Source organism: Syzygium oleosum, unplaced genomic scaffold, assembly GCF_021117445.2.
Source record: "Syzygium oleosum isolate NSW1041296 unplaced genomic scaffold, Sole_v2.1 Sole_v2.11, whole genome shotgun sequence".
NCBI classification, from domain to species: Eukaryota; Viridiplantae; Streptophyta; class Magnoliopsida; order Myrtales; family Myrtaceae; genus Syzygium; species Syzygium oleosum.
The window spans coordinates 4,262,244-4,334,332 of NW_026607495.1; the positions used below are offsets into that span (position 1 = coordinate 4,262,244).

At 42.1% G+C, this 72,089-nt stretch overlaps 1 protein-coding gene and 3 pseudogenes across 1 annotated transcript; all 4 read left to right on the forward strand.

Moving 5' to 3' along the window:
- LOC115673836 (cysteine-rich receptor-like protein kinase 10) overlaps positions 1–4,246 on the forward strand; it is a 6,911-nt pseudogene extending 2,665 nt beyond the window's left edge.
- Positions 4,247–17,038: 12,792 nt separating this feature from the next.
- Positions 17,039–21,954, forward strand: LOC115673862 (cysteine-rich receptor-like protein kinase 10). The gene is made up of 7 exons (XM_030596113.2): positions 17,039–17,924; positions 19,284–19,415; positions 19,708–19,835; positions 19,977–20,184; positions 20,271–20,505; positions 20,595–20,742; positions 20,822–21,954. The coding sequence occupies exons 1-7, from the start codon at positions 17,117–17,119 to the stop codon at positions 21,167–21,169; spliced, it is 2,007 nt and encodes a 668-aa protein (XP_030451973.1). The 5' UTR covers positions 17,039–17,116; the 3' UTR covers positions 21,170–21,954.
- Positions 21,955–40,484: 18,530 nt separating this feature from the next.
- LOC130134500 (cysteine-rich receptor-like protein kinase 29) lies at positions 40,485–41,295 on the forward strand (annotated as a pseudogene).
- Positions 41,296–50,553: 9,258 nt separating this feature from the next.
- On the forward strand, positions 50,554–55,876 carry LOC115663454 (cysteine-rich receptor-like protein kinase 10; annotated as a pseudogene).
- Positions 55,877–72,089: the final 16,213 nt, after the last annotated feature.

Below are 72,089 nucleotides of genomic sequence, written 5' to 3' on the forward strand. Positions count from 1 at the left end.
AGTCAATGTCCATGTCTAAGTCTGGCCAAGGAATTCCAACAACTCCAGCTCTGTGTGCGTTTCATAAAGAAGACCAGAATTAGATAGAAGACCAGAATTAGACTTCTTGTTGCGGTGGTTAATATATGTATAAGATTTCTTTACACAGATTTAAACCCTAGCGCACGGGTGCTGCAGTGGCAGCAATAATTCCAAGTTGAGTCCATCACGATATTGTGAGAGATTGTGAGTAAACGCAATTAGGAACTACTTGTGAGTGCAATTAAAGTTGAGAAGCACTCGAGCATTTGATTGATTGTAAACCCTATAATTCTCCGATTTCATCGTGGATTTCTTGGCAGTTGGTTCATCCCATAGCCACTTAAGCTTTTCTAGGGACGGGGGCACGGGTTGTTCATCCTAGAAACTTTTTGCTTCTTAATATTTTCAGTTGTGGGGCTTCAGTCCCGTCAGTTTACCAAAAGCAAAAAATTGCAAATGCTGGTGGAATTGCAATTGAAGTTTATACTTTCTCGTTTAAGCCTCTCTATTGAGATTTCTCAAGGTCCCTTCTTGCATATGAAATTACCAGTCTTCACACTTCAGTCTTAAGGCCTAATCCTGACCTAGTGAAGCAGAGTGTTGGAATGTTTAAATATTAGACATGCTTTCATCTAAAAGGTGATAAGATTAGTTTGGCACTTGCCTCACATTTGTAATGGTACGTTTGCAGGAGAAAGCGACAAATCTACCGTGATAACCATTGCCATTGTCGTTCCTGTTGGGGTTGCCACGGTACTTCTCTTTCTCACTTGTTGTTTGCTTCGAAGAAAGGGAAAGAAGACGAATGAAGTCGTCAAAGGAATAAGCGGTAAATTGACTATTTGCCTTTATTTTCATGTTAAACCATCTATATTATATTAATTGAGCATATTATGAAACTTCTGTATTTTCCATTAGGAATCATACTGTTGTAGCAAACGCGGAAAAGCAAACACAGAACACGAGGATTTACGTGGTTCGATCACAACGTGATCTACGTCCACGGGCGAGGCAAGACAAAATTCCACTATAATAAAAAAGAGTACAATTTTCAGAAGTCGAAACAACGACAAAAGCTCACGGCTCACGAAACTCTCCGAAAACAAAATTCTCTCTATATCACAATGAGAAAACCTAGCCGCGGTATAAATAGTGCTCCCAAAAAAATTCCCTCTACGAGTTGGGCCTATCGGCCCAACTCTCCGCGTCGCGAACTAAATCTCAATTTTCGGGTCGCACAAAAATATGTCGGGTCGGGTGTTGAACCGGACCGAGAACATAAAATTCAAGACATATTTAACACATACAAATTAAGAGTCCGTTTAACATAATTGTAGCTATAGTGTAGCTATGTTGTGCGGAAAATTGTCTGTGAAAAATGATTTTTATCATGATTTTAATCAACATTAAAACGAGAAAAAAAAATTACATGTTACATTAGCTCTACGGGATAATTGTCAAAAAAGTCTAAATCTATTATACAATGGCCAATTTAGTCCCGAACTTTTCAATTTTGCCAATTTATCAATTTAGTACTGCTGCTATATAACTAGGGGTGAGCATTGGATCTGTTTCAACTCGCGAATCAGGCTGGTCCCTACGTTGAACCAATACTAATTTGGCTTTCAAGCCTCTATCAACAGAAAAGAAAATTGCCCTCATTAAGATTAAAACCATGTCTTAAATATAGACAAATAATAACCCCATAACCCCTTGACTAAGTACGGTTTCTCTTCCAGACTTGCTTAGAGAAACTGCATTCAAAAAACAAATGGAATTTAATCTCAGTGCTTTCATGACAGAAAAAACAGTGTTTGGCCATCGTTAGAAGACTATCTGTCAATTCCTTGATATATAGGCGACTTTTCTTGTATAGCCAACGAAAATATGAATCCAAACCTCAGCACATTAGGTGAAAGCCAATCGGCCGATGCCATTTCGCTCTTGTGCCTCTGTTCCGGACAATCCCAAGCTGAAGCAGAGGTAAGAATGACACTAGAAGCAGCAGTGCAAGTATCTCGGTCTTCCAAAGAGGGCTTTGGACAAATTACACCACAAGCAGCTGCCTGGATTGATACCGAGTCTTCAGACCTCACCACGGGCCATTTCCATTCAGAGCACAAATTATATCAGCCACTTTCGCAGTTCAAAGAAGAGCAGAATCATTGAGGTACCACGATACGGAAAGTGAGGATAGGGGTCAAGAGGCAGTCGGCCGAGGCGCCAGCTTCTCATGCAGCCTTCTTAAGCCTCTCCTTAGCGATACATCCAAAAAGATCCCATTAGGATGCCATGAGTAATGCTACAGTGATATAGATTCACAGTTGCCGACCACATAACGAGGCCTCAAAATACTCCTAAAACAATTCCCTCCAAGCATAGGTAGCATCTGCACCGCAATTGACTGACCTAACACTACCCTCAGCATGAAGAAGTGATCATGATCAGAGATTTATCTCATTACTATGTCTCCTATAGAATTGATGATTTTGTTTCTTTTTTTCCCGTCATGACCTATCTAAAGAGTAAAGATTGCTTTGGGTAGGGGTACACAACCATGCCAGTCTAATCCGGTGCTCTTCATTGTGATAATGTTCCGAAGCACTGACAACCCTATAAAAGCCACTAGGAGCCACTGTCGATGTAATTTGATAATCACATTGACTTGTTTGGTAATGTAGGTGCAAATGAACTTACTACCGTGGAGCCCTCGCAATTGGACTTGGCTACAATGCAAGCAGCGACAAATGATTTCTCTCCTGAAAAAAAATTGGGTGAAGGTGGCTTCGGTGAAGTTTTCCAGTTACGTATTACATATTGATTGGAAATGATCAAGAATGCTTTGCGTATGAATCACACATAATGATTTCAAAGAAAAAGAAACATGTAAAGCTTTTTTATGTTAGTTTTTAAGAAGTCATGATAAGGAATTAAATGATATATACAAAGCACTTTAGGGTAGACTTCCTAATGGACAACAAATCGTGGTGAAGAGGCTATCACAAAGCTCAAGACAAGGTGACGAAGAATTCAAGAATGAAGTTCTATTAGTTGCCAAGCTTAAACACAGAAACCTTGTGCAACTACTTGGATTTTGTTTGGAGGGAGACGAAAAGCTACTGGCCTACAAGTTTGTGCCAAATAAAAGCCTTGATTACTTCTTATTTGGTATGTTGCAGTTTAACCTTCTTATGTGCAGAATGCCGAATTTGCTAGAAATCAAATGTTGTCAAGATCTCACTAGCTGTGGAAACCTTGGAATTAAGAGGTTTTTGTTCATTCAACTGATTATCGTTTTTCTTTAAGCTACATTGATGAATCAGAATATACATATATATATTTGGAATTGTGTGAAGGACTTCGCCTTGAATTTTAGACTAAGTTCCACATGCTAGCACATTAATGAATTTTGAGTGCAACGATGCAGATTCCGAAAAAAGGGAGACAATTGGATTGGCCATTACATTATAAAATAATATCTGGAATCGCTCGAGGAATGCTCTATCTACACGAAGATTTTCGACTCCGAATCATCCATTGGGACCTAAAATGTAGCAATATCTTGTTAGACAGTGAAATGAACCCGAAGATTTCGGATTTTGGCATGGCAAGGATTTTTGGAGTCAATCAAATTCAGGCTACCACAAATAAAATTGTGGGGACTTTGTAAGTTTAAGTTTTGGAGTGGATGACTTTGTAATTGGATGCTGCACTTACTCGTTTTATCTATTTAGGGATACTAAGCAATGTGCATCAAAATTTGCAACACACATATGGCTAATGTTCGGTTTTGTAGTGGTTACATGTCTTCAGAATATGCAATGCATGGAGAATTCTTAGTGAAATCCGATATTTATAGTTTCGGCGTGCTACTTCTAGAGATCATTTGCGGCAAGAAGAATAACTTTTACCACCAATTGGATGGGGGTGAATATCTTGCTAGTTACGTAAGTATCACAGTGCTACTGCGACAAAAAATTATACCTAGCACACTTTGTAATTTTGATCAAGTAAAATCTAAATTCCTTTGTAAAAACTCAGTCGGCACTCTTTTCCGGAGTTATTCTTGTAGGTGTGGAATCAATGGAGGGATGGCACGCCCTGGAAGTGTTGGACCCGACTATCCTGGAGTCATGTTCAAGAGATGGAGTGCTTCGATGCCTGCACATTGGCTTACTATGCATTTAGGAACATCCGGCTATTAGACCCACCATGGCCATTGTAGTTCTCATGCTTAGCAGCAACTCCATTGCCCTGCCATCCCCTCGGCATCCAGCCTTCTTCATCGAAAGTAGATCGCAGGGACTAAGCATCCCTGTCACGCCCCGAACCCCTTCGAGCACGCGACACACTTCTCTGGTCGAATGATGCGACATCCCAGGGTATCGCCGACCCAAATTAAACTTATAAGAGATTTATATCAATAGCGGAAACCATCAATACCCGGACGATAATAACTGGGGTAATCAGGGAGAATGCACATATTCATTTCTCATTCAAACTTATATAATATCCACAATTTACAAAACCACATATATACAAGCACACCGCACCGCCACACTACATACCACCGATAACAAAAAGGATTGATAACCTGGGTACCCTATCACCAAAATAGTACGCTTCAAAAGCCTATTCTACAACCCTTACACTTGCCCCTACGCCCTCTACTTGGCGTTTACTTCGAGTCTGATTCTTCGTCCTCTGAATCTGAATCCTCCTGAGTCTCCTGCTCGTCTGTCGGGTACTCTACCACGTTGATGTCGGTGTGCAACGGTACTGCAAAACGCTGCGGCGGCGGCGGAAGGTTCATTGCTCAGACCGGGATTCTGAAAGTGTTGGTTGAAACAACCATGAGATCACATCTCAATAAGCACACACCCTAAACCCCACCTAGGCTATCACGTACCTCCAAACAACACATAACTAACACAAACAACCAATCATACTAACAATCACACTCGAACCTACCTGATATCCTCCATACAACTCCCTGCACGTCAGATAATAATACAACCAACATGCCACAATGATGCATCATTCATGTCGCAGAACCAAAGCATGTAATATGAATTCACATGCATCGATGCATCACAATCGCGCGTGCCTCGATTATAAGGCAAAACCCACTTGGGCACGTCCCATACCATGCCTAGCAATTTTTACCCCATAATCGAGCACTATATCACACGATACAACCACACTCGCACACTAACTCACGCCATGCGTCAACTTTCGCAATCCTCACACGTCAAGCCAAGTCCAGCTCATTCCCAACTTTTCCACCACTACTGCGCCCACGTAAAACACATCAGGCCAACGGTCTTCTGACCTCGTCAGGCATCGTCACCCCGTCGGGCCCGGCATCGTCACCTCGTCAGGGACGGCATCGTCCCGCGTAAACGAACACGCCTCATGACGGAATCCTACACTCAACTTTCCTTCTACCGCGCCCGCGTAAAACGCATCAGGCCAACGGTCTTCTGAACTCGTCAGGCATCGTCATCCTGTCGGGCCGGGCATCGTCACCTCGTCAGGGATGGCATCGTCTCGCGTAAACGAACACACCTTAGGACAGACTCACCCCGCGTAAACGAACACGCCTCAGGGTATCACTTTTCCAACCAATCCTACATTCTCGTACCTTTGTTCCACACATTCCACACGTACCACACGGCCACATATACACACGGCCACACACAATCGCACACTTCACATACACTGCACAAATACACATTCTCGCCACATGAACACCACACGATCACCCATGCTTGGCACGCGAACTCAATGCGCAATCACACCATCACGCCTCATGGCCACACCCTCTCGGCACACAAACACGCCACATTCAGTCCAAGACACAATCCAGAACCAACCAACAATCACAAACCATACAATCGCATATACGAACTCCAAAAATTCTAAATTTTGGATATATCATAAAAAACATCTTGATAAACATTTCTTATGAAGATCACGAAATCCGGTTCAATCTGCAACCATGCCTTTTTGTCCCTCGAAATCAGACCAGAATCAGTTCACTCTAACAGATTATTTTGTCCTCAAAATACATTTATTTCAACACCCAAATCACCTTGAAAATCTTTGAAATTTTTATATGTCATAGAAAAGAAAGTCACCAACAACTTTGGTGAAGGAAGTTTATTGAAAATAGATCTGGAAAATTTTATAAAATTTCGGCAAGACAAGAAGGTCGGGATGAACAGTGTTCCGGACAGTTTTAATACGGTCTGAAAATGGGCTTTCGTGCGACCCAAATGGACTCCAAAAATTCCAAATTTAAAATATTTTATACTTCAAAATGTTGGGAACAACTTTCATGAAAGAAACTTCCTCAAATTCGGCCCACAAAATTCTCCACAAAAATAGAAAACTGGACGGGTACAGTAGTCACAAATCCGAGAATCACACCAAACCTCACGGATTCAATCCCGAATTGAATTCCACCGAATTTCAACCGCCAAAACCCATTCCACCATGTCCAAACTAACATCCAACAGCCACATGAACATCCATAAACACAACAAGGGATCAAGCTCTCCTCTAATCCATCTATAATTATTTCCATCAACCCCTAAAACCGACTAAACCGTGTCTAAACGAGCTCGTTAATACCCGATATCCTAAATAGGGTTTAGGGGGCGACTTACCCGAACTCTAGGCTAACTCGGCTAGAGCGGAAAAGGGGGATCGGCTGATCGGTGGCTCACGGCGGCGACTAAACGGCGGCTACGGCGGTGGACGAACGGCTACCTTAAGCGGACGACGGATGAACGACGATCGGCGTGGCAAACTAGCCACTCTCACGGCCAAGGAAAGGAGGAGGGGGAACCGGCCAAGAGGAGAGGAAGAGAGGGGGAGACGTGAGAAATGGAGGGAGAGAGAGAAAATTGGTCTTAAATGGGGGGTTTGACCACTTTTTCCAAATTCCCATTTCGCCCCTAAAACACTTGGTCCACATCAACTTAAGCCAAAATATCCAAGGGCATTTTGGTCCAATATTTTGGGGCTAATATTTATCCACAATTAATCCCCAAATTCAATTTCCAAAATCCCCAAAATTCGAAATACCCAAAAATAGGCGTAGGGGCAAAATCGTAATTTTTCGGTCTCCGATCGAAATTCCATTTTTCAACGATACCAACCCCAAATGTGTGTGGCCAACCTAATATGGCGTTGGAATCGCGAAAATAGTCGCACAAGCCCTCGAAAATCGACATCGAAGTCCGGATCCAATTTCGTGACCAAAACTCGCTAAATTTCCAATTTCAGGGTCCCTCACTAACGGGCGGCTATTTAGGGGTTACGCGTATCGACCTAGGGTTATCCGAGTCATGACGATCCCGATCATTGAGAGGATGAGAAATTATCACTAATCCCAGAGGTCGCGATCGTTCGGTTCAAGTTCAGGACTAGTTGGCCACGTGCACTTTCGGTCGGGCAGAATCACCTGCGATCCGATTGTACATCGTTGGCCTTGGCCAAACCAAATCCATCACTTTTCCTAAGATCGGTCCACGTCGGCCCAAAATATTCCCTCATCATTTCTCATGATCGGTGTCCGATTCACGATTGGGTCCCTGATCCACGTACCGTTTTTCCCCAGTTAGCCATACCCCATTGGTAGTATCCCGAGAGTGATCAGCTCTGGGCGAGACTTACTAAAATGAAATGCGAAATAATGTCAATTTTATTGATCCCGGAATTACGTCGAAATTCGGGCTGTTACAATCCCAATGAAAGAGCTTGAATCGGACCAATCCACTGGTAAGACTATGCCTTCGTCGACAAATGGAATGTCAGTTACCGAATTGACCCCTAGTGAATGGCGGTCTAAGCGAAATCTTTGTTCACAGATGGTCTTGCAATGAGATTGCTTGGCCTTCCCCCGGATTATTTGTTACCAATTGTTGAAGAAATGCACCTCCTCTCTTCTCTCAAGAATTCTAGATATTTGTAAGCTACCTAAGACAATTGCTTTTAAGTGTTTGGGTCAGTGTGAGAATTTAGGACCTCGGGATAGACATTTTTTGGCATTTTCGTAAACAGGAAGATAAGAATAATTTATGTGAAGTTGTAAAGTGGTCTCCATAGTTAAAATTAAGGTATGTATTTGGTACTTTTAAAATTATAGGTATTTAATTGGTTATTAAATAAAAAGTAACAAATTTTTTTTGTACTTTGAATGGATTTAAATTATTAATAAACAAAAAAAGGACAGTTCTTCCGCACCATTACGGTCGTGTGAGATTTACACCAAGTGTAAAAGATCGACTATAGAACCTATTGTATTTTATTGGAATTAAAAAAAATTTGATTCAGAAGTTCTTTCAAGTCTAGAATAGATCTTATTAAATTTAACATTTTACGATAATTGGATTTAAATGGGAGATTTTCCTTCTGAGGATCTAACCGAAAATTGATTTTCCTTTCTAACAGATTGACACCATATAAAAGTCCTTATTTACTATATCAATTAAGAGAATTTTTTAAAATTAGAAGATGTACTTGTATTTTTTTTTTTTTTGGTAAGGAAAGATGTACTTGTATTTATTCGTGTTTAATTGAATAATTGTTTTTCAATACGTTTCCTTTTAAAATAAAAAACTATATATAGGTTCTAGGTCGTATGACCATATTTTAATTGCAAGGACTAATTGTGTAATTTATTTTCTTTTCTTTTTTGGTGTAAAATGTCGGTATTATAAAGCAAGCGAAGTACAACAACTTAGGAGCATCCCCCAACATTACAAATAATGCTAATAATTCAAAAGATAAAGGCAGGAAGTCTCCATATAGTAGCCAATAAAATATTTTTCTGGGAAGGTTCGCTTTACCTCTTACATGTTTACGCACCTTAGACAAAATAACACAGATGTCGGTTGACTTATTTTGAAACCGTCTTTAGTTGCACTCTATCCAAATGCCATAAATGGTTGTTAGAATGGATACCTTGAGGAGTCTTCACGCCAAGTCTTTTCCCTTTGTTGTCCTAATCATCCATTGAAGTTCCTCATTCCATTCTCCTAAAAGATGCCTAATCCCCTGTTGTGTAAAGATATTGCACCATAAGCTGCCTATCCACTCATATTGAAAAATAAATGTGTTCTGTTACCAGTCATGCAGAAGTTACACTGGATATCAAATGAAGTCATTCATTGGTCAACAATCTCTGTTGTTGGTAGTCTATTTCGGCAAACAAGCCAACAGATGAAAGCCAATAATTGAGTCTTTACGAAGATTGCATCACTTCAAGTCCTCTTGGTTGAAATACATAGTGAAACAAGGGAGATTTAGAGCCGTAAGGTAATGGAGAAAAACGACATCAAATGGTGTTCAATGGCAACTGTAACAGCTCTAAATAGACTTAAAGGGGTAATGAGAAGTGTTGTGACAACAAAGACAAGTGAGAAAGAAGAGTCGGATAATGCTGGAAGGCTGGAATTATTGAGAAGCAAACCACGATAACAGTAGTGCCCTTGAGAGAGACCTGATTCAATGCTGCTGCAAAAAAAATGAGGGCTAGAGGATATGTTGTTCCCACCGAGAGAGAAGACAAGGTTGCCAGATCCAACACTAATTGGAGTTGATCGGCAAGATCCGACAACCGAAGCTCAACTCTACGATTGAGAGTGATAGAGGGGGTGTTGGAGGTTGTGGCACAGCTCGTAGGTCTGGGTGGTGATTGATGAGCGCCGGTGAAGCTATGGCCGAGTACTCCATGCACATGAATAGTGTGAAGCAGAGAGGGCACAGAAGGGAGAAGAGAATAAAAATTAGAAAAAGAAAAAAGAAAAAAAGACATGGAGGGAGAGGAGGGAGAAATGTACAATTGAAAATGCCACGTATACTGGATTTTCTTAAAAATATGTCAAGTCATATAAAATTATTAATTATAAAAGCCACGTATTATTCTTCGCCGGAATTTTTTGACATTAACACTTAAGTGATTGTTTTTTCTTCGATTTGACACTGAAGTGATCCGGCGAAAACTTTTGGCACTAAAATGAGCGCCGTACACAACTTTTGACACTTCTAATATCTTTCTGTCCATAAATGGTTGCTAGAAAGGATATCTTGAGGAGTCTTGTCAAAAGCCTTCCCTTTGTTGCCCTCATCAACTATTGAAGTTTTGAGTTCCATCCTCCTAAAGGATGCCTAGTCCCCTGTCACCATAAGCTGCCCGTCCATTCACATAGAAAAAAATAAATGTGTTGTGTCTTTTATACCGGCCTCGCAGAAGTTACACTAGATATCAACTGTAGTCATCCATTGGCTGACAATCTATATTGCCAATAGTCTATTTCTACAAACGAGCCTGCCAATAAAATTGTGTTTGCTAATACCGCCGGTCAAAATTAGGTTATACCACTCTACAACCAGACCCATATGTTTGAGTTCATCATAAATTTCTTGGCGACGTAGCTTGAGTTATGGATAACCGAGGTTAAAACAAGTCGCAATTTAAAGAGACATCGCCAACTCTTAGCCATTTACACCTAATGTTGATCTGCATACTTGGAGTGCCTCAGCATTTGGTGTTGTAAACCCATACACTCCAAAGGCAAGAGGATGGATGATTGATAAGGTCCCACAGCATGGGGCCTAACAATACTTTGTTCCACAAGTTTAGATCGGGCAATCTTAATCCCCCTTCCCTTTTAGGTGAGCAAACTACTTGCCATACCACCTTGGGCGATCAATGATTCATTGTATTACCTACCAATAAAAATTGACAGATTCTTTTCTCAACCTCGTATGTAGTTTGCTTTGGAATTAAGAACATTTGCATCCAATAGGTGCAAATGGAGAAGAGGTCTAATTAGGCTAACTATAGCTGCCTTGCATAACTCATATGCTTTATGCCCAAACTTGCAATTTTTTTAAAAATCTTGCTAGTAAGACTCTTACAGTATGTGTGAGTGAGTCTTCTAGGAACAAGGGGAACACCCAAGTATCTGATAGGGAGGGTGCTTGTGGAAAAAGGCGTGCAGTTTAGTTTAAGGAGCTTCTCATTCTCATTTAACCCAGAGAAAAAGATTTGGCATTTATAAGGGTTAAACCATAGTCCAGTTAGAACGACAAATTCATCAAGGGCATCTACAAGGCAAAGGACAGAATCTACATCTCTATAAGAAAATTAGAGCAAATCATCTACAAAGCATAAGTAAGTAATCTACTAAGTTTTGTAGGGCCGGAAATACTTGAAAGCAGAAGTAGCGACTTTTGCACTAACAATTCTATTAAGAAGTTCCATAACCATGACAAAGTGGCATGAAGAAAGAGGATCACCTTATTGTAACCTATAAGTACTATTAAAATAGCCAACTGGTTTGCCATTGAAGTTCACTAAAAAGCTCGGTGTAATGATACACTCAGATATCAGATCAACCAAATACTAAGGTGTATTTATAACTTTAAAAACCCTAAAAACTACATCCCATTTTACCATGTCATAATCTCTCATGAGATCAGTCTTTATTGCCAAACGTTTACATTTGTCTTCCTTATGGTAGTTGTGTAAGAGATCTTAACACAATGTTCTCCAGATTTGTCATCCAGTGATGAAAGCAGTTTGGTTGAGGCCGACAATTGATGGCAGCATGCAACTAGTTTGCTTTGCAAATAGCTTAGATATGATCTTGAATAGGACATTACATCATGAAATGGGTCTGAACTCCTTGAGGTAGGATGGATTTTGGACCTTTGATACAAGGGAACTCAATGTGGAATTTATAGATTTCAATGTTCTTTTTACGAGAAGAATTCCATGACATCTTCCTCAATGTCCTACCTTATGATGGGCCAAGCGAATTTGTATAATAGACTGTTAAAACCATCTAGACTAAGAACTTTGAAGTCGTTGAAACCCTTTAAGACTATGAGGATATCTGATCTCCAAGATACAGGAAAGTTAACAAGAGCATTGTTATTTGCATAGAATTAAAAAGCGTACCTCTCATGTGGAATACCTGTACAGCTAGAGTTACCAAGAAGGTGTTGATGATATGATATAATTGTATTCTTAATTGCACCCTCCTCATAATAATAGAGCTATCCTCAAGTTTGATTGGATTGATCATGTTCCGAGCACTCCTCATGGAGGCAAAGAAGTTCTTACTATTGTTATTACCCTCCTTGAGTCATTGATTACTAGATTTCTATTTGAGCAAACTTTCTTCATGTTTACTAAGAATAAGTAACTCCTCCAATTGTGCCTTTTCTATAGCCCGAGTAATGGTCAATTACTAGCTCCTATTGAAGTTGTCGTGAGGCTTTGTTACATCCCCTAAAACCCCCAATGTGTAAGGGACAATCTGAAGCATCCATCATTTCCAAAAGAGCAAATCTATTATCAGAAGACACTAAGTTGGAGGCACTTTTGTTGCTGTTGTTTGACCTTATTTCCTTGCTACCAACTGGTGTAAATTATGAGGAAGAAGGATCAGACAAGATAGTAGTAAGGTAATTGAGGAGTTAATATTACTCTTCGGAATGGGAGATGGCCTAGATAGGCCAAAAGTTACCCATGCAGCATCTTCGTTTACTATCGGCTCTTGATGGCCTGAGACCAAGTTAGCAGGGACTACAAATTTTTGGGTCTTAGGAACCCAAATTTCTTTGCCACTTCCAGTATAATCTTTGTGAACAAAGCAATAGCATTTCTTCCATCTCAAAGGCACCCAGCTCTATTGCACCTTGGCCTACAATTTTTTTCCAATACCCATGTCAATATTGAAATTTTCTAGGAATGTGGTATCTATATCTGTATGGATACATGTCTTTGCAAAGGATAGCCACCTTTTTTTGTTCAATGGCCGAGTGCAAATATAGAGATCTTCTAAGAACACTACAGACGTAACTAAAACCTGTTTTGGTCCATTAAACATGAAATACATTATAAAGACATATCCAAACAGGCACAAAAGCAATCTTCGTTCTCTCTAATCTAATAAGGGGATGCCACTTTTGTAGAAAAATAGGCTTTCCTGCAATGTTCCACATGCCCACCTCCAAAATTTCCACCATTTTCACTACATTTGAAAAGCAAAAGAAAAAGAAGCCATCAATTGTGGCAGATCTATCTAGAAGGTTATTTTTGCCCCACAATTTCTCAATTACACCTCCAACTAAGTAAAAACAGGGCAGTTTTGGAAATATGACAAACGCTCGGCTAACACCTCAAGGGGAGGAATTGCTATAAGTTTATCTCCATTCTTGACAGGATGGTGAAAATCTAGCTTAGCAGATTGGGCCATAATAATGTTTTTGCAATACACACTTGATGGGGCAGCAAAAGTATCGTTCTCATTGGGAGAATAAGCAAGTTCTCTCGCTAATTCAGGTTTATACACACAATGCTAACCCCAACATCAACATCAGCACTTATCCCATCCCCAAACTCAGTGTCAACATCACACATATATTTACCAGCAGTACAGTTACCCCCAGCCACAGCATCATTATCACAATTAGGGAGATCGACAAAAATTGTACATGGTAAGCTAGTATGATTGACTGTCAGAGTCCCTCCTCTTGCTTTCGCCTTTTGTGAACTGAAGAGGCTATTCTTTATTTCTGTAGAAAGTGCATCAAGTTCTCGGGAGATCAGAGATGAGGATTTCCCAATATTTTCTTTTTTTTTTCTTTTGCATGTCAGATTCAAACCACCATTTTTAAACCTTTTCCTGGTGAAATGGGCGGGTCAAAGGGGTGGGTCGAAGCACTCAAGAACCTGGACCACCGGCTACCGCAACCCAATCAGTGACCCTAACCAGTAAAAACCGACCATGACCCACAACCCAGCGTCCCCCATAACCCCAAATAGCAAAATCAGCGATTTGACTATCGAGAGATAGATGACTTGTGACGTCGAGAGTAGAGAGACGAACGGTGGACGCCGATTGAGGAGCTTGGAGAGCAGCGAGCTGCAACGGGAGAAGTAGCCACGCATATGCGACCAGAAACTCCTCTTTCCTTCTTTCAAGAATTTTCACAAATACCAAGGCCGCGTTAAGTTGAGCAGGGGACAGCGGGGAATAAATGGACCAAGTGCCGAATACACAAAGATCTTTTTACACCTTAGCAAATTGAAGGTCTTGAATTCCGTTGAGAAGTGGTAGTACCTGCGTAAGAAATGGGTTTGGTCAAATAGACAAAGTCTTGTCTTGCATAAAATTCATGGTAAAGGACATGTAGCTCATTTGCATGCTAAAGCATTGGCTTGTGGACGCGTGGGGAAGATTACTCAATCAATATTAAACTTATTCTATGCATATCAATTTAATCATAAACTTTTCAATATTTTCAATTTAGTTAAAAATCTTTGCGCGAAATTCCGATGCAGTCCTTTCTACTAATTTTCATCAGAAATTGTTGATGTGGCGATTCGCTCATTGTCGGCTGTCCTACGTAGCATGCTGGCAATCTAACGTAGACAAATTTGCTCAAAACGACATCGTTTCGAGTAATTTATTGAATTTTATAAAAAAATATTTCTTTTTCTTCTTTATTTTACCGTTCATCTTCTTTTTTCTTTTACTAATCATCTTTTTGTTTCTTTCTTGTTGACTAAATCTTGCATATCAAATGCAGACAATGCATAACTAGAATAAAAACACCTATTAGCTCTCTTTGGTCAATTGTCCACAGCTCCGCAGCTCATCAAGAGCTGTTAAAAAATTTCTCCAGTTTGAGTAGGTGTATAATATGCCTACTTTGAATTCAAAATGGGGCCATGAAAAGTGTGGACATAGATCAATAGTCAAGTTTGACCGCATATTAGTTGGACTCCGCGGAAGGCATACAAGGGATTCTTATTTTGCCGTTAGATGAGATTCTTGGCTTTATCTATTCTTCCTTGATTGGTCAAAGCTGATATGTTGACTCATATAGAAAAATAGCAGCAAGAGAGAAGTACAATAGGGAGGCTCTCCGTGTTAAGCCGCGTGTGGAGTTTTTCTTCGGAGAACGTATAAAAAATTTTGTTTGATCAGCTGTACGAAGAGCTTCGAACACGGACGGATTTGTGCTGTGAGTTTTACATTCAAATTAAGTTGTTTATTTATTTATATAAACTTTTTGGTTTGGATGTAATCAAGGTGTAGAAAATACTTGAGAGTATGAGTAACTGTAAGGATTATTTGCAGCTGATTCTCTTCATGGAGTAGGTACCGACACTCAGACTGAAGCATGTAAATATCTTATGTCGTTATTGTTCCTCGTTTATTTCTTTGGTGATTAAATTGCAAGATCTTATGAGTTTCCGCAACAATATCACAACAGAAGCTAAGGCCTTCTTCAACCCCATACTCTCCAAAATCGAAGAACTATCCACTGAGTTACTAAACTAATGCCTCAGCCTCGCACTCTTCTCTCCCAAATCGCCTCCATTCGCACTCTCATGTTTTGAATCGAATGGTCCCTTCCCATTGTCAAGCTTGGGTCTACACCTTTTAATTTTACCAATTTTGGCCAAAAATTGTTGACGGAGATGCTGGTTGTCCTACATGGCACAATTGACACTAACATGGACAAATTATAATAATATGTTTTTATTTTTTATTATTTTTTCTTTTTCTTCTCTTTTTATTCTTCTCTTGTTTTCTTTTTTCCCCTTTTCTTTTTTTCTTTTCCCATTTTTCCCTTTAGAGGGCCTCATCAGTGGCTGTGAAGGTCGCTAACCTCAGGTGAGAGCGAGGGTTGCCATCACTCGCCCAAGGAAACGTAGCCCTCGCTTGGCCTAAGCTAGCAATGGCCCCCCTCATTAGCGCTAGCCATGCCGCAAAGGTTTAAGACTTGTCTATGTCAACGTCGGCCATGCCATGTAGGATGGTCGACGTTCACATAAGCGATATCCGGCTAAAATTGGCTTGATGGATTCAATTGACAAAACATGAAAATGTTTAAAACTCAATTGGCAAAATTAAAAGGTTTAGGACCAAATTGGAAAAAGTGCAATAGATTTAGAACTTTTTAAACAATTTTCCCCATTTAGAATCATACTTTTGCAACCATCTATATAAATCAATGGGATTACCTATATGGTATAAATCAATTGATAGTAATTGTTTGATCTATTATTATTAGCATTTCTGATCTCTAGGAGAAGTGGTAGAGTGCATGCGCAGTCGGTGATGTGTTTGCTCCATGTCGTGGACGTTGATTTACTAATAATATGTGCAGATTCATCTGGATTGGGGAGAATAGGAGATCAAAGTCCTAGAACAGGAGGGTGCAGCGGAAGCTAAGTTGAATTTGGGACGTTGCACTAGAACTCTCGTTGCATTTATACCTAAAAATCTTGTACTTTCAAATTTACAGGATTACTAGCTTTTGTTATAAAAAAAGTAAGTATACTAGGGAATGTAATTTTTTCGCACTAAACCCTAAACTTTTATCATTAGTGGTTAATAGCCAATCAAGATTCGAAATTTGGGGTCGATCTTCTAGTTGGGAGATCAAAGTACGGTTCATCCATTCATTAGCAATCATTCAATTTGCAAGTTCTTTCCTTTTCATTTCCCAAATCTTTTATGTTCGAGTTATTGCTCAAGGGACTTTTTGGTCCTTCTCAATTAAACCAAGTCAGATTATCCTATTCCGTTCATTAGGAATCATTCAACAACTTCTAATTTTAAATTATGGAATAAGATATTTAAGTGGAAGTTTCCTCTTACTGAACTACTAAGTAATATAAAATATTGTGTCCACATTTTTTTTCGACTTTGCTTTTCCATTAGAGTCTATGCTTCTTCGAGACTCGAATTGCTTATTGCTTGGAAATCGCCGGTCGTCTTATTGTACTCGCAAAAGACAGAGACGCAGTCAAAGGAGTCAACAGTGTCTCGAGACTCGAACGTTGCCCCCTGAGAAACACGACAACTCTGCAATATTTTCTCCTGCAAATAACGTGTTGGGCCTAGCGTGCTAGGCATGGCAGCTGCCCTATATAAAATGGTTCACCACATTTTGTTTTCCACGCTATCAGCACGGTAGTCATATTGTCTACGGACCGAGCCTGTTGAGGAATACTTCTATCAAAGAGGGACCCGAAGCACCCAAAGAAAAAAAAATGGATCCTGCAAATCTCCTCTTACTTCTTCTCATGTTTGCTTCCACCATAAACGCCCAATTCCCAGTGACCCACTGTGGTTCGACCGGCAACTTCACCGCCAACAGCACCTACCAAACCACCCTCACCACCCTCCTCTCCTCCATCTCCACCGTCAACTCCTTTTCACTCTCCTACGGCTTCTTCAATGCCTCTGCCGCCGTCTTTGGCGCCTCCCTAACCCTCTACGTTTTTGGCCTCTGCCGCGGTGACTTAAGCGCCGAGACCTGCCGCGCCAGCCTCGATGTCTTGGCCTCCGACATCAGCGGCCTCTGCCCCCTCCAGAAAGAGGCACTCCTCTACTCCGATAATTGCATCATCCGGTACTCAGATGCCTCGTTCTTCAACATAGTCGCGACAGAACCACACTACATGGTGAAAACCAAATACAACGTCTCGAGCCCAGACACATACGACGCAGTGCTAAGGAAGCTCCTGAATAGTCTGCGGGCCGAGGCGGCAGGTGGCAGCTCGCTGAGAAAGTACGCATCGGGGAACGAATCAGCGGGATCTGACATGATCTACGCATTGGTGCAATGCACGCCGGACTTAACGGAGCAGCAATGCAACAACTGCCTCGTGATAGGCGTCCAGATGATCAAGGATTGCTGTTCCAGGTTCTCAGGAGGACGGTTCATGGTTCCAAGTTGCCTAATCATATACGAGGCCAATAATCAGTTCTTTGACCCGCTCAATGAGCCACTTCCTCTGCCGCTGCCGCCGCCGCCATCGTCCACGCAGGGGCCAGATGTGCTGCCTCCGCCACCAGGTATGTTGGCTCTTGTTCAGGAGTTAGGTACATGGCGTTTGTGTCTTTTTTTTTTTCAATAAAAATATCCGGGTTTCACGTAAGATTCACGCAATCAATTGATTATATGAGCTTAATCTACATGCTCTATAAATCATACGACTTTTTTATTGATATATGTTCAGTAGATCGTGTAATTTTTATTTTTTGGATCGGTATGTTGAATAAATACTTTTTGGCAAAAAAGAAGATATCGATTGGTCCATATTTTCTGGAAAAGAAGATATGTTTAATCTTTGATGCATCTACATGACTACTTGTCAACTATCAGAGTCAGTTCATTGAATCACAACTTATGGCATTCATAGCTCACAAGTTGTCTTTTGAGATTGTCAGTCTAGGCTAGGGTAATGAATCACCAGCAGATGTTCGACAATTACTGGTCATCAAAGGAAAAGAGAGGCTAAAACTTGCCTTAATCGTGTTTGATGGTCCGAAAATGAAGTTAATCAGAATAAGATTGATTACCAATGTTAGACATACTAAGAAATTTTATCGAAATTCTCTTATTAGATGTTGAAACAAATGGGCCTGTGTATTAAATGATCAACAATCAATAAAAAAAAATCAACATCACCTAATAAGGGAGTTTCTGTAAACTCTCTTATTACTTATAAGTTCGATAAGAAATTCCTCAAAAAAATTTATATATTATATTTTGGTTTGACAAAATACTTAGAAATATACATATTCTGACATTTTAAGTTTTTTTATGAACATAAGATAGGATGGGAAAAAAAATAATCAAATAAATAAATAATAAAGACCTAAGACCACCGTGATTGTTGTTCTCTCTACCCCCGTGGTCATCTGTGAGAGAGAGAGAGAGAGAGAGAGAGACCATCTTTAGTGCAGTGGAGGTTTTTTTTATTAGCAGTGATCACCTACGCAATGGTGGTCACAGATGGCGGTAGTCCGCATGTATACCTTGGTCCCATTTGTTTCTGTAAACCATATCACTGTCTTTACTCTGATTTCCATAAGAAATTCATGAAATTAATGAAATCGAAGTCGAAAAGGCAACCAATTACCCCGAAAAACAAAAATTTAGAGAATAATGTGACATATTCCAAATCTCATTAGACGAAAACTGGTAGGATGACAAAATCCAGAAATCTGAATAACTTTCCCTTGAGTTATCCGAGATTGGTGCGATGTATTTTTCACATCGTAATTTGTGGTGCGTATATGTTCTTGTTATATCTTTGCAACATGAATTTAGTTTCCGTAGTTGTAATGGCGCTTTAGTAATTTCTCCAGTGTGTTACTCAGTGAGAAATGAGCAATGATCATAAACATATTGTGCCTTTGCTCTTGCAGTTGGAAAGAGCAATTCGACGAGGACTGTGATCATTGCGGCTGTCACAATTGTTTCTGCACTACTCATTATTGGCGCTGTCGTGCTCTTGAAAGTGAAAAGGAAGAAGAAACAACCCAGACAAAATGTTGAAGGTGAGTCTTTATCCTTGCATTGCAACAGCAACGTTCATGAGGTTGAAAAAGATCATGGAAATGATGAAGTTGACTAATGACTATGCTTTTGCACCATAAAAATAGTAAGAGCTGCATCGTTTTCGGCAATTAGGCCAAGAAGTTTATAAGGGTTATGGGTTTAGGGTTTAGGGTTTATTAGTAATGCCTGCACGTGCAATTGTACATACTAAAAGGTGGTGACTCTTTAATTAGGGAAACTATGAACAGATAATGATGCTCGCTCTAAATGACCTCGTTTTTGTCTTTGTAGGCGAAGTTGTGGCTGAAATTATCACGGAGGAGTCGCTGCAATTTGATTTCGGCACCATTAGAACGGCAACGGATAATTTCTCTGATTCCAAGAAGATTGGACAAGGCAGTTTTGGTGCTGTTTACAAGGTAATAATTAATAAAGCACATACACTACTCTCTTGTATTCACAATTTAAGCAACCAAATAGTCAAAGATGACATCAATATGATAGTCATGCTTCAATGTACCAATCGATACTCACAAGGACCTAAAATGGTGAAATTTCAGGGTCTCTCCAACGGACAGGAAATCGCGGTCAAACAGATATCGCAAAATTCCAGCCAAGAGGAAGTAGAATTCAAGAACGAGGTCATGTTACTAGCTAGGCTACGACATAGGAACTTGGTCAGGCTCCTAGGTTTCTGTCTGGAAGGAGTCGAAAAGCTTCTCATTTACGAGTTTGTGCCCAATTCAAGCCTTGATCAGTTCATATTCGGTATGTTTCTCGGATGGTCATTCGTAAAATCAAATCCTCACAAAATAATTAATTGATGTATTATAGAATGTGACCAACATGTGTAGATCCCCGGAAGCGTGCAAGTCTAAACTGGGATAGGCGTCACAAGATAATAATGGGTGTTGCTCGAGGGATGCTTTACCTACATGAAGACTCTCGACTTATCATCCATCGGGAACTCAAAGCCAGCGACATTTTGTTGGACTCAGACATGAATCCTAAGATATCGGATTTAATTATGGCAAGGCTGTTCGAATTGGACCAAACTCAAGCAGAGACAAACCGAATCGTGGGGACCTAGTAAGTGCCACAACCTCCTAGAGCTAATGATTGACAAAAGAACAAAGCAAACAATAGAACTAATATGGTGGACTTATTGTGATGCACAGCGGATGCATAATGCCGGAGTATGTGATGAACGGAAACTTCTCAGTCAAGTCAAATGTGTTTAGTTTCGGAGTGCTCGTTTTAGAGATTGTGAGTGGTCAGAGGAACAATCATTGCATGAACAATGACATGGAGATCCTGATAAGCTATGTAAGTATAAGAACATACCTTCTCATTTTGCATAATATTCCAGAGATCAATATGCTCAATGTTTGTCAGATGTTTGCAGGTTTGGAATAATTGGAGCGAAGGATCAATATCGAACATCATTGATCCCTCTATAGTTTCTAGTTCGAGTACTGAAATCGAGAGGTGCATCCACATTGGTTTACTATGTGTCCAAGAAAATGCGGCTAGCCGGCCAACGATTGCCTCAGTCCTCTACATGCTTAACAACCACTCGGTCACTCTCCATGTGCCGTCGAGACCCGCATTCTTCATGCACAGAACCACTGAATTTGATATGTCATCCACGCAGGATTACGGTTCGAGGGTATATGAGGTTGAGAGATCAAGAAGCAAATTGAACCAATTCTCAAAAAATGAGGCCTCTATGACCAAGCCGTACCCACGATAGCCTTAGAAAATGGGTAATCAATGTGCCCTAAGCCTTATTTTTTTGTCTTTGTTGTGGTTTCAGATCATCAAAATTACAAACATCAAGCTAGCAAGAATTACCTAGAGTGGGGTAAATAGTTGATTTTAACTATTATTGACAAATTCAAAACGGAATTCAAAAGATCAAGAACAAAGTTTGAACTTAGTGTACAATGTTCAGATTTTAAATAATCTTTCGAAGCAGTTATGTAAGTGTGCAATATAATGTAATAAACAGAAGCAACTTTAAGAGACGAGAAAATCTGCACATAAGATTTATAGTGATTCTGCTTAGATCAAGCCTACATTCACTCTCACATGCTAATAGCCTACTAGCTGGATTCTACTAGATGATCAATTAGGATATTACAATTATGAGTGATAACACTCAGTGTATAATAGGTCTTACTATCTCACTAACTCACTCTTTTAGTACTACTCTCAAGATCACAAATTTTGCACACTTGAAGACAAGTATATATGTTTGAAATACGCTCAGACTTTGGAATTGTAGATTCTGGACTTTGTCTCTTGCTCCTGCTTCTCAGCACCTTAGTCTCCTTTTATACTCATCCGCTTCCAATCTAGCCATTGGACAATCTTTAGAAGATCATCTTCCAATCTCCACACTGGACAAATTTGTATTAAGAAGATTGAGTAGCTATTGAGTGACAAAATCTAAATCTTCATTGATTATGATCATCCATACAACCAATGTCTTGGTTTATAGAAATAGAGCTTTTCCGTTTAGAAAGTAACTTGTCTCGAGATTGATTTGCCAATTATTTAAAATATTTTGCGTTTCAAATTTTCTTTGTAAAAACAATCTTTAAGATTGAGTCTATCAATTCATTCTAAATGCTAAATCCAAACCAGATCACTAGATGTTATTTACGTTATGAACTTGTGTCACATACCAAACTTGCGTCGAGTTCTAGACTTACATTTTAGGATAGGAAAATAAGTAATTCTCTGAATCTAAAATTTTTCATCTCTAGTATAAAGTTTGAACATCATTTACTTGAAGTAAGTTCCTTAATCTGGACAAGATTAAGATTGCCATATGCTTCTCGTCTAAAAATAACTTCCTGAATCAAAATACCTCAAGACATTTATCAAACTTACATGACATACATGGATAGTTTTGTCAACTTCAAAATCTATTATGAGGGTTTTCTTAACATATGTTTTTAATTTTGAGGAGTTATACCACTTCGATGGTTTGGGATTAAATCCAGATTCATAGGATGTTGGAAGTGAAGGATACTCACAAAAAGTCATGCCTTATATACATAAACATCAAGCACAAGCTTGATCCCCCGACCCTAAAATTCTAGATCCATCGCTATTCATACATGAGAATGCATGTGTGTCTCGACCTACCTCACGAGGGCCGAACTCGATGAAGCGGGTTTAGAGGTAAGTGTTCATGAAATGGTCCATTGATCATGAACGTGGATTTTCCCTAAATCCATACCTCGCGTGACAGCGAATCGATTTTATCTTTTTTAGGAGTCGCCACTAGCCTAGGTCGGGGGTCGGCTAGAATACCCAATCGAAACGAGGGAGTTTCGTATCGATTTCTACGAAAACCAGAGATCATGAGTTCAGGGACTAGCTTACATTAATATTTCTATTAACGCCCTTTTGGTACCGCTAAACTTATCTTGGTTGTTATCTAAGTTGTCATGCATTTATTTTTTACCATTTTCATGCCAAAGTCTTAGTCCACTAGGTGATCATGTATCTTGTTTTTGTGTTTTCATTTAAGATTCTACACTAATCCTATCTTAGTCTAGAAAGTAAAGAAACAAACAATTGTATTGAAAAGCATTGTGCAAAGTAAATACTCAGGGTATTAAAAAGACGAACTAATTCTAAGTGCGAGAAAGTAAAACCCGCAACTCGTCGGGTTTTTATTACAACACAAATTGAAAACCCGAGATATGATCGGGAACGAATGAATTGAATATAAATTGAGACCGGATTGGACATTGGTCTATCACCTCCGTCTTTTACAATTTTGGCTCCATGGATCGCCTCTTGGGTGTCGGTGTTTATATCCATAAGATACATTCACGACAAACAATGCACAAAGGAACAACCAAAGAAAGGTAATAATGCAAACAATTCACTAATCAAACACAGGCCTCGGGATCGGCCTTTGCTTTACGCGCATTTCGATTCACCCACCCACTTAATCATCTAACATTATTTGATTAATGGTTAACGATAATGGGCTGTGTCACGCCCCGAACCCCATCGGGCACGCGACATCCTTACCTGGTCGATCTATGCGACGTCCTAGGAATGTCGCCGACCTCAAAATGCCATCAGAGATTTAAAGCCACAGCGGATACAACAAATAATCCCGGACAATATAAAACTGGGGAAAACATTCAGGGAGAATGCACATATTTCTTTTCATTACCAACTTATAGAATATTCACAATTACAATCTTAATATACAAGTGCACACCGTACTGTCCACCTCCGATAACAAAAGGACTAGATGATATGGCGTCCTAACTTCCAAAAATGGTACACCTCAAAAACTCTTATTAGACCCATGTACTAATCCCTACGGCCCTTACTTGGCGTCCACTTCGAGTCTGATTCATCACCATCTGAATCCGAACTCCCTTGAATAGTTTGCTCCTCTGAGGACTCCGATTCTGCTTCGATCACAATCGGGTGATTGATGTCGCCCGACTCAGCTGGAGCTGCGTTCTGGTACTCCTCGGCTAGGAAGTCAAAGAAATTATATTCTGGCACGAAATTGGGATCCATGTATTCCTCAAATGGGAGTATATACTCCGGGTCCCCTGCCGGCTCATCCGACTCCTCAGACTCGTCATCAGGCTCTACCTCGGGCTCCACCTCTTCTGGTTCCTCCTCCTCTGGTTCCTCTTCCTCTAGTTCCTCCTCCTCTGGAATCGGTTCTAAATCTATATCCATCGGGTCATCCTCAGCTTGCGAGGCTTTGGGCTCGGGCTCATACTCAGCCTCCGAAGATCCCTGAGCGGCGGGTGCTGGATGTATCCCAGACTGCGCTACGCTAACCTCCGTACTGGTCAACTCTCCATCAATCAGGGGTATAGCAGTCGGGTCCCAATCCCCAACTAAATCGAACGGAACATCGAATCCTCTAACAGGCCCGAACTCAGCCCCGTCCGCATCTCGGAAGAACCAGGCAGTGTACTTATGCTCTTCCCAAAGAGGCAAACCTACATCTATAAACACAGTAGAAGTGTGCTTAATCCAGGTCATCCCATCTCCCATTGGAAATTCTATAGCATCAACCTCGGTGTGCACTGGTACCCCAAAACGCTCTGGTGGCGGTGGCAGAGGATTCATGGATCCAGTCGGGGTTCTGAAATTTGTTGGTTGAAACAACCATGAGAACACTTCTCAGCAAGTTCACCCCTAAACCCTACCTAGGCTATCACGTACCTCCAGACAATCACCCAAACACGCAATCACACACATACCATTGTCACACAGCAGGTACATCAACACAATCGCAAGCACGCACAATTCTCATGTCATACACTCGTTCCATTCTCATCATATCTCATCCACATTCCTCGCCAGTGACCCGCATACACGTACACGCCTCAGGTGCACTGCGACCTCTTTCCACAACACTTCCAGGCCCGCGTAAACGTACACGCCTCAGGCCATGTTTCTTGCCCGCGTAAACGTACACGCCTCAGGCTCAACGTCTACCACCCACTACGCAACCCGCGTTGAAGTACACGCCTCAGGCTGGCAGTCTTCCGGTAAAACCGGGCATCATCCCGCGTAAACGTACACGCCTCAGGACGGCACAAATTCCACGATCACACATGCCATCTCATTTTCACTTTCTTACTTATGCATATGCTCAACAAGCATTCGCCATACACAATTGGCCCTTCACACGCGGCCCGTGCACGCATTAATTACACGAAATCCATGCACACTCAGCATTCGACATGGCCAGTAATAATAATTAAAATAGTCTGGCCCAACCTGCACATTATTAACATAATTCAATCAGCCAATTGCACAATTGCACACTCAATTTCACCACCCAAACTCACTTATAATTCAAACACACATAAAACACAGAAATCGCTATTTTTCTCCCACCAAACGACGCCAAATCGATTCCGGTCCTTCACGGGACTTTTTCACCATAAATTCTCGGTTCTAAAAATCCAACTTGCGTCCCGATCGGCCCATCACGGCCCCAAGAACAGTAGACCACAGCCACTGTTATTCTCGAATTTCCAATAAATATTGCCCGAATTAAATCCTAAGGCCTGCCACAAAATTTTCACTCCCAATTCATGCAATTCCGCACCTAACTTTTACCAGATTTCGCCCAAAAATCGTTCGTCGATACCCGAAATCCTAAGTTGGGTTTAGAGCGCGACTTACTCGCGTTCTAGACTATCGCGGCTAGAACGGAAAGCGGCGGTGCTCAATCGGGAACGGCGGCGACGAAGAACGGCTCCCGGCAGCGGCGATCGGCTTGGGTGGCGACGGCGCGGCTTGGGCGGTGGCCGGTGAGGCTCACGGCCAAAGGGAGGACCGAAAGAGAGAGAGAGACGGATGGCGGGATGGGGGTGCGGCAACGAGGACGGCGCGGCACGGTAGCGGTCCGGCGGTGCGGCGGCGGCGGCGGCGGCGGCGCGAAACGGCGGGATGAAGAGATGGCCGGAGGAGGGATTCACGGTGGAGAGGGGGGAAATTCACGGGGGAGAGAGGGGAAAGAGAGAGGAGAGAGAGAAAAAGGGGGGTCAAGGGCTAAATACCCAATTTTGACCACATTTTTGGCAATTTACCAAAATGCCCTTGCCCTTTAAAACATACCCTTTGATAATTCTCAAGGTTAAAATGGTCCGATTCTCCGTTCCTCATCGAAAATGAATTTTTCCGAAGGATTCGGGCACATAAAAAATTGCACATTACAACCGCAACGTCGTCCTAACGCTCCGTTGTGACTTCCAAATTTTCCGGTGTCTGATTTGGGCTGAATTAAATAATTCAATTCTATTAAACGTAACTCGAGCGTTTCTCAAACTAACGGGTGGCTTGTTGGGGAAATTCGCTTATTCGACCCGTGACTAATACTAAATCGAGTCACGTGCAATTTATTCAGACCGTCACGACTTCGGTTGTCAATAAAATTACGAGGATCAATTACTAGATCCGTGGGGTACGATCGTTTGGTATAGGTTCAGGATCGTTCGTCAATTCATTTCATGGTCCAGCGGTATCACCCGCGATCCACTACTGTGACAGTGGCGAACTAACCCCTGACTATCCTTAGATCGGCCAACAATGGCTCAAAATATCATCTCGACGATTTAATGGTCGAAAGTCAATCCACGATCGAATTTTCTTTAGTCGTACGAATTTAACTCCCCAATTAGCCTTTCCCTAATGGTTAGCATCTCAGGAATGATCAGTTCCGGGTGAGAACTAACTACGAGTACATTCATAAAGCTCAGTATTTTATAAATCCCAAATGGACTATTTTTCAGGATGTCATAGGCTGCCGTTTGCATTCACAAAATATCAACTCATATCGATTAACCCCTAAAGTGGGTTTTAAGTGATCATAATGGGCTACCCGCCGAACATGCACCGGGCCTAACATACATCTAACAAACACATGCATAGCAATGAGTAAAGCATGCATTCAGGCCCATGGGCCTTGTTTCTTAACCAATCAAGCAATGAGAAATGGGCCTCATAAGAGGACCACTTAATCAATCATTAGTTACTAAATTCGGACCCATTCTATTTGAGTATGATCAATCAACCTAATGATGTCAAAATGAAGTGATTCATGTATCATTAGAAAGCTTATGTCATGAGGATAAAAAGTCAAGAAGACCACTTTTTCTATTTCCTCACCAATTTTCACAAAAAATACAATTCTACCCTTGGTGACAGCCTGGACCCGGTTTGAATTTGAATTAAAAAAAATTGCGGAAAATAGTGGTTGTTATCAAAATCCCGCCAAAATGTTTAGGAAGTTAAGATTCTCCATGTGTGACAGTTGTCATGTTTTGAGTTTTTTCTGAAAAGCCCTCCAAATTTTTATAAAATTTGATTTTCACCAAGGACTCATTTGCAAATCAAGTTTAAGCCCGAGAGGACCTTATCTGAGACTTTTATCAAATTGACCCCATAAAAATTGCTATTAGGATCTCAAAATTTCCGGTCTACATAATAAGGCCCTAATGAACAACTTTGTAGTTGTTGACACCTAAATTTTGGTACACCATTTAGTGATTAATTGCATAGAAAATTAGGGATTAAATTTTAACCCCTAAACAAAAATATCAAAATCACATAGCATATAGTTTAAGATCATATAGTTTAATTGCATTCCACATTGGACCGGCGGCGGTGAATAAGCTGAAAATCCATCGCATAAATCGAGCTCGGACACTAAACGGAACTCGGCTCACCTAGGGGATAGGGGCCGAAGATCATGAGTCCAAAAGGCCTTGATTATCTTAATTTGAGCTTAAATTAACTCATTAAGCTTAATTAAAGAAAAGCCCAAATTAATTCAGTCCATTTGGAATTAAATGAAAATTAAAGGATGAAGCCTAAGCCAAAGCCTATTAGGTCTTGAAAGCCCAGCCAATTAACCTAGGGTTGCGATATAAATATGTGTTTATACTCCTTAATCAGGGGGAGCTCTCATAATTCCCAAATCAGAATTTTTTTGGAGAGAGAGAGATTGACGGCGGAAAAAAAAAGAGAAGTTCTCTCCTCCCGCGGTGTTTCCTCCTGTGCTTGGCAACCATCCATCATCGTCGCGCCAACACTTCCATCATTTGAGGGAAATGGCCATCGAAGACCCACTGCCAAAGCAATAAAATCTAGTCAACACTAGACATGGTCAAGCGCACACAGAAATTCACAAAGTGAGAGCAAGTGCACGGAAAAGTCAAAAGTTGGAGTTTTCTTCAGTGTTGCGTTGTCTACCACTCACACCAACGCCATCACTTGGGTCGTGCTGCTTCTTGTGCTCCAAATCAGCGGCATCTTACGCTCCAAAACTCCAATTCAGTCCGTGCCATTGCGATTCAGTGTTCCAGCGATTCTTTCAGCAAAATCAGTAAATAGGCGGGCTCCAGTCCTTGCCTTGCGTCGCTCGATCCAATTTCTCCAGTGTTTGCTTGTTGTTCAACCAAGTCGACGGTCCAGCACAAGCGTAGCCGCACATCGGACAAATCCAGGCGACATCGCAGTAGCCTCCACTCCAGATCAGTGTGTTCCTCAGCTCGGCAAACCACCCCAGCAAGTTTATAGCAAGCATTTCAGCAAGCTCGACTCAACAATTCTTTTCATCGTCTCCCTGCCGTGCCATAGCCGATCCATTATCGAGCTGAGGTTTGCCAAGCATCCCAAGCTGTGATCGAGAATCACGACAACCAGCTTTGTCGTCGCTGCCGCCGCCGGTCCACTCACCACCGTCCCGATCCGCAAGCCCGAGTTCGATCCCGATCCGCCGGTGATTCAAATTTGGAAAGTAATCCGCAAATCAGGTAAAAATCTCTATCCGGTATATTTTCAAAATATTTAAATTCTTAGTTTGAATATTTTGAATATTCCGTGAATTTTGCGTGATTGATTAGATACCTTAGGATAATATTTGCGATATCCGAAATATTCTAAGATACCCTAAGTTAGGAATTTTTTCTAATTTGGCAACGTATCTGGACGACTATCCGACCTTATCCCTAAGGTACGATACGCGGCGATACGGAAAATCGTTATCTTATCCATAATCACTTGGATACGATAATAGATTTTATTCGCTTTCCAAATTCGAATAATCAGTTTTCCGTCGATATCTATAACCCTATAGATATGACTGTTAATTTGATTTCTTTTCCTAATTCAAATTTGATAAGAAGAATCTTGCGGATTGCGTGGATTGTTTGAGTGCGGTTGTTATCTTTATTTGATTGCTTTCTTTTTTAAATAAAGAAAATCCAAAAATATGTTAGTTAGAATTTAAATTAAAAGTTTGCATACTTAAAGAATCCTAAATATATCTAAGAGAGTAAGATAATTATTCGATTTAAATTGGGATTTAGAGTAGCATATTTCCTAGTTTAAATTAGAAATTGTTTTAATCTTTGTGGATTATTTAGGATATTTAGATTTCGAATTTCGATGAAAATCCCAAACAAAATGAGTCACTTTAGAACAGATTAAGATAGATTGCATGTTAATTTAGACATTTTTTTTATTTAGAATTTCAACGGAAAAATATCAAAAATAAATCATTTGTCCGTCATTAGAATTAGGTCACGTCGTCGCATGACATATAGTTCGCATGCTAGGTCACATTAATCGCATGTCATTTTTTGCACGTCATTACATATAGGTTAGTTTGCATTTTAATAAAGCGCAAACCCTAAAGAACATCTTGAGTACCTTGCTTTGTTAATTATAAATCATATTAGGATTTTCTATGTGATTTTCTACTAACAATGCAGATGCTTGCGTTGCTTTAAGGTACGTCATTCTCCTAACCTTGCAATCTATTTACTGTTTTCTTGAGTGTTAAATTGGTGGTTTGCGCACCCGCATGAATACCTTGCATGTTAGTGATTAGGTAATAAAATGGATCCAAACTGCCTGCATAAACATTTTTTTAAAAGAAAATGTACCGAAAGGGCGTTATACTAGATCTAGCGTAATCAAGTCCCCGAGCTTAGAATCTTTGGTTCGTAGGAATAAAACATATCTCCCTATGTTTTATTTAGGTTTCTAATCGATCTACCACAAATAGATTAGTGGCGACTCCAAGCATGAAAACGTTTGCATGTTAAAAACTTAAACTCTAAGTTGCGAATTGGTAGGGCTTGGGAGAGCTCGAGTTAAGCTGAGACTTAATAATCCATTAGCCTAAGAAATTTAGGTCGCGACAGTAGTTTTTATTTTTCGCAAAAAATGACTTAAAGTTTATCAAATTCGGAGAAACATATTTTGGATTTCAAAGAAAGAAAAATCAGATCAGAACATAGATATTGACTAAATAAGAAAAATTCCTTTGAAAATCTAAATGAACTCAGAATTTGATAAAATTTATGTCATTGGAAAGATCTCGATTTCAGTGTGAACTTTTCTCAAATAACGAACTCAGAAAATCAGAAAAATCATCAAACCGAACAAGGTCACTCAGTATCACAGAAGAACAGAATACAACTTCTCATTCCAACTACTGATCTCGACTTTCGAAGGAGTTTTGACCTAGCAAACGACATCCGTTTAAGGCGTGCAACATATCAAATCGAAGCTCAAGACGTATTCTACGACTCTCTAGTTGATCACTTCGCCAGATTCCAACATTTTCAAAGTCAAATCATCATCACTAGTAGTCAGTTCATCAGGATCCGAGAATGATAAATTTGAACTCACCTTGTGTAATGATACGTTGATGCACAATCGAGCGATCCAGCCTCTACATTCAGCTCAAGGACAGCATGGAGAAGCATTGGAAAGCTTGACAAACCTATGAGAATCGAGTGTACAAGCTAAAGTGAGAACCGACTCGATTTTGCACAAATGAACATTTAATTGAACATTGAGTAAAATGAAGCGATCCGGTGGCCATTTAGAGGGAGGCCGGCCACCACAGCCAAGTGAGGATGCCAAGGAAGATCACTAGATGGCTCGGGACTGTCAGAGGGACCGTCGGATCGCCGGAATCACCAGAGAAGCCGGCTGAATCAATCACCGGCTCAGTTGCCGGTGATGTAACCAAGAGAGAGATGAAGCTGATCGGAGGACCTCCGGTCACCAGCAGCTGTGGCCGGCCTTGTCACTAGCTTCGGGACGTCCGGGGGGTTGCCAGAGTGGCGGCGGTGCGCCGGAAATCAGCTAGTAAGTGGCTAGCATGAGCAAGGAAAGCCCCGGCCAAGAATAGAGAGGGAGAGAACGTGAGATAGAGAGAGAGGGAGAGAGAAGAGAGAAAAATCAGATCTGAAAAATGAGAGTCCTTATCCAATTTTGAAGAGAAAAAAGCTTATATACCTCCCCAACTTTGAATCCTAACCCTTTAATCGATCTAATAGCCTAAAATGCATCCTTAGTGATTAAGAATATTCTTTAAGGGCTAAGGATATGTGACATGGCATTATGGATGGCCATGATCAATTCTAAATGAATGGCCATGATTAATTTGCTTACCCCTAAGTAATTCGCTTAATCCTTAAGGAAGAGCATTTTAGTAATTTCACTTAGGGACATTTTTGTAATTTTCATTTAAGGGCATTTTTGTCATTTTGGGCTCAAAGGGATGTGCCCGGCCTTGGTTGGTCGGAATGGACCGCGGCCGCCGGATTTTCGATTGGAAAATGGCCGGTCTGATCGGACGAGTTTAATTCGGGTCAAACCGATTTGAACCAGTTGGACCGATTTACCCGAGTTTGATCGGGTTGAACCGATTCCATTCTCGGCCCAATTTATTCTAATTTTGTGCAATTTAATCCCTATCATGATTGATTGACCTAATTAATATTGAATTCGATTAAATTGGATTGAACCAATTTGAAATTTATGCACAAATTGATCCAATTTAACTTGTTTAGCCCAATTGTTCTTTGATTGAGTTAAATTGCATAGCCAAGCTAAACTAACGAATTTAATTGAAGTCCAATTAGCCAAATTGAGCCTCAATTCATCAAATTGGATGTTAGTCTATAATGGATCAAGTTGAATTGCATTAATTGGACCAATTATTTTTAGATTTCTCAATCATTGGATCACTAAATTGATCAAATTGGCTCAAATTCATGTGAATCTTCCAAAATTGATTTCGAATTTGGATTTCATATAAGAAATTAGCCTCATTCGTGTCTTAATTGCGCAAATCATGAAGAATTGATCAAAATCACTGATTATGGCCTAAATTGGGATTTTTCCGCTTGGCTTGGAATTACAAAATTGTTTCCAAAATTGAATGTAATACAACCTCTATATCAAATGTCGTGAAGGAAATCATCCTAAAAAATGATTAGAAATGAATTAATTTCATTTTTGGCCGATTTGAACCAAATTCCGCAAATTGAGGAAAAGTTGATTCTAAACCGATTTTTGTAAAATTGATGATGCCAAAGTGAAATTAAGCTGAAAATGAGTTGATTTTTTAGAATTTTTTTGGACAAAGTGTTGATAAAAAGTCAACATTTTAGTACTTATGTACTAAAATGTCAATTAATGGGTCAAACTTTAAAAATTTTGAAAATTGATTGTGCATAAGTGAAATTGACACTATTTTGGGGGTTTTATATTCAAAAAACCAAATTTTGACTTTGGGTTGATTTTTGGTCAAAGTTTGACTAAAAAGTCAACTCTTTGACTTTTTAAAATTGAAATGCAAAAAGCTAGAAAATGAATGACTAATGCTAATTTAAATGCTAAATGACTCTTTTTAGTTGAGGATTGGGTTCTGTCGCGATCAAAAACCCTAATCTCAAGATTTTACCTTTAGGACGCGTCGGCTAAAAATTAGGTGTCAATAATGTGAGCCATAGAAGTGAGGGAGATAAAAAAAGAGCAGGTTCTTCTCTTCCACTTCATACAAGATGAGACAGACAAATCAAAGCTTATGTCTCATCTCAATAACTAGGCTAAAAGTATGACATTTCGCGCCAAGGCACATTGCTGACGAATATGTCTATATCTTAAGCTTAGGCATGCCCCATTTGCTTAGTTTGATCGAAGTAGGGGACCTTTATATTATAACTTTGTTCACACCAGCCAACATGACAAACAATTCTCCAATCGTATCCAATTGTAATTGTATGTGTCTTCTCGTAACTTATGTATGAATCGCCTCTACACACGAAAAAGTTATTAACCCACAGTCTAGAACTAAGGTTTAATCTGTTGATCCAATAACCGTCACATATTCGAAGATTCGATGTAGATCCTCAAAAACCTATAAAATCCCTAGTTAATTAATTCGGGTCTAGTCAACTATTTACTCTTGTTATTATACCCGTAAATTTAATAAACCGAATTTGTTGACTATCCATGTGTAATGGGACTACTTCTTTCCTTATCCTATGCATGAGTTGTCGTCTTGATTTATCAAATGTACCACATCCTACTTTTTCTTCAGTTATGTAGTCATAGGAGCATTCATTGTCATGATGAATAAAAAAGTACAATATCCTTTGCTTATGTTGGATTTTAAATACTTGTTATGGATTTATGAAGGGAGAATTACCAAAACAGTTATAAACCTATTGCAATTGTGTCAATTCAGATCTAAATATTTTTCTGTGTCAATTGAGTTATAAACCTTTTGCATTTGTGCCAATTCAGTCCATCAGGCCAATTTTGATCGGCCAACGCTGACATGGACGCCAGCAGTTGGCACTGACGTGGACAAATTTTGATAATATTTTAGGATTTTTTGAATTATTTGTTCATTTTTTATTTGTTTTCCTCTTTTTCTCTTTTCTTTCTCTTTCTTTTTTTTCCTCCCTTCATTTTCAACCTCTAGCCGGTTGCCGAACTCGGTGACTGGCCAGAGGCAAGCGCGAGGTTAACCCTTCTGGCTACTAGCGTGGTTGGGCGAGGCTCGAACTCACCCTCGCCAACGGCCCCAGTAGCCAGCGGGGCCAACCTCACTGGCCCTTGCCTTTGGCTAGTCATCAGCTAGAGGTTGAAGATGAAGGGAGGAAAAAAAAAAAGAAAAAGAAAGAAAAGAAAAAAAAGGGGGAAAATGAATGAATAAATAAATAAATATTAAAATATCATTGAAAATTATCAACATCAGCGCTGCTAGACCAAAATTGGCCAAATGGACTGAATTGGCATAAATACAAAAGGTTGATGACTCAATTGGGAAAAAAAAAGTTTATGACTGAATTGTCACAATTACAATAGGTTTAGGACTGTTTTGGCAATATTCCCGAAGTATGGAGGTGCTTGTTTTTGCTTGTTTGACATTGGAAATATGAACTTTGAGATTGCATAGATATAAAGTTTCCTGCATAATTGTTGGGTAGGCTTAAAGCTAATATTTATTCGATCAAACCAATAACAAAACAAATTCATAGCACATTAGTTTCCAATCAAAATTGTTATAGTTTGAGTAGAAAATAGATCATAAGTCAGTTAAATCATACTACAAATACTCCTAGCCATTACTATTTTTTGTGTAGTGCTCATATGTGGAGCCAATTTTTATGCATCAAACTAAGTCTATTTTCTAATTTAGTCAAAGACATGTTACCTATATGTATGTTGATGCTAGGAGATTCGTGAGGTTTAAGTTTTAAGATATAGCTCAAAATAGTTATATTGAGTAAGAATCAAACCTAAGATCACGACTTTTTTGAGATACAAATTCCCAATTATTTTATGAAATTATGGTTATCCTAGGCCTAGCAATTGCTAAAACATTGACTGTTTGTGAGACTAGAGAATGACTCTATATGATCATCACCACTCTGAACAAGACAGCTACATCAACTCACTAGTTAAATAAAGTAAAATGGAGCTACAGTATAATCTTTTACTGATAAAAAATTGATAGGTATATGATGTCATAGCCATAGAAAAATATCAGGGTAGGATGTCAATTTCAAAAGCATGATGTAATCTCAATCTTTTCTATAGGCTTAGAGTTTATTTGGTACAGTTGTTGCTATATTGTGGCTATGTTGTGAGAGTGTTAAATTGTGATGTGTCCAAGTACAAATATTTTAATTATATGATTAAGCAATTATGTTTTTAATTTCCCTTTTTTTATCTGTACTAGCTATAGCAAAACATCATACATGTTTGTGTGTTGGAAGTAAAAGAAAAATAAGTCTAAATGAGTACAAAAACATATAAATGTTTAAAAATGCAAATTTGTTTCAACATACCCTCACTTTTAACCTAATACCACTTACATACTTTTATCCTTGCAAATATCATTCACATACCTCTAAATACAACCTCATATTAAAAAAACCAAATTGCCCCTCCTCGCATAATGATTTTAATGTCACGCTTAGGCTTTGTGATTAGGTTTTTAATTGATTTTGAGTGTTAATGTGAGAATTTAGAATTCGGGGATCGGTATTATTAGGAAAAAAATGGTATTTTCGTAAATAGGAACATAAGAATAATTTATGTGAAGGTGCAAAGTAATTTCCAAAAGTGAAATTCATGTATGTGTGTTTGGTACTTTTAAAAGTAGATGTATGTAAGTGGACATTGGATAAAAAATAAGGTATATTTTTAGTAATTGCCCAAATCAATTCAAATACTTACTAAACTTAAAAAGGACAGTTCTTCAGCACCATTTTTTTTTTGTCTTGCTTTACTCTAACTCTCAACTCACTCTTAGACTTTTACCCTTCCTCCTTACAGAGTATGAAAGTCAAAACCCATATCTGAAACTAAATGTCCCCACCCCAAATCCCCTCGAGAAAGTGGGGATTCGAACTCTCCACCTCCCCCTTCTCATGTGGGAAGGGTGGCCACTGGGGCAAGTCCCAGTGATTAAGATCCACACCATTTTGACATTGTAAGATTTTACATTAATCCTAAAAGATTGACCAGAAACTGATTTGGAATTAATTGGAATTGAGATAATTTGATTTAGTGAGTATTTTGAAGTCTAGATGGTGAACTTTTTACTATTTGGGCACTCATGCCGTGCCTCTGCAGTGGCATTGCTGCTGCAGTTGGCGCAATCATTCATGGAGAGATCGCCTTTACATCGGAAAAGGCCATAAACTTTGTTGAGTCTTGTCTGACGGCGCTCTTGTAAAAGCGGCCATGAAGAGGAGCATGCACTGCCGGAGAAGCGAACAGATTGTTAAGACTAATCCGAAAGAGCTTCTCACCGGTGGTTATGTCAGATTACAGGCAAGACTCACAAGCCATGTAATCGGAATAGGAAAAACTATGAGCCTGATAATATCTTGTGTGTTTACTCAGCGGTGTTGTGGCTGATCCACTTTGTGCGGGTTCGTGCAAGCTGGGGAGAATAGGCGATTGAAGTCTTGGAATAGGAATGCGCAACGGAAGCTAAGTGGAATTTGAGTTGTTGCGCTAGAGCTTTCAATGCACTTGTACCTAGAAATCATTTACTTTTAAATCTACTAGGTTACTAACTTTCGATTAGTTGGTTAATAGCCAATTAAAAAATCAAAATTTGGGGTCAATGTTCTACTTAGGAGTTCAAAATATAATTGATCCATTGAACAGTAATCATTCAATTCGTAAGTTCTTACTTTTCATTTCAGAATTCTTACTATATTAAATTATTGCTCAAGAGACTCTGTGGTCGTCCTTGATTTACCATATTATATTCTCCCATTCCAATTAGCACTCACCCACTAGGCTTCTTTGTTCTTGGTCAATCCGTGTAAGTCAGAAAAAATTACCACTTTTTAAACTATCCCGTTGAAATTTAAATATTACAAAAATTACATATAAGCGAATTTACATGTCGATAAGTATATATTATTAAAATCTCATATGTTTAGGATTAAAAAACACATCGATAAAGATTTAGATTAAGTAAAACGTGAATGCCATCAATTACTAAAAATGAAATCACCTGTTATAATAGATGTTATAATAAAATTTTGAAAAGAAAACACAGCACATTGTTCCAGCTCGTGCTCGTCAAGCAAAGGCACTTTGACCGGGGCCACAAAGGTGCGTGTTGGAAAAGATCAACTTCGAAGATTCTATTGTTTCCTTTCGTTATTGGCCACATCTACTCCAATCTCAATCAGCGGTTAGAAGATATTATACAATATATTCTGAAACCTTCGTAGCAATTGCTTCAAGTCAATATGGAATCATAGTGGCCTGGCCCGAAGACAAAGATGGACGCGTCCTCACATAAGTCAAGATCAACGATACGTGGGAAAATTACCAAAAAAGTCCTAAACCTTTTGCAATTGTATCAATTCAATCCTAAACCTGTTTTTTTTTATCAATTCAGTCCTAAACCTTTTGAAATTGTGCCAATTCAGTCCATCTGGCCACTTTTGGCCGGCCGGCTGACGAGGCAATTTTTAATAATTTTTCGAATTTTTTTTATTTTTTTCTCTTTCTTTTTTTTTTTTCGCCTATCTTCTTCCCGGTCGCCGGTCCAGCGACCGGCGACCGGCGAGAGGCTGAGGTCGGCGAGGTCGACCTCGCCCTTGCCATGGGCAAGGCTGGCCCTCGCCAGATCTGGGCAAGGCCTCGCCCGGCGACGGTGAGGCCGCCCAGATCTGGCGAGACCTCGCCGTCGCCTGGCGAGCTCGACCTCGCCTGGCAATGGCGAGGTTGACCCCGCCCGGCGACGGCTAGGCCGCCCAGATCTGGCAAGACCTCGCCGTCACCGGGCCAGCCTCGCCGTCGCTGGGCGAGGTCGACCTCGCCCAGCGACGGCGAGGCATCGCCAGGATCTGGGCGGCCTCGCCGTCGTCGGGCGAGGTCGAGCCTCGCCATGGCCTGGCGAGGTCGAGCTCGTCGTCGCCTGGCGAGCTCGACCTCGCCGGCCTCAGCCTCTCGCCGGTCGCTGGACCGGTGACCGGGGAAGAAGATAGGCGAAAAAAAAAGAAAGAGAAAAAAATAAAAAAACGTTCGAAAAATAAAAAAAAAATTATTAAAAATTGCCACGTCAGCCGGCCGGCGTCCACGTCAACGCCGGCCGGCCAAAAGTGGCCGGATGGACTGAATTGGCACAATTGCAAAAGGTTTAGGACTGAATTGGCAAAAAAAAAGGTTTATGACTGAATTGGCACAATTGCAAAAGTTTAGGACTTTTTTGGTAATTTTCCCACGATATGTAATAGGGCTTGACGATATTCATGCAAATATATATATATATATATATATAACTTATCCCAACCGCTTAAAATAAGTTTTATATATATATATATATATATAAAACTTATTTTAAGCGGTTGGGATAGTATAAGCCCTAAACATACATTTGATGTTGATAGTGAATGTTGATGTTAACCAAAACCCATGCTTCGCTTCTAGAGCACCGTTTTGATTTTTTTTTTTTTGGTCAAACATCGTTTTGATTCGTTCAAAAGCAAATTTTTTCAACATAACGACGATTATCGAGCTAGAGGGGGAAATATTAAAAAGAAAAGGCTAAATGATAACATCTGTAGAAACGATTTTCAATTGTTGTTAGTTGATGAGTGGGAAGGTTCTCCAGACCCAATAGCGTTTCTTTGAGAAAGAATAATGCTAGAGGTACTAAAACTTCCTGCAAAAATACTTTACTAGATGACGAGAAATGTTTTAGTAAGAAAAATGATAAGCTCGTGTTAATTATGTCCTACAAAAAGAACAAACCAAGCTGGAAATAATGAAGTATAGCCCATGTCTCATATGACGGTATTGGCCATAAAGGCGAAATTACTCAAATGGTACGAGAACATTCCATCTGTTTGTTTTTTGTCCGCTATCTTCGAGGTTCAAGTTGAATCGAAACTCTGTTTGTTCCATTGTTCCATATTTGAGGCCATGTGAGGATGTTCGAGTGGAGTAGATATTACCGATGGTGAGGAAGTGGTTCTAAATTTAACGGATTGGAAGCCACATCGGCAGATTCCGTTAACTTGAATCGACAGAAGGACAACATAAAACATTTTTATATAGTGCAAGGACTAGAATGAACATTTACTAATAGTTCATGGATCACATTGAATAAATTAAAAGTTAAGGACAACAAATTAAAGCTCTGTCTTCATCTCCCAAGAAGATTGAGACATATTTGACAACTAACTAATCAAACTACATCTAGAGAGTTGGCCAAGACAGCGTCGACATTTTACAGGAATCACAAAGCAGAGTTTCATGTTTCCCAATTTTTTTTCTAGAGATAATAACACAAATGATCTCTAAACATTGGCTCAATGTGCTATGATGTCCCTGAACTTTTAATTTGTTCAATATGATCCATGAACTTTTCATTTATTCAATGTGGTCCCTGAACTTTTAGTACATGTTCAGGGAAAATTATCAAAAAAGTCCTCAACCTTTTGCATTTGTGCCAATTCTCCTAAACCTTTCAATTTGGCCAATTCAGTCCTAAACCTTTTGCAAACTAGCCAATTCAGTCCTTTTGGCCGGCCGGCGCTGACGTGGCCGCCGGCCGACTGACGTGGCGCCGACCGGCGTCCACGTGGCAACATTTTAATATTTTTTATTATTATTTTCGAAATTTTTTCTTTTTTCTTTTTTTTTCTTTTCCTTCTCCCCCTGGCCTGTCCGGCCAGGGGGGAGGCTCGCCGGCGAGGGCCCAGCTCCGGCGAGGCGAGTTGGGCCCTCGCCGCCGCTGGGCGACCTCACCCTCGCCTTGGCTGGGCGAGCTCCGCCCTCGCCCAGATCTGGCGAGGCGGAGCTCGCCATGGCAGGGCGAGCTCCGCCTCGCCAGAGCTAGTCGAGGCTCGCCCAGCGGCGGCGAGGGCCAGCTCGCCTCGCCGGAGCTGGGCCCTCGCCTGCGAGCCTCCCCCCTGGCCGGACAGGCCAGGGGGGAAGGAAAAGAAAAAAAAAAGAAAAAGTAAAAAATTCGAAAATAATAAAAAAATATTAAAATATTGCCACGTGGACGCCGGCCAGCGCCACGTCAGCCGGCCGGCGGCCACGTCAGCGCCGGCCGGCCAAAAGAACTGAATTAGCTGGTTTGCAAAAGGTTTAGGACTGAATTGGCCAAATTAAAAGGTTTAGGACTGAATTGACACAAATGCAATAGGTTGAAGACTTTTTTGGTAATTTTCCCTACATGTTCAATGTATATATGAAAATGTTCAATGTAATTCCTGATCTTGAATTAATGGAAGGACTACATTGAATATTTTCATATAATTTGAGGACTACATTGAACAAATTAAAAGTTTAAGGACCACATTGCACATTAGTTTAAATTCAAGGACTATATTGAACACGTTCGGTGCTAGCCAAAAGATTATGAAAGATAACAGGAGATGCTTGACTGCAAAAAATATAGAAATGGCTGGTTGAGAAGAAGAATCATTCAAAAAGTTATATCCATCGTGCCCACGTTCAATGCTAGCCGAAAGATTATGAAAGATAATAGAAGATGCTTGACTGCGAAAAATATAAAAATGGCTGGTTGAGAAAAAGAATGATTCAAAAAGTTATATTCATCTGAAAAAGGAAATTTCAATGGTTTCATTAGTATCAAAATTCAAGTCGCCACAACCCCCCACTCCAAATAAAAAAATGTGGACGAAACAGACTTCGACGAAGCAACTTGTGTAGGAGCTACACAAGGCTATGTGCTCATACATTGTTAGCCTTGTCGACCTTAATCAAAAAAAGACCCGAAACACCCAAAGAAACTAAGAAAAATGGATCCTCCAAATCTCCCTCTCTTGCTTCTTCTCACGTTTGCTTCCACCATTAACGCCCAAGATCACTTCCCACACGAGAGCTGTGCCACCACCGGCAACTTCAACGCCAACAGCACCTACCAAACCACCCTCACCATCCTCCTCTCCTCCATCTCCACCACCAACTCCTTGTCCCTCACCTACGGCTTCTTCAATGCCTCCACTGCCGTCTCCGACACCTCCCATACACTCTACGTCATCAGCTCCTGCTGCAGCGACCTCACCGCCGAGAGCTACCGCACCTGCCACAATGGCTGTCGCCTCTGCCCCCTCCAGAAGGGAGGAGTCCTCTGCAACGAGAATTGCACCGTTCGGTACTCTAACACCTCGATCTTCGGCATGGTCACAACTGACCCCTACTATTGCATCAAAAATGGGAACAACGTCACGAGCTTAGACACGTTCAACACGGCGCTGCAGACACTACTGAATAGTCTACAAGGCAAGGCAATGGGCGGCGGCTCGATGAGGAAGTACGCAACAGGGAACACATGGGCGGGTTTCGACACAATCTACGCAATGACACAGTGCACGCCAGACTTAACCGAGCAGCAATGCAGCGACTGCCTAGTGAGAGTCAAATCAATACTCACGAATTGCTGTGTCGGGAGGAGGGGAGTGAGGATCATGGCACCGAGTTGCTAGTTCCGGTATGAGACCTATCGGTTCCTCGATCTAGTGAGCCTGCGGCTTCCGCCGCTGCCTACACAGCCATCGCCGGAGCCAGATGCAATGCCTCCATCGCCAGGTACGTAGGCTTTTGTTTACAAGTTACGAACATGGCGTTTGTGTTATTTTTTTCTATAATTCAAGTGGATTAAAACCATCTAAGTTATGAATTATGCGGATTTCACTTGAGATTTACACTGTAAATCGTTCAAATCTGCTTAGTTAAAATGTTCTATAGATCATGTAAATTTTTTGGTTGGATAAATAATTTTTAGCCAAACACGTGTGGGTTGGTCCATATTTTCGGCAAAAAAAAAAAATGGGTCCATGACTCTTATCTTCGGTGCATCTACTTGGCTAATAGTTAACTATCATAGTCAGTTTATTGAATCACAAGTTGTGGCATTCATTGCTCATAAGCTATCATGGGATTTTTAAATTAATAATAAAGTGAGTCTATGCTAGGGTAATGCATCAGTAGCAGATCTTCGTTACTTCTCATCATTCAGTCACCATTGTTTGTTAATTAATATAAACGCAAAAAGTTTTTTGACAATAAAGAAATGGGAAAGAAAATTTTGAGGCCATAATTGAAATATTGGTGACACGCATTTGCGCAAGATCTTAGATTATTACTAGAACTTTGTAGTATCAGACGTCAAAGGAAAAGAGAGGCCAAAACTTACCTCAAGTGTGCTTAGAATTAGATTGATTAGCAATGTTAGACATTCTAAGAAGTTTTACTGAAAGTCTCTTATTTAAATAACGTGGCGAACTTTTATTGAGTGCTGAAATAAATTGGACTCGTGCAGTAAATGATCAGCAACCAATTAGAAATTGGCACGTCACTTAATCAGAGGGTTTCGGTAAGATCTCTTATTACATAAAGCATTTCTCGAGATTAAGAGTTAGATAAGAAATTCCTCTATATATATATTTTTTTTATATCTTGTTATTTGGTTTGGCAAAATAGTGAAAATAGACGTATCTATTCTGATCTTGGTTTGGCAAAATAGTGAAAATAGACGTATGTATTCTGATCTTCCAAGCGTTTTGTAAATATAAGATAGAACTGGCTAAGAACTCAAAAATAAAAGAAAATTAAGACCAAAGCACGATCGATTTGAATACAGCTGCCGAGAGGGCGGCCCAACCCGGCAAAGACTGGCGTGATTGTAGTTGTCTCTATCACAGTAATTTTTGTCCCTTCCCTTTGTCCTTTTCGTTGGTGGTCCTCGTGTATATACTATATAGTGGTCCCATATGCACACATGGGGAGCATCTAATAACTCTGCAGAAATCTTTGACCAGAGCATTTGCAAACCAGCATTGGTTGTTTCTTGCTCCACTCTGTTTCTGTAAACCATTGCGCTGTCATTACTCTGATTTCCGTAAGAAATTTATGAAAGTAATGAACTTGTAGTTGAAAAGGTAACCGACTATACCCAAAAACTTTAAATTCGGGAGAATAATGTGATATTTATCAAGTGTTAATACTCTCCATTAGACGAAACTTGGTAAGACGACAAAATCCAGAAATCCAAATAACTTTCCCTCAAGTTATCAAAGAATGGTGTGATGTAAGTTTTGTAAGAATTTCCTAATGTGGGCTTCATTAATTGAAATTAACTGAATTAGTTTGGTCTAATAAAAAGGTAAGATATATGGGTTCTTAATAAGTCTAATATGGGGGTAATTTGGTGGTGTGGGCGAGTACGGCCGGCCCAGTCAATGAGAGGGCCCGTGGTCGAAGACTCTATAAATAGCGCTCAATTCCCTCCCCTAACCTTATGATGCACAATTTGACTCACGTACGGATTTAGAGAGAACTTTCTTCTCGTGAGTGGCAATCTCATTAGGCCAGTGTTCTAATGAAGGGATAGGGGAGAAGCATTTGAGTTCGTGTTCGGAAACCGTCGCAAATTCCGCGTCAAGTTCGATGGATTCCAAATCAGGTACGCGAATCTACAATTTCTCCATTATCGTGTTTCGGTTTCTGATTATGGTGATCCTGGGCATGCCATTTTCGTGGCCTACATGTGGTATCAGAGCCTGCCATAGATTAGAACTGAAACATACGGATTAGGACCGTTTTAGTTTTGTCCGAGAGATTTTTGCCCAGTTTCGAAATTTTTTGTCGGATAAAAGTTAAATTTTATTATATATTTGGAATCTACTCGTCGAGACGAGAAGAATGGTGGCGGATCGTCGCCGGAGGAGGCCGGACGCGCCGTTACGCGCCTACACGCGCCCTAGGCGCGGCGGCGCGTGACGGCCACGCGCGGTCGTGCCAAACCGGCGCGTTTGTTTGCCGGTAACTGCAGGCTGACGTCAACATGATGTCAGCGAGGCGCGGATTCGGTTGAACCGGATCCTGACCCGACCCGACCCAGATCCTGACCCGACCCGACCGGTCAAACCGGTCCGTTAACCGTTGATCGGTCGGACCGGCTGTTCAGACCGGTTTGACCGGCTGAACATGCGCGCACGCGCCACGCCTTTCGGCGGCGCGTGCGGGCGCGTCCGATGTCCGTTTTGGACGATCTTGGTACCGACACGCTCGTATCAAGATGCTCTACATTGTTGTGTATTTATTTTGCATGTTTGAAGCTTTTAAAGATGTGAAAATACGTATAGAACCCTATATACGCGTATTTTTAGGGTATTTTTGCGTATTTTCTTGTATTTCTCTATGGTTTCGGAAATACATATGGTAGCTCACATGTATATCACCACATAAGGACTGTGTAGGGTGTAATTCATTGTCTATCAATGAATGGAACAATATAATTAGCATGGCATGTAATTTCAGAGACATACGCCCCTGTCTTTACGTCTAGCATTACATGCATATAGTAAATGTGATACATAAAGCTCATATCCCTGGTATGAGAGATTTTCAAGGATTCAGTTGGGTTGTGACCGCCAAAGTGGCACACTTGACTGGGTTTGAGAAATATCGGTCTCATATTGTGGTGGGATGTCTCCTAATTTATTACGTGATTATACTCCCAAAGGAGGTGATCTTGTATTAGTTCATGGAGGGGTACATGTATAGCATGTGCTTGAGAAATGACTGATCTTAGTGGTTCATACACCCAAAGGTGGTGATTTCACGAAAGATTAGAATAAGTTCTCATGGCCGCTGTCATGTGGAGAGTGTACAACTGCATGTCATATTTTCTGCCCAAAGGTGATTATGTGATGATGTATGTAACTCTCTGTATAAGTACTCACATGATGCTGATTGTATTGTTTGTTTGTTTTCCAGTCACCTTTTCTGTAAACGGCAATTCCATTTCCACTGAGGTCTTTACTGGTTTGAACTTTAAGAAATGGAAAGAGGATTTTCTATTTGGAATGGAGCTGGCGGATGTTCACATTGCTCTTACAAAGGATAAGCCGGCAGATATCATGGCCACCAGTACTAAAGCTGAGAAAACGGACTATGCTGCCTGGGAAAATAGCAATCGGATTTGCTTATTGACAATGAAGAAATCCATTCAAGAACACTTAAAAAGTGGTTTGCCAGCTGACTGTATTGATAAGGAAATGATGACAGCCTTAGAGGCTAGAAACCGCATTTCATCTAATGCTGAGGTTGGTACACTTCTTCAAAAGCTCTTCAATATGAAGTATGATGGTACTGCTGGGGTTAGAGATTATGTCCTTAGGATGGTAGACCTAAAGACGAAGCTTCAAGCTCTTAATGTTCCATTCCTGATGCCTGTATTGTGCATCAAGCCCTGAACACCCTTCCACCTGATTTTGGGATTATAAAGACAAATTACAATTCCCAAGATGAGACTTGGTCAGTGAATGACTTGATAGCAAGGGTGGTGGCAGAGGAAGAGAAACTTAAGAAGGAAAAAGGGCATCTAGCCTTATATGTTTCTAGTTCCCACAAAAAGAAGGATAAAAAGTTCAGAAATCGTACTCATAAAGGTACTCATGACACTACCGGTCAATCTGACAATATGGGTCCAAAGAAAACATCCTTTAAAAGGTATGGTGACCGCTGCTTCTTTTGTAAGAAGAAAGGTCACATAAAGAAGGACTGTGGAAAGTTCAAAGCTTGGTTGTCCAAACATGAGCCTACAGGTAATGATTCTTTGGCACTTGTTTGTGAATCCAACCTATCAGAAGCACCATCTAGTTCTTGGTGGCTCGATAGCGGTGCAACTAATCATGTTGCGTTTACCATACAGGGATTCATAAACCGGAGGAAGCCAAATCAGGATGAGTCAAGACTCACTGTGGGAAATAACGAGAAAGCTGATGTTGTGTTTGTGGGAGATGTAATCTTGATTCTAGACTCTGGTTTTAGATTAATGTTGAAAGACACTTTTTATGTACCTTCTTTTAGACGGAACTTAGTTTCCGTATCGTGTTTGGACATGTATGGCTACTCTTTTGAAATCAAGAACAATGTTATTTCTTTGTTTCTTAATTCAAATAAGGTTGGGTGCTGTTATATGTCCAATGGATTGTACAGATTGTGTTTGTCTCCCAATGACATATACGTCGCTTATACGGCTGAAAAGGTTGTTTCTAAGAGACCACTACCTAAGGAACAGTCTTATGCATTGTGGCATAAACGGCTTGGTCATATCTCTAAAGATAGAGTAGAAAGGCTGATAAAGACTAACATCCTGCCTGCTCTTAAAGATGACTTAGAGACATGCGTAGACTGTTGTAGAGGTAGAATGACCAAGATAAGGAAGAAAACTGCAGTCCGAAGTTCTGACCTATTGGAGATCATTCACACCGATATAAGTGGACCCTATACGGCAACCTTGTGTAGAAATTTTTATTTCATTACATTTATTGATGACTATTCTCGATATGGCTATCTGTACTTGATTAAAGAAAAGTTTGAGTCTCTTGACAAGTTCAAGATTTTTCGGACTGAAGTCGAGAAACAGTTGAGAAAGGTCATAAAGGTTGTTAGATCTGACCGAGGTGGAGAGTATTATGGCAAGCATGGCGATGCCGGACAGTTTAAGGGGCCATTTGCCAAATACTTAGAGGATTCTGGGATAGTGGCTCAGTTCACTATGCCTGGGAGTCCTGAGCAAAATGGTGTAGTCGAAAGGCGCAATCGCACCCTTATGAAAATGGCGAGGAGTATGATTAGTAGGACAAATTTACCTGATTTTCTGTGGGGTGAAGCTTTGAAAACAGCTTTGTACATTTTGAATCGTGTACCTACTAAAGCTGTTCCATTGACTCCTTTTGAGTTATGGACTGGACGTAAGCCTAGCTTAAACCATCTTAAGGTTTGGGGATGTCCTGCAGAAGTGAAGTTATACAATCCAACATTAAGTAAGTTGGACTCCAGAATCACTCGGTGTTACTTTGTATCTTACCCTGATCATTCGAAGGGATATCGGTTCTATAATCCCAATGGAGGCACAAGAATTGTGGAATCACAGACAGCCAAGTTTCTGGAGTTTGATGTGGCCGAAGAAAGTAGCTGCTCACAGACTATCGAGGATAATAGTACAGTGGGTAATGTTGTATCTTTATCTCCTCCCATACAGATAATTGTGGAGACTCTCACACCACAGACTGAACCTGTTGAGGCTCAGGATCCTATTGTCGAGACAGCTCCTAATGAAGTTCCTCAAGGCTCTCAGGTGCAGGATGAGGCTGTTGTTGCTCCAGTAAGGAGATCCATTAGGGAGAGACGATCAGCTATACCACCAGACTATTTAGTCTATATAGGAGAGCAAGACTACGATATTGGTTCTGTAGCTGATCCAGTGACTTATACGGAAGCTGTTTCTTGTCCTCAGTCGGAACTGTGGTTGGATGCAATGAGAGATGAAATGCAGTCTATGAAGCATAATGGAGTTTGGGAACTTGTTGAATTACTTGAAGGTCATAGACCCATTGGCTGCAAATGGGTGTATAAGACTAAAAGGGACTCCAAAGGAAAGATTGAGAAGTTTAAAGCCAGACTGGTAGCCAAGGGTTTCACTCATAGAGAAGGAGTAGACTATGAAGCAACTTTTTCTCCAGTCTCTTCGAAAGATTCTTTCAGAGTGATCATGGCATTGGTAGCTCATTTCGATATGGAGTTACACCAGATGGATGTTAAAACTACCTTTCTCAATGGAGACCTTAATGAAGAAGTCTATATGATGCAACTCGAAGGTTTTGCGGCAGATGATTCAGGTACGCTTGTATGTAGACTGAAAAAGTCTATTTATGGTCTCAAGCAAGCTTCTAGACAATGGTACTTGAAGTTTCATAGTGTTGTCGCTTCATTTGGTTTTGTTGAGAACAGAGTAGATCAGTGTATATACTGCAAGGTCAGTGGGAGGAAATTCATTTTCCTTATACTCTATGTTGATGATATTCTGCTTGCAAGCAGTGACCTTGGTTTACTGCATGAGACAAAGCGGATGTTGTCAAAGAACTTTGATATGAAAGACCTTGGTGAGGCGTCTTTTGTCCTTGGCATTGAGATTCATAGGAATCGTTCTCGCCGACTATTGGGCTTATCTCAGAGGGCATATGTTGATCGTATCTTAGAAAGATTCAACATGCAACAATGCAAGCCAGGAATTGCTCCTGTCAGTAAGGGTGATAAGTTGAGTTTGTCACAATGTCCTCATTCAGATTTTGAGAAAGCCTAAATGAAGAATGTACCTTATGCTAATGCACTTGGGAGTATTATGTATGCTCAAGTATGTACTAGACCAGATATTGCTTTTGCAACAGGACTTCTAGGCAGATATCAGTCAAATCCAGGACACGATCATTGGGTTGCTGCCAAGAAGGTTTTGAGGTACTTAAAGAGGACAAAAGATTATATGCTGATTTACAAACATGTTCAGGACCTACAGCTAGTTGGGTATTCGGATTCAGACTTTGCTGGCTGTCAGGATGAAAAGAAGTCGACAACAGGTTACATCTTTAAGTTAGCAGGAGGTGCAGTATCATGGAAAAGTGAGAAACAGAAATCAATGACATCCTCTACCATGCAAGCGGAGTTTGTAGCATGCTTTTCGGCCGCTACTCAGGCAATTTGGCTCCGGAACCTCATTAAGGAGTTGATCGTATTTGATTTTGTGGATAGGCCCATACAGCTGTATTGTGACAATAACTCTGCAGTGTTGTTTATTAACAACAATAGAGGTCTCAAGGGGTCTAAGCATATGGAGGTCAAGTACTTGACTATAAAGGAAAAAGTTCAGGATGGTGACATTGCAGTAGAGCACATTTCAACAGATGATATGATTGCAGATCCGCTAACTAAAGGCCTTTGCCCTTGTGTATTTGATCGACATGTCATTAACATGGGCTTCGGAGTATCATGGGATACTGTTAATTAGTGGGAGCTGTTTAGTTTTATGTTGCTCTTATGAAGTTTGTATCTGATTTTGTTACATTTTGTAATATTTGAATATGTATCAACTCTTTTGCATTCAATGAGGTATTTGTGAATGTAGATTTATCAAGTTGAGTATACATATTTGATGAAAATCTCGAGGCATTGTGTAAACCTTGAGTACAGGCTATGGGGCATTCTTAGTATTAGCCTTAACGATATGTCTTGTTACACATAAAGTACAGTTAACTATCAAGGTAAGACATATGAAGGTTCGTTGGAACCATGAAGGATATTCTCTAGTGACACATTAGGTTTTGTGACACTTAAGGAGAGAGAATTTGGACTAACAAAGTGGACAACATATAAAGTATCACTCATTATGAGGTATTGTCCATTTGACACACTACCATATTGAATCAATATCAGTAAAGTTAAAAGCACTCGTGACCATGGAAGGCTCTACGTGAGTACATGCAGTTACCGCCATGATTCGGTGTTCGAGACTTTATGGGATCGGATTGACTATTAAGAATAATCTCTAGACCAATATAAGGGTGCGCACACAGTTCTGTTTCAATTAATATCGCCCAAGTAGGAGAATGTAAGAATTTCCTAATGTGGGCTTCATTAATTGAAATTAATTGAATTAGTTTGGTCTAATAAAGGTAAGATATATGGGTTCTTAATAAGTCTAATATGGGGCTGGCTGGTGTAGGCCGAGTACGGCCCGGCCTGTAATGAGAGGGCCCGTGGTCGAAGACTCTATAAATAGTGCTCAAGTCCCTCCCCTAACCTTATGATGCACAATTTGACTCACATACGGATTTAGAGAGAACTTTCTTCTCGTGAGTGGCAATCTCATTAGGCCAGTATTCTAATGAAGGGATAGGGGAGAAGCATTTGAGTTCGTGTTCGGAAACCGTCGAAAATTCCGCGTCAAGTTCGATGGATTCCAAACCAGGTACGCGAATCTACAATTTCTCCATTATCGTGTTTCGGTTTCTGATTATGGTGATCCTGGGCGTGCCATTTTCGTGGCCTACAAGTTTAACATGCATTTCGTTTCTGCATACGAACTGGCGCTTTAGTGATTTCTCCCGTGTGTTACTTTGTAATCGGTAAGCAATGATCTTAAACATAACGTGCCTTTGCTCCTGCAGGTGGAAAGAGCAACTCAACGAAGACTGTGATCATTGCAGTTGCCACAAGTGCTTCTGCGGTACTTGTTATCGGCGTTGTCATACTCCTGATAGTGAAAAGGAAGAAGAAGCAGCCTAGACGAGGAGTTGAAAGTGAGTCTTTATCTTTTTGCATTGAAACAGCAATTGTTCTTGAGGTTTAAAAGATCATGAAAATAATGAAGTTGACTAATTACTATGCTTTTGCACCAGCTCAGTAGTCACAATCAGGCCAACATTTTTTTAACAAATTGGGTTGAGAATTCCAGAACATGGAATTGAGACTTCGATCTTTACATTCATGCGCATCGCTCATACATGTCCAATTACACATTTCTCATTGTCTGTAGTTAACATGAACTGATTGAGCAGGCCAAAATAGCAAGTCCATAGTAATGCCTGCAAGTGCAACTCTATATATCAAAAGTTTGTGAAGCTTGCATTATAAAAAACTATGATAAAGACATTCATGCTCTGAATGATGGCCTATTTCTCTTTCTTGGTGAAGTTGTGGATGAAATAGGAACCGCGGAGTCACTGCAAATTGATTTCGGCACTATCAGAGCGGCAACTGTTAACTTCTCTAATTCCAAGAAGCTTGGACAAGGCAGTTTTGGTGCTGTTTACATGGTACTAATTAACAAAGCATCCTCTGGTCTCTTGTATTCAAAATTAAAGCAAAAAAAAGAGGCATAGATGACATCAACGTGATACTCTTTGAAATGCTTCAATTACATTTCGACACTAACAAGGAACTACTTTGATGAAATTTCAAGGTCGACTTTCCAACAGACAGGAAATCGCTATGAAACGACTGTCGCAGAATTCTGGCCAAGGAGAAGTAGAATTCAAGAACAAGGTCGTGTTACTAGCTAGGCTACAACATAGGAACTTGGTCAGGCTCCTAGGTTTCTATCCGGAAGGAGTCGAGCGACTTCTCATTTACAAGTTTGTGCCCAATTCAAGCCTTGATCAGTTCATATTCAGTATGTTTCTTGGGTTGTCATTCCTGAAATTGTATACTCATGAAATAATTAAGGGACATCTTATAGAATGTGATTTTCAACAAAATGTGTAGATCCTGTGAAGCGTGCGAATCTCGACTAGGATAGGCGTCACAAGATAATAATGGGTGTTGCTCGAGGGCTTCTTTACCTACACAAAGACTCTCGACTTTGTATCATCCATCGGGACCTTAAAGCCAGCAACATTTTGTTGGACTCAGACATGAATCCTAAGATATCGGATTTTGGTATGGCTAGGCTATTTGAGTTGGACCAAACTCAGGCAGAGACAAACCGAATTGTTGGGACCTAGTAAGTGCCACAACCACCTATAGCTAATGCTTACCAAAAAAATATAGGCAAATTGTCGAGCTAATAAGATGGACTTATTGTGATGCACAACGGATATATGGTGCCAGAGTATGCAATGCATGGAAACTTCTCAGTCAAGTCCGATGTCTTCAGTTTCGGAGTGCTAGTTTTGGGGATTGTGAGTGGCCAGAGGAACAATCTTTTTCGGGTGGGCAATAACACAGAGGTCCTTATAAGCTATGGGAGTATAAGAGCAAACCTTCTCATTTCACATAATGTTTTGGGGATCAATCTGCTCAATGTGTCACGCCCCGAACCCCATCGAGCTCGCGACATCCCCTGCTCCGGTCGAAATGATGCGACGTCCCAGGAACGTCGCCGACCCAACCCAAATATCAGAGCCACACGCGGAAGCGGATATATAAAACAAAACCCCGGACAGAAAGATGACGACAACAGGGAAGACCATCCTAACAATCAAATAACACATATTCATACAGCACCAAATATATAAACATCATATTACACACATATACAGCAAACCAGCATCCGAAATCACCGTCATAATAAAAGATCAGGGTCTGGTTAACTTAACTTCCCTATGGGTCAACTCATTTCACACAACCCCTAAAGTACCCTAGGGGGAAACTACTGATCACCATCTTCCGATCTGCTCCTGAATCTCTGGCTTGAGCCTCCGGAAATCTCTTGGGCATCGTCTACGAACTCACCCGCAGCTCCCCTAGGCACCAAAGGCAGTTCCCCGGACTTCCAAAAAGAGGAGGCGAACTTCCCAGGTTTATGACTGGGGGTCTGAAATTGTGGATTATACAACTATGAGACGAATCTCAATAAATGTACAACCCCAAACCCCACGTAGGCACTCACGTACCGCCAGACGAAACACGCACCACTCACAACGTTCAACCAAATCAACAAACACATACGAACCTACCTGGAACTCATTAAGCACATTCCTGCATGTTAGACAATAAGGTAGCCAACGCGTCACAGCAAAACATCACAACCACGCGCATGCCTCGATTATAAGACAAAACCTACTTGGGTACGTCCCATACCATGCCTAGCAGATTTTTCCCCATAATAGAGCACTACAATACGCGATGCACCCACACTCGCACACGAACTCACACCACACGTCACCTTTCACAATCCTCTCACTCGTTTTGCCAAATCCACTCATTCTCAACCCTTCCACCACTACCGCGCCCGCGTAAAACGCATCAGGCCAACGGTCTTCTGACCTCGTCAGGCATCGTCACCCCGTCGGGCCGGGCATCGTCACCTCGTCAGGGATGACATCGTCCCGCGTAAACGTACACGCCTCAGGACGGAATCCTACACACACTTTCCTTCTACCGCGCCCCGCGTAAAACGCATCAGGCCAACGGTCTTCTGACCACGTCAGGCATCGACACCCCGTCGGGCCGAGCATCGTTACCTCATCAGGGACGGTATCGTCCCGCGTAAACGTACACGCCTCAGGACGGACCCTTTTCCCAACCAATCCTTCATTCCAGTACCTTCGTTCCACTCATACCACACTTACACACGGTCAACAGTCGCACGACCAAACATACACACCTCACACGCATTCGTAGCCACGCACCAATTCACATCTCACGTACACTTCACAAACACACGTTCTCGTCATACGAATACACCGCACGACCATACACATTTAACACGCGAATTCAATGTGCATTCACACTACCACACCGCCACACCTCACGGCCACATACACACGGCACACAGCCACGCCATATTCAGCCCAACACATAATCCCGATCCAGCCAACAAATCACAAACAACACAATTGATCAATTAGGCACAATCAAGCCATAACAATCCCACTCAATCACACAAATGAATCCCGATCGATCCACAATATCACTGTCCTATCCAAATCTACTAAACCTCAAATTTTCATTGCCAAATCAGTCCGTAACCAACAAATATCCAGCCTCTAAATCAGTCTCCAAACAGTCACAATAATTCCAATCAATTATACAAATTAACTGCGATCGCTCCACACATCACAGCCATCATCGAGCCTACAAATCCTCACCAATTTCTTCTCCAAATCAGTCCCCAATTCAGCCCACGACAACCAAATACCAGCCTTCATCTCAGCCCTCAAAACAGCCACATAAACCCCTAAACCGAACCCTAAACAGTGACCGAAATCCCATCAAAATAAATAGTAAACGAACTCCAAAAATTCTAAAATTTGGATATATCATAAAACACATCTTGATCAACATTTCTTATGAAGAACACGAAATCCGGTTCAATCTACAACCATGCCTTTTTGTCCCTCGAAATTAGACCAAAATCAGTTCGCTCTAACAGACTATTCTGTCCTCAAAATACATTTATTTCAACACCCAAATCACCTTGAAAAGCTTTGAAATGTTTATATGTTATAGCCACAAATGTCCCCAACAATTTTTGTGAAGGAAGTATTTTGAAAATAGGCCTGGAAAAATTTATAAAAATTCGAACAGACCCGAAGGTCAGGTGAACAGTAAATCGGGCAGTTTTATTTCGGTCCAAAGATGGACTTTCGAATTGCACCAAATGATTTCTAAAAATTCCCAAATTAAAATATGTTATACATCAAGATGTTGGGAACAACTTTCATGAAGAAAACTTCCTCAAATTCGGCCCAAAAAATTTTCTACGAAAATAGCAAACCGGGCGGGTACAGTAACCGTGAATCCGCGATTCACCCCGAACCTCACGGATTCAAACCCGAACCGATTTCTACCGAATTCCAACCGCCAAAACTCATTTCCCGACGTCTAATCCAACCCGCAACAACCACTAACAGCCATACTCAGCCACCAATAACCATGATCAACCACCAATAACCATTATCAACGCCTTAATCAACCTTTAAATCCCCTAAACCGAGTCCTAACCGCGTCTAGCAATACCCGAGGTCCTAGGTAGTTTTTGGGGGAGACACTTACCTAAGAAAAACGCGACAAACTGGCTGGACAAGGGGCTGGAACAGCCGGACTAGCAGCAGCAGCGGCGGCGGCGAACGATGGCCGGCGGTGCTCCTCCGGCGGCGATGATCACGGCAAGGGAACAAGAGAGGGAGAATTTTGGGAGAGAAAAAGGGAGAAAATGGGAGAGGAGGGGCTGAACGTGGGGGGTTCTGGCCAGATGAGGGAGGAGAGAGAGAGAGAGAGAAGGTCAGACCGGTCAAAAATGGGGGACCAGAGGGCGCCACGTGTCGCGATCCTATGCGATTTCCCATTTTGCCCTTGATCCGACGGCCCTTATTTGTCTCTATCCAATAATTGAAGGGCAAAAATGTCCAAAGTCCAATAATGCAGCTGAAATTCTAATTTAATAATTCTCAATTCTCCAGTCCAAAATTCGGAATACCCAGTAGCGGGTCCATGTGCAAAACAATAATTTTTCCGCCCCGGGCCGAAATTCCATTTTTCGACCGTACTAACCAAAAATGTGAGTGGCCAACATAATATGGCGTCGGATTTGTGAAAATAGCCTCTTAAGCCCTCGAAAATCGACTGCAAAGTTCTGGGAATAAAATAATATTATTTTTCACTTCCGAGCCAAAATTCCAATTTTCGTCCGAAACCACTCCAGATATGCGTGGCCACCCAAAAACGGCATCGGCCTCTAAAAATAACCTCAAACGGCCTCAAAATCCAACATCGGTGTCCATAGGGGCAAAATCGTAATTTTCCCGGTCTCGAACCGAAATCCATTTTTTTGCAGAAATGGTTGGCCCCAAGGTTGGCCAAGCCGAAAACGTCATCGGCCGTCCAAAATTGTCACTTTCAAAATTCTCGATTCCCGGGCCCGAATTCCAAGAAATGACTAAGATCGAACAATCGCGACTTTAGTTTATCTCAGGCTAACGGGTGGCTCATTGGGATTACGCGCTCTCGACCCGTGACCGACACTAAGTCAAATCACGTTTAAGTTTGCTCGAGCCAAGGCGACCTTGATTGTCATATAATTGCGAGGGTCTGTCACTAGTGCCCTTCGGACACGATCAATCAAATAGACCGGTCTCGGTTGGCTCAAAACATTCCCTCGTTAATCGATATGGTCGAAGATCGAACCAAGGTCGAGTTCTTTGATCGTGCGAACTCAATCCAGTACTGGCCTTACCCCTAAGGTTAGCATCCCGTGAATGCGCATTTCCGGGTGAGATCTCACTATAGTGCATTGATCAATATTAATTTCCTAAATCCCGGGAAAAGGATCGAAAATTCAGACTGTTACACAATGTCTGTCAAATGTTTGCAGGTTTGGAAGAATTGGAGGGAAGGAACAACATCAAACATCATCAATCCCTGTTTGACTTTTGGTTTGAGTACCGAAATTGCAAGGTGCATTCACATTGGTCTACTATGCGTCCAAGAAAACGTGGCTAACCGGCCAACAATGGCTTCGGTACTTCTCATGCATAACAACCACTTGGTCACACTTCAAGTGCCTTCACAACCTGCATTCTTCATGCACAGTGGCATCGAATCCAATAGGTCATCTATGCAGGATTATAGTTCAAGGGTGTCTCAAGTTGACAGATCAAGAAGCAAACCGAACCAGTTCTCGAAAAACGAGATCTCTGTGACCGAGCTATGTCCACGGTAGCCTTGACAATTGGGAGATCAACATACCCAACGCATAAATAATTGTGTTTGTCCTGGTTTTCAGATTATCAAATTACATTCTCGTGATTTAATTCTTCCTAGCAATTACTATTTTTTTGTAGTGCTTAAGTGATCTTGAGCCAGATTTCATGCATCAGCTAAGTGCGTTTTCCAATTTAGTAAAAGGCATACCCCTGATAGAGATCCGTGAGGAATTGCTATTTTAAGATATAGCTCAAAGCAGTTAAATTGGGTAAGAGGGATGCCACGGGCTCGATGGGGTTCGGGGCGTGACATGAACTCACCAATTAAATCAAATACAAATGAACATGTGTTGTTGACACCTAAAAGTTGACCGAATTTTCTAAATCGACATGACATCATACAAAAATCGATAATGAGTGATTATAACATAGACGAGTCGTTGATAGCAAAAATTCTTTGTTGATGACCAACATAAGTGCTGACCATAGTACGGCTATTGACATATGCTGACGAGTAAAACAGTGCGAAAAAACCATTACAAAACTATGCGAAAAAGCCATTACAAAACATCTCCCGATTTTGCTCTTGTTCAAAGTTGTTTGATTAGGCGAAACTTTAGGGTAATATAACTCATTGCTCTAGCATCTTTTTCGGGTGATCTTTTTTTATTATTATGATGCTAAACTTTCCAAGGGAAATCTCATGGAAACTAATAAATTAGTGGAAACAAGTGGAAAAAGGCCATTACACAACTTTTCTCGTGTTTGTTCTATTTCGAAGATATTTGATTGGGCAAAATTTCGGAATAGTGTAACTAATTGCTCCGACATCTTTTTTGGGTGATCTTTTTCTTTTCTTTTTTTTGGCTTATGCAAAATATTGGAGGGGAATCTCATAAAAACTAATAATTTACTTAAAAAACAGTGCGAAAAAGCCATTACTTCACCTCCCCTTTTTGGTCTTGTTCCAAGATGTTTGATTTGGTAAAACTTATGGATAGTGTAACTCAGTGCTCTAGCATCTTTTTCAAGTGATCTTTTTTTTTTCTTCTGCAAAATTTTTCGAGGGAAATATCATGGAAACAAATGAATTAGTAGAAAATGTTGCAATCCTCTTTTTTCTGTTGGGGAAAAACGAAACAAGTTTAGGGGTATTGCCTAATGGCGAGCCAACAGCTCTCGATTGGCCTACCACTAGGCACGGACTCTCCCAAGCCCATACCTCATGCAACCGGTTCCCTGTTCCAAGTGAAATCCCACCCGAGAACCGGACTGATTTTGGAATCAGTTTTTAGTTTGTGTTAAAAAAACTCCCTAGATCATACTATTACTATATTTTGGATTGTTACTTTATTATTTATCTTTTACTTTAAATCATTTCATTGCTACTCATATTATTTTGCTGGAAAAAATGAAACAAAAAAAAGAAACAAAAGATAAATAGGTTTCCGAGTAAACCCTAGAACTGGATCGGAAAAAACAGAATAAATTCCAAAACATGATTTGGGGCAAACAGGGTAAGTTTTCAAGTTCCAACAACTGGGAACCAGTTATAACAGGGTAGATGGTTAGGTTTCAGGTCTAGAACCTACCCACCTTGAACCAATCACCCCTACCACTAGCCATTTGGGGTCGACTAAAACCAAATGAGACATAGGAGTGTCACTTTATTACCTACGCAACTAGAGATTCTAAATGGTTATGCATTCTTTATTACCAATTACAAATCCTAAAGCTATCGAAATCATTTCTAAGTTGACATGCAAATGTTTTTGTGAGTTTATTTTCATTAAAGTCTAAATTAGTCTTAACCTAATCTAGAAAAGAAATTAACACACAATTTATTGAAAGGGTGCGAAAATTAAACAATCAAGCTATTGAAAGCGTATGTCTAAGTGCGGAAATGTAAAATGCCCAACTCGTCTGGCAAATAATATACATAGTGATGTTATAAGTCCCAAGACATAATCTCCCATGAACTAAAATCAAGTCGAGTTCAATTTCTTACCTAAAAGGATCAACTTTCTATGACTAAACTCATATTAAGGGTAAACACTGTGACATCCCGAATTTCGGCCCATTTTTTGGGTTTTATAAAACGCGTAATTTGTCAGTGTGCTTATAGTAAAATCTCGCCCGGGAACTGATCACTCCCGGTTATCATTTTAAATTAGAGATTTCGCTAGAATCGCACTCGATCAAATCTGGCCGTTATTTAGACCCCGAACTTGGCAGTCGATTTTCGGGAGTTTCAGGACGAAATAAATTGGACGGTGTCAATATTATTGTAGCCATCGTTGAGATTGTCAGGAATAATGGAAAAAGGTGAGTTTTTGACCGGGTGCGAATTTGGACTAGTAGACCTCCCTCGCTATAGTTTGATTTAATTAATTCGGCATTTGTCCCTTTTTATATGCGAGGCTTATTTTGGACCGGTGGATCGCTTTCGATTTTGAATTTGGGTCATCGGATCGCATTTAATATTTGATTGAAGTTAAATTTTTTATTATTTTTCTCTCTCCTCTCTCCTCCGCGCGCACGCTCCCCCTTCTGACCGCGCACGTTCTCTCTCTCTCTCTCCTTTCTCTTCTCTCCTCTCTGACCGCACGCAACCCCCCCTGCAACGTCACTCATGCCCATTCTTCCCCCCCTCCTCTGACACGCTTTCTCCTCTCTCTCTTCTTCTTCCTTCTTCTTCTCTTTCTTCTTCCTTTCTTTTTCTGCTTCGGTTTTCTTCCTCCCCAACGAGCCGCGTCTGGACTCCGCTCCGCCCGACGCCGTCCCGCTCGTCGCCGCGTGCCGTGCCGTCGCCGGCCAGCTCGACCGCCGCGCCGCGCCGTCCGTCAGCCATCGCCCCCGACCTGCTGTCCTATCCCCTCCCCCTATTCGCACGAGCCGTGAGCTCGCCCCCACGACCGCCGCGGCCCAGCCTCGTCCCAGCTTGCCGCCGCTCACCGCCCGCTCCGCCGTCCGGCTCGCCGCCGTGCTTTGCCTCGTCGCCGCCGGTCCGCCATCTCTCCCCTCGCCTCGATCCCTCTCTCTCCTCACCCTCACCTTCACCTCACCCCCCCCGCCGGTTCACTCTTTTTCTCCCTATCCAGCCTCGCGCCGCCGCTGCCGCCTCGCCGCCGCGTCGCCGCCGCCACCGTTTGCCGCCGGCCGCCGGCCCAGCCGTGGCCGGCTCGTCGCCCACGCGACCAAGCCGCGCGCTGCCGTCGCGTGCTCGCGCCCGTGCCCGTCGCCCAGGCGCGTTGCCCATTCACCGGCCGTCGCCGGCGCGTCACCCATCCGCTCGCTCGTGCGCCCGGCACGCCGCACGTCCGCCGCGCCCGCGCGCCAGGCACGCCGATCGGCCATTGTGCCCACTTTGGCCGGCCAGTGCGCCCGTTGGCCTGCGCCCGCGCCTAGTTCGGCACTGTTCATCCGGGCCATTTTAGGCCCGAGCCGACTTTTCCCGGGTCAAAACTTAGGTAAGTGACTTCCTAAACCCTACCTAGTACTTTGGGTATTTTTAAACTTGTTTAGGGTGAAATTTAGTACTGGCTTAGGACTTTAATTAGGCGTGGGCTAATTAGACTGATTGTGCTTAATTGGTGAATTATTGTGGCGATAATTGTGCGGCTGATTTAGTGATTGACTGAGATAAATATGCCTGACTGAATTGTCGTGGCGCTTGTGGGTGAATTGGATTAATTGAATGTGCCGACTTGAATGTCGGGTTGGTGGGCCGATGTCGGGAGCATGAATTGAGTTGACTGATGTGGCGTGCTAGATTGACATTGGTGAATGGGTGGTGATTGAAATTGATTTATATGACTAAGAGCATGGTGAATTTTGTGTTGTGGTGCATGTGCATGAGAAAAGCCCGGATCGATCGGAGGGCCGAGCCTGAGGCGTGTTTACGCGGGCTATGAAAGGTGAGTTAGACCTGAGGCGTAGGTTACGCGGGTCATTGGAAAGGGAAAAATGTCCTGAGGCGTGGTTACGCGGGACGGAGCCCGGCTTGATCTAAGGGCTGACCTGAGGCGCAGTTGCGCGGGTCGTGGGAAAGTGTGAAATGTCCAGCGAGGGACGGAGCCCGGCTTGATCTGAGGGCTGACCTGAGGCGCAGTAGCGCGGGTCGTGAGAAAGTGTGAAATGTCCAGTGAGGGACAGAGCCCGGCTTGATATGAGGGCTGACCTGAGGCGCAGTAGCGCGGGTCGTGAGAATGGGCCTGAGGCGCAGTGGCGCGGGCAGTGTGAAAGGACCTGGGAGGTCGTGAGAAAGTTGGCTGGACCACGCATGTTGCATAGTGTTTGATTATGAGGTGAATACTGTTAGGCATGGTATGGGACGTGCCCAAGTGGTTTTACCTTATAATCGAGACACGCGCGAGTGTTATTGTATGATGCATGGGAAATTTCCTTGTGTGATCTGAATATGAGCTCTGCTGGATGCACTAATGTGATTTGACTAATGTACAGTGTGGGCATGTGATTGGATGGCGAGGTAAGTCCATTGATGTGAATTATATATAAGTTATCGGTTAGATTGCATGTTACAACTTGTCTGGGTACGCATTGGCCTATGTGGGGTATAGGGGGTTGCTTATTGAGACTCGTTCTCACGGTTATTATATAACCATTTTCAGATCTGCGACCGTGATTGATTGGAGACGCCACCAGGGTATCTCGGGGATGGAGGACGGGTCAAGTTACCCCATATTTTGTGTACCCCTTTTTTGTATAGCGAAGTAGGATACCCCACCACTATTCCCTTTTGATGTTGTGTATTTGGAATTATTGTTTTGTGCTATCCCTTTGTCATATTTTATTGTCTGGGTTGTTTTAAATTCGCTTCCGCTTGCCTTTATTGTTGGGTGTTTCGTTTGGGTCGGCGACGCGTCCTGGGACGTCGCGTTCAATACGACCGTTGAAGGGGTGTCGCGAGCCCGTTGGGGTTCAGGGCGTGACATCCCCGTTGATTTGGTATCAGAGCAAGGTTAGCTCGAACCAAGATGGTCGAAACTGGAGTGATAAGGAGCGATGACTTTGGGGTAGTTAGTTAGGGAGATTTATGTGCCATGCGTACCCCAGACTGTGTGATTGTGATTTGCTAAGTGATTTTTTATGCAATATTATGTGAGGTGCAGGTGCGTCAGGACTTGAGGTAAGTGCACGAACTATGTTGGTTGTGATTGGTTGTCGATTGTGATTGGCTGCCTGCTTAGTGAATTATTGTTGTGATTCACTGCCTAGGGCTTTAGACTGGTATAGTTGGCCTAGGTCTTTAATTCCCGAGGGGAATTATAGCAGGTAAGTGGGTGGTGTGAACCCTGTGAGTATGAGTAGCCGAGGAAGAGGTCGAGGTCGAGGTCGTGTAGGTCCGCAAGTTAGAGTTGCAGAGGATCCCATAGTGGATGGAATTTTGAGGGCACTCGAGGGAGTTGGAATTTTAATGGGAAGGCAAATTGAGGAGCGAAATGCTACTGTTGCTACTAATGCCACTGATGCTGAGGCCATTATTGTCGCCGTTAATGGAAATGTTGGGAATCAAGGTCAAGGGTAAGTTAATGCAGTCAGACAGATGCGTCAGTTGGTTGGAAAAATTCTGAAATTTGAACTTGCAAGGTTCGATGGAAAGCGGTGACCCTGAGACTACATTATTTTGGACAGAGGACTTAGAAAAAGGCTTTTGAGGTATTTGGGTGCACTGATAAGGAGAAAGTGACCCTGGCTATATATTAACTCTAAGGAAATGCAAGTGATTAGTAGGAGAACCCCCCGAAGTAGGATATTTCAGAGGGCATATTTCCAAGCTGGAGTGTCGTTATCGAGGCCTTCAATGGGAGGTACTTTCAGAGACTACGCGAGAACAGAAAATGACAGAGTTTCTTCGGCTTCGCTAAAATTGAATGTCAGTTGATCAATGCGAGGTCGAGTTTGTAAGGTTGTCTAAGTACGCACCAAGGATAGCCAATGATCGTGTGGATAGGACAAAGAGGTTCCATGATGGATTGAAATCGAATCTCCGCGATCAGTTGATGCTAATGAACTTAAGGGATCGTAATGAGCTGTATGACAAGGCTTAAACGGTTGAAAGGGATATGAATGAAAGGGTTACCGGCATGTCGGTCTTGTGGAAAGGGGTATAGGAATGACTATTGCCAAGGTAGAAGTGGAGCATGCTGTGGATGTGGACAGTAAGGTCACCAAGTGAGAAATTATTGATCAGACAGGTTAGGTCACTAATGCAATCGCAGCGACCGCAGGTAGGACATTAAGCGAGAGCTGCCCTGCAGATTAATCAAAATCGGCTATGGACGTAAGGAAAGATGTTCGCTGTGGTGGAGAAGGAGTCAGAGGATGTGCCGCGAAAGTCTAAGGGCATTACGTGTTGATATTGGGTGCAATAGGCGATGATTTTGAAGTTGTAACGCTAATGGTCATGTACAATGTATAATTGCTTATAGTCGGTAGGCGCAATCGACTTAATGATTTCTAAATTACTGATGATATTCTTGGACGGGTTGGGAATGATAAGTGTGGTTTGGAAATTTCGGATTTTGTAAAGAACCGGGGTGATTTAATTTGGGAGACTGTTGGATTGAAATTGGAGGGATTAAGCCTCGTCTTTGAGGCGTGGAAAGATAACTATCTTGTGATTAACTCGTTGGTTAAGGAGTCAAGGCTAGAGGACATAGCCGAAGTGTGTAATCTTCCTGATGTCTTTCCTCAGGAATTGCCGGAATTGCCACCTGATAGAGAAGTGGAGTTTGTGGGTGAATTAGCCCCAGGGATAGAACCGATCTTGAAAGTGCCCTATAGGATGTCATTGTCGGAATTAAAGGAATTGAAGGTCCAAACGCAGGAGTTATTGGATAAAGGTTTTATTCGCCGAGTGCGTCTCCATGGGGAGCGCCAGTGTTGTTCGTGAGGAAAAAGGATGGATCCTTGAGGTTGTGCATTGACTACAGACAATTGAACCAGGTGACCATTAAGAATAAGTATCCGTTGCCAAGGATAGATGACCTGTTTGATCAGTTGCAAGGTGCATTGATATTTTCAAAGATCGACTTGAGGACGGATTACCACCAATTGAGGATTAAGAAGGAGGGTATACCGAAAACGGCATTTAGGACGAGATATGGACACTATGAGTTTACAGTAATGCCATTTGGACTAACTAATGCCCCCGCTGCTTTCATGGATTTAATGAATCGGGTATTCAAGGAATTTTTAGATCAGTTTGTGATCGTGTTCATAGATGATATTCTGGTGTATTCAAAGAGTTCCGAGGAACATGAGGTACATTTGGAAAGAGTTCTACGGACCTCAAGGGAACACGCACTCTACGCTAAGTTTAATAAGTGCAAATTCTGGCTTCATCAGGTGGCGTTCTTAGGACATAGGATACCCGGGGAAGGAATTGCAGTGGACCCGACAAAGATCGAAGCTGTCATGAATTGGCCAAGACCGACAATGGTAATTGAGGTTCGGAGTTTCTTGGGTCTGGTAGGTTATTACAGACGTTTCGTAAAAAGGTTTTTAGCATTAGCTACACCGTGGACGCGTTTGCTAAAGAAGGAAATGGAATGTGAATGGACGATAAGTGCGAAAGGAGTTTTCAGGGGTTAAAGCAGAGGTTAATAGCCGCGCCAGTATTGACAATCCCGTCAGGACCGGGAGGTTATGAGATCTACAGTGATGCGTCGCTAAGAGGATTAGAATGCATGCTAATGCAATACGGAAGAGTAGTGGCATACGCAACGCGACAATTGAGACCGCACGAGCTGAATTATCCGATGCACAACTTAGAATTAGCCGCGATTATCTTCGCCCTTAAGATTTGGAGGCATTATTTGTGTAGGGAGAAGTTCGGATTTATACGGACAATCAAAGTTTAAAGTACTTATTCTCTCAAAAAGGAATTGAACATGAGATAGTGTCGTTGGATGGAACTCCTTAAGGACTACGACTGCGATATTATGTATCACCCTGAAAAAGCTAATAAGGTAGCGGATGCACTGAGCCGGAAATTGAGCACTGCGCATATGATGGTCAAGGAGTGGACTCTATTGGAGGGAGTTCGGGATTCGGAATTTAAGTTTGAAGTAAGTCATGTCTCGAGTCTGCTCGCAGCATTGAGGATTGAACCAGAAATACAGACTAAGATTAAGGCTTTACAATCGACGGACCCGGAGATTCAGAAGATTTTGAATATGGATGCCACAAAAAGGAAATCGGATTTTCAGGTATCCGAGGATGGGCTTTTGAAGTTCCGTGGACGGTTGAGTGTACCCTGTGATGCCGAGCTTAAGGAGGGGATTTTGTCAAAAGCTCACCGTAGTAATTACAGTATTTACCCGGGTAGCGCGAAAATGTATCAGAATTTACAGCAGCATTATTGGTAGAACGACATGAAAGTGGACGTGGCCAAGCATGTGGCTAAGTGTTTAACATGCCAACAAGTGAAGGCGCAACATTGCAAGCCGGGTAGAATGTTGCAGCCATTGGAAATCCCTGAGTGGAAATGGGAATACATCACAATGGACTTTGTAATGGGATTGCCGAGAAGTCAGAGGGGACATGATTCTATTTGGGTGATAGTAGATAGATTGACGAAGTCAGCGCACTTCCTGGCGGTGCGAAAGGACTTCGAGCTAGAAAGGCTGGCAGAGTTATATGTGCGACAGGTTGTTCGTCTTCATGGAGTACCGGTATCAATCACTTCGGACCGTGATCCCCGGTTTACTGCGAATTTTTGAAAAAGTCTGCAATCGGCCATGGGGACTAAGTTGCAATTCAGCACGGCCTATCATCCGCAGACGGATGGCCAGTCTGGGAGGACTATTCAGACATTAGAGGATATGCTGAGGGCGTGTGTGTTAGACTTTCAGGGCAAGTGGGAAGAACAGTTGCATTTGGTGGAATTTGCCTACAATAATAGCTACCAGCAGAGTATCAGAATGGCACCGTTTGAGGCACTATATGGCTGGGCGTGCAGAACACCATTGTATTGGGATGAAGTGGGGGAAAGAAGTATAACGGGTCCAGAGTTAGTTCAGCAATCGGTGAAAACAGTAAAGGCTATCCGGGAAAGGTTGAGAACAGCCCAGAGTCATCAGAAAGGTTACGCAGACCGAAGGCGTAGGCCGTTAGAGTTTCAGATTGGCGACCTTGTATTTCTTAAGATTTCGCTAATGAGGGGACTATCTCGGTTTGGCAAGAAAGGGAAACTAAGTCCAAGGTATATAGGCCTGTTCGAGATTTTGGAAAGGATTGGGACGTTGGCCTACCGTCTCGCCTTGCCGCCGAATTTGTCGCAAGTTCATAACGTCTTCCACGTGTCGATGTTGAGGAAATACGAATCGGATCCGACCCATGTGCTGAATCATGAAGTAATAGACGTGGACGACAGGGTGTCGTACGTGGAAAAGCCAGTGCGAATCGAGGACAGAAAGGAACAAGTGTTGAGAAACAAGACGATTCCGTTGGTTAAAGTTATCTGGGAACATCACGGGACGGAAGGTGCCACATGGGAAAGCGAGGAGGCGATGCGACAACAGTACCCCCAATTGTTTGAGTAGTCGAGTTTGGATTGTAAATTTCGAGGACGAAATTTTTATAAGGGGGAAGAGTTGTGACATCCCGAATTTCGGCCCATTTTTTTGGGTTTTATAAAACGCGTAATTTGTCAGTGTGCTTATAGTAAAATCTCGCCCGGGAACTGATCACTCCCGGTTATCATTTTAAATTAGAGATTTCGCTAGAATCGCACTCGATCAAATCTGGCCGTTATTTAGACCCCGAACTTGGCAGTCGATTTTCGGGAGTTTCAGGACGAAATAAATTGGACGGTGTCAATATTATTGTAGCCAGCGTTGAGATTGTCAGGAATAATGGAAAAAGGGGAGTTTTTGACCGGGTGCGAATTTGGACTAGTAGACCTCCCTCGCTATAGTTTGATTTAATTAATTCGGCCTTTGTCCCTTTTTATATGCGAGGCTTATTTTGGACCGGTAGATCGCTTTCGATTTTGAATTTGGGTCATCGGATCACATTTAATATTTGATTGAAGTTAAATTTTTTGTTATTTTTCTCTCTCCTCTCTCCTCCGCGCGCACGCTCCCCCTTCTGACCGCGCACGTTCTCTCTCTCTCTCTCCTTTCTCTTCTCTCCTCTCTGACCGCACGCAACCCCCCCTGCAACGTCACTCATGCCCATTCTTCCCCCCCCTCCTCTGACACGCTCTCTCCTCTCTCTCTTCTTCTTCCTTCTTCTTCTCTTTCTTCTTCCTTTCTTTTTCTGCTTCGGTTTTCTTCCTCCCCGACGAGCCGCGTCTGGACTCCGCTCTGCCCGACACCGTCCCCCTCGTCGCCGCGTGCCGTGCCGTCGCCGTCCAGCTCGACCGCCGCGCCGCGCCGTCCGTCAGCCATCGCCCCCGACCGGCTGTCCTATCCCCTCCCCCTGTTCGCACGAGCCATGAGCTCGCCCCCACGACCGCCGCGGGCCCAGCCGTCCCAATTGCCGCCGCTCGCCGGCCCGCTCCGCCGTCCAGCTCGCCGCCGTGCTGCCTCGTCGCCACCGGTCCGCCATCTCTCCCCCTCACCCTCACCCTCACCCTCACCCCCCTCGGTTCACTCTTTTTCTCCCTGTCCAGCTCGCTGCCGCCGCGTCGCTGTCGCCGCCGTCGTCGCTGTTCGCCGCCCGGCCAGCCAGCCCAGCCGTGGTCGGCTCGTCGCCCACGCGACTAAGCCGCGCGCCCGTCGCCGTGCTCGCGCCCGTGCCCGTCGCCCGGGCGCGTTGTCTGCTCAGCCGGCCCGTCGCTCGGGCGCGTCGCCCATCCGCTCGCTCGTGCGCCCGGCACGCCGCACGTCCGCCGCGCCCGCGCGCCAGGCACGCCGATCGGCCATTGTGCCCACTTTGGCCGGCCAGTGCGCCCGTTGGCCTGCGCCAGCGCCTAGTTCGGCACTGTTCATCCGGGCCATTTTAGGCCCGAGCCGACTTTTCCCGAGCCAAAACTTAGGTAAGTGACTTCCTAAACCCTACCTAGTACTTTGGGTATTTTTAGACTTGTTTAGGGTGAAATTTAGTACTGGCTTAGGACTTTAATTAGGCGTGGGCTAATTAGACTGATTGTGCTTAATTGGTGAATTATTGTGGCGATAATTGTGCGGCTGATTTAGTGATTGACTGAGATAAATATGCCTGACTGAATTGTCGTGGCGCTTGTGGGTGAATTGGATTAATTGAATGTGCCGACTTGAATGTCGGGTTGGTGGGCCGATGTCGGGAGCATGAATTGAGTTGACTGATGTGGCGTGCTAGATTGACATTGGTGCATGGGTGGTGATTGAAATTGATTTATATGACTAAGAGCATGGTGAATTTTGTGTTGTGGTGCATGTGCATGAGAAAAGCCCGGATCGATCGGAGGGCTGAGCCTAAGGCGTGTTTACGCGGGCTATGAAAGGTGAGTTAGACCTGAGGCGTAGGTTACGCAGGTCATTGGAAAGGGAAAAATGTCCTGAGGCGTGGTTACGCGGGACGGAGCCCGGCTTGATCTAAGGGCTGACCTGAGGCACAGTAGCGCGGGTCGTGGGAAAGTGTGAAATGTCCAGCGAGGGACGGAGCCCGGCTTGATCTGAGGGCTGACCTGAGGCGCAGTAGCGCGGGTCGTGAGAAAGTGTGAAATGTCCAGTGAGGGACAGAGCCCGGCTTGATCTGAGGGCTGACCTGAGGCGCAGTAGCGCGGGTCGTGAGAATGGGCCTGAGGCGCAGTGGCGCGGGCAGTGTGAAAGGACCTGGGAGGTCGTGAGAAAGTTGGCTGGACCACGCATGTTGCATAGTGTTTGATTATGAGGTGAATACTGCTAGGCATGGTATGGGACGTGCCCAAGTGGTTTTACCTTATAATCGAGACACGCGCGAGTGTTATTGTATGATGCATGGGAAATTTCCTTGTGTGATCTGAATATGAGCTCTGCTGGATGCACTAATGTGTTTTGACTAATGTACAGTGTGGGCATGTGATTGGATGGCGAGGTAAGTCCATTGATGTGAATTATATATAAGTTATCGTTCTCACGGTTATTATATAACCATTTTCAGATCTGCGACCGTGATTGATTGGAGACGCCACCAGGGTATCTCGGGGATGGAGGACGGGTCAAGTTACCCCATATTTTATGTGCCCCTCTTTTGTATAGCGAAGTAGGATACCCCACCACTATTCCCTTTTGATGTTGTGTATTTGGAATTATTGTTTTGTGCTATCCCTTTGTCATATTTTATTGTCTGAGTTGTTTTAAATTCGCTTCCGCTTGCCTTTATCGTTGGATGTTTCGTTTGGGTCGGCGACGCGTCCTGGGACGTCGCGTTCAATACGACCGTTGAAGGGGTGTCGCGAGCCCGTTGGGGTTCGGGGCGTGACAAACACCAACACCACTAAACTAAAAGTTATGTTAACTAAATAAAACTAAGCTAAATTTATCACGAAAATTAAAAAATCTAATAAAGGCCTGTATCTAAGCATTTTCTGATTTTCTTTTTCCTATTTTTTAATATTTTCGAATTTTTTAAATTAATTTTTATTTTTATATTTAAAGAAATATATTTTTTTAATATTCCGGAAACAGGGACTCGGTCTGGGCCCTTGGGGGCCCTGTACGAATATGAGCTGCTGTGGGCGCTCGGGACACAAAATTGGGCGTTTTTACATCACTGATTGAACTGCGAAAAGGAAACCAGAGAATGAAGGAAGAGGATAGAGGACTTAGCTTAACGGTCGTCTATAAAGTCTGCGAAGCGAGAAGACGAAGCAACGGTAGTAATGAGTAGAATGGTCACGAATGGAACTCGTTGCAGCACCTCGACCTCACCCACAAAGTGTCCTGGACTGCGAAGATTACAACGTCGCGAAGGCCGAGACGACAGTGGCGTTTACTTTGGCTCTCATCTTGGCTAGTGAAAATAGAGCATAGCCGAGCTAGGCGAGAATGAAAGGGTTTCAGGCTGATTTGGCGATTCCAAGAAGCACCCTCGCGTAATACGAGTGTCACCAGGGATAGGGAGGCGAGAACAAAGCAACGCCATCAAGGGGGTCACCGGCGATAGACAAGAAATCCAAGAAAACGAAACACTGGGGGGGTCTCGACTTCACCTCAGCAACGTTGGTTTTAGGCACAGCCATGGCTTCCCTGGTCGTCACTGAGGCACAGGACGGGCATCTGGAGCTTCAAGAATGATGAACGAAGGCTCGGACGACAATGCCATGCTCTTGAACAGCGGAAACGAAGAGACCAAAAACAGGTCCTCTTGGTTTGGAGTTGTGGCGATGGCCATGGCAGCAATATAGGCTGCTGGGAAGTGGTGTTGACTGGCGGTGAAGGTGGTCGAGGGAGAGGGACTCGTGAGATGAGAGCTCGTGTGTCCTCGAGATCAAGATGGAGAGAGCTCGGCCAAAAAACCTCTCAGCGCACCTCCAGGCTCTTGGAACAAACCAACCCCCCCCCAACCCCCCCTATTTCAACGTCCAAAAACACACTTTATGAAAGAGGAATCTTGTTTTTTTCTGCCTTCAGCCACTTCCCTTTTCTCTCCAAAAGGAAAACCCTAAGTTTTGCCTAGGGTTCTATTTGATCGTGCCACCTGAGGGGTGTGAGTCAAATCCCACGTTGCTAAATATTATGCTCCAAATGATCGGATCTATAGGTCAAAACTTCTTTAATCGGATATGAGGTTTCCAAATTTTACTATCCCTAAATTAAATGTCTAAAACAAGATTAGAAATTAACGAAATTCTAAGTTTTTTTTCGATCAAAGGTTAAACTTTCGGTTTGGCCCAAAAGTCAACCTTTGGTGATTTTTACGAAAAATTTGAAATTTAAAGGCCTAATTCTGCAAGCCTATGCTAAATTGACACATATATGCACTTAAGGTAGTAAAGATGCTAATCTAATTTTTTTTTATCAAGAAACGAGTCTCGCCGCGACTGGGGATCTCGAATCTCAAATTTTCTAACTTCGACTATCAAGAAAATTTAGGTGTCAACATAAAAGTGCAAAAAGGCCATTACACAACCTTTCCCGTTTTTGTTCTATTTCGAAATTGTTTGATTGGGCAAAATTTCAGGATAGTGTAACTCAATGCTCCGGCATCTTTTTTCTGGTGATCTTTTCTTGATCTTTTTCTGGGAATCTCATGAAACTAATAAATTACTAGAAAATAGTGCAAAAAGCCCATTACATAACCATTCCCGTTTTTGCTCTATTTTGAAGTTGTTTGATTGGCAAAACTTCGGGATAGTGTAATCCATTGCTCCAGCATCTTTCTCAGGTGATCTTTTTTTTTTTAATCTGTATAACTTTATGTGGGGAATCTCATGGCAAACAAAAAATTACAAGAAAACTGCGCGAAAAGGTCATTACAACTCCTCTCTAGTTTTGCTTTTGTTCAAAGATGTTTGATTGGGTAAACTTTTGGATAGTGTAACTCATTGTTCTAGGATTTTTTTTTTGGTGATTTTTTTTTTGATTATGCTAAAGTTTCCCAGGGCAATCTTATAGAAACTAAAAAATTACTAGAAAACTGTGCGAAAAAGCCATTACAAAACCTCTCCCATTTTTGCTCTTGTTCAAAGTAGTTTTTTTTTTTTTTTGATGACCCAGGGAACCCCCGCACGGCTGACAGCCGGGAGGTAAACCCTGGGGGCGACACGTGCTAGCCACCACACACGTGCACCGGTTAAGTCACCCTGCGGTACCCGGGATTCGAACACTCAACCTTTTGCGAGAGGAAGAGTGCGCGCTCCAGCAGCGCCACCCAGGCGAGTTGTTGTTCAAAGTAGTTTGATTGGGTAAAACTTGAGAATAATGTAACTCTTCGCTCTGGCATCTTTTTCAGGTGATCTTTTTTTTTTATTATTCTGCAAAACATTCTGATGCACCTAGGGGACCGGCGGACCCGTTATGCGACTAGACGAACCTACGGGCTCGAAGTCAACGATCTCGGATTGAGCTCAAATTTGGTCGGTTGAAGCGAAACGGCGTGCTGATCAATACACACCACCGTTGGCCGTGACTAACGATGGATTTTCGCGATTCAGGGTCGTTTAGATGGGTTTTTCTATTATTTTAGTATTTTTTATGGGTTAATTTAGTAAAGGGCAGTCTCGTAATTTTGCATTTTGATGTTTATTAATCCTAGTAGGGTTAGGTTTGGGGATATAGAAGCTTGTTTTAGGGTTTCGTTTGAGGGACTTTTAGATTTTTTGATTGTTAATCGATTGAGAGAACAATTTGTTCCTCGTTATCGTTTCGATTCTTCTGTTTGGCCTAATTTCTTTTGCGCTTCGGCATCAATTGGTATCAGAGCATAGGTTACCTGAATCAATGGCTGAACAGAATCGAGGTGGTCGAAGACAGCGTGCTCGTGGAGGCCGGGGGCATGGAGTTGTTCCTGATGCAGATGAACAGCCGCGTCTGAGAGACCTGCGAGATATAGAAATTCAGGAACAGAGAAGGCGAATTCAGGATTTGGAACGATGTCTTACGGAGGTAGGGCTTGATGCTCAATCCGAAGAAGAAGCAGAATCTGAGGATCCATCTGATGTTGAAGAGGAGGATGTAAACCCTTTCGGGGTTCTGAACCAGAGGCGGAATCGAGGAGTACGACCTGGAAATCATCGCTCTTCTCAAAATTTCGAGATGAAGATCGAGATTCCCGAGTTTAATAGTAAGGCTCATCCTGATGAGTTTATTAATTGGTTATATACGGTAGAACGGATTTTTAATCTTAAAGACCTAACTGAGGGGCAAAAAGTGAAGTTAGTGGATATTAGGCTGCGAAAACATGCTTTGATTTGGTGGGAACACGTGAAAAAGCAACGTGCTAAAGAGGGGAAGCCGAAGGTGGATCGCTGGGAGAAGATGAAAAAGTTGTTGCAAAATTTTTTTTTGCCTACCCATTATAGGCAAGAGGTGTTTATCGAGTATCATAACGTCAAGCAAGGTGATAAAACAATTGAGGAATTTACAGAGGAATTTGATCGCTTGTGGATGCGTTGTGATGTGGTGGAGGAAGATGAGCAAACGATAGCTCGATATCTGGCAGGGCTGCGATATGAGATATCTGATGTTGTCCAATTACAGCAGTATTGGACATATGAGGATGTGTGCAGATTAGCCCTAAAGGCGGAGGGGCAATTTAAAAGAAAGAGCAGTAAGTCCAAGTGGTCTAGCAGCGGTTCTAAATGATCAAGCAGTAGTTCCAAGTGGTCAGATAAAGAGTTCCGAGGGAAAGCAGGGAGTTCTTCAGCCCCAACGACAATTAAGGGCGCTGGTTCAAAATCTGCAA

Excerpts from the sequence above, each read along its gene's own strand:
- LOC115673862 (XM_030596113.2), top strand. The coding sequence starts at position 17,117 with ATGGATCCTGCAAATCTCCTCTTACTTCTTCTCATGTTTGCTTCCACC. Across the intron at positions 17,925-19,283 it reads TGTGCTGCCTCCGCCACCAG|TTGGAAAGAGCAATTCGACG; the intron begins GTATGTTGGCTC and ends TTGCTCTTGCAG. Across the intron at positions 20,506-20,594 it reads AACCGAATCGTGGGGACCTA|CGGATGCATAATGCCGGAGT; the intron begins GTAAGTGCCACA and ends TGTGATGCACAG.